A 65,421-nucleotide genomic window follows, 5' to 3' on the forward strand; every position below is an offset into this window, starting at 1 on the left:
TTATGCACATCCCAATGTCACAAGAATTTGTACACAATTCCTGGAAGTTGAAAATGTCCCAGTTCTTCCATGACCTGCATACTCACCAGAAATGTCACCCATTGAGCATGTTTGGGATGCTCTGGATTTACAGCATGTTCCAATTCCCGCCAATACCCAGCAACTTCACACAGCCATTGAAGAGGTGGGACAACATTCCATAGGCCACAATTAACAACCCAATCAACTCTATGCAAATTAAATGGGTGGTGCTGCATGAGGAAAATTATGGTCACACCAAATACTGACTGGTTTTCTGATCCACGACCCTACCTTTTTTTTTTTTTAAGGTAAATGTATCTGTGACCAACAGCTGCATATGTGTATACCCAGTCCATAGATTAGGACCTAATGAACTCATTTTGATTGACTGATTCCCTTTTATGAACTGTAACTCAGTAAAACCTTTGAAATTGTTGCATGTTGCGTTTATATTTTTGCTCTGTGTATGTATACAAAATGTGTATCACAAGTTGGACGCTGCACCTAACGCCTTTATGGGCGATTGGCGCTCTAGGATTCAATTGCTCTTCAAACAGGTAAACAAACTGGTCAAATTGGCCAACATAAGTGATGTGAAATTATATTTGCTACAATATTTTTGATGCATAGTTTGCTAGCATGAAACAAGCGTTTAGACAACTCCCTCATTACATGACTGTTTAAAAGAATCCCTGTGATAAATCGGATGACCTACTTCGAGTATGTTTTGAAGTGTTGAATGGGGCACAACACGCGGAGCGTTCTTCCAGTGGAAGCAGACGCTAAACCACAAGGTTTCAATAACAAAAGAATGAGAAACACCCACAAACAAATTGTCAAACGCCCCCCTCTCCTCCCTACCGGTATTGGAGCGCAAGCCGGCTGGTTTTACTTGATGCTCTTGCCGGTCTCTTGTCTCCAGCGCTATGCTCGCTATGCTACCCGTGGTCCAGAATAACAGCAGGTTGAGCCGCCTTCTTTCAACGCTCTACGTCACATTCAGCTTCCTAGTAAGCGAATTCAAATAGAATACAGCCCCATCTTCCCGCAACACTGACAAGGTCAGCGACCAAGGACCACATACCACATTTGGGGATAGACCGCGCCTATATTCGCAAAAGGTAATATGCGTTTCCTGAAAGTTATCCGTTATGGAATAATGCTTACGAAACTCTGAACAGCTGCCCGTGCGTTCACGATTATTATTTTTGTCCAACAATGATACGCTTTGCTTCGGCATTTAGAGAGATGCTTGGTCATCGTGACAACAATAGCCTACACCACTTAGGCTACATGCTTTATAAAGCAAACAATAGGCTGGATTTTGAATTACATTATGTTTCAGCTTGAAATGTACATATATTGTGCGTAATCACGGAGTTAACCAAATGTGGCACCGACAGACATGTTAGTCGTTTCTCTTATTAATCCCAATATTGTGCGAATGATGCTTATAGACTACATTAGCCTAGATAATTATGAATACTTTTTTATGTAGGCCCAGTGTAGATTATGATATGCATATTTGGCTGGTTCCATCCGGTTTCTATCAGCAGCACACGCACACAGAGTATCTGACTACACGGATTAGGATCTACACGCGGGTATTGCATCATAGTTTGAGGCGTCACTGATCAGTAGGTCTACTGTACATCTCTCTTCTCATCCCGTGCGTCTCGATGCCTAATATAATGTAACCATTTTCCCACTGAGATGACACAGTTACCAAATCATACGAGTCTATTATTATCTAAGGATCTGATCTGAAGGTTTTTCCTAAACAGGTTTGGGCCAAGCAGAGGATGTTTCACTCTCCGGGTCAGCTGGTGCGCTTTAAATATAACATCGGTCAGTCACATTTGGTCTGTCTTTTTTCCACCTTGACTTGATATAGCACGAGATAAAAACAGTTTTTTACAAAATGAGCAGCGAAGTCTGCCTGGTTCTTGGGTAATGCAAGATGCTATGGGAAATTGGGCAATATATGGCTTGCATTGTTGAAAGAAATGTAGACAAATAACAATGGGCCATAGATGTGCACATATTAATAATGAATTAATAATGCACTTCAGGGGCTTTCACGTTCCTCCCCAGGTCATTACTTTGCTCTCTGGTAGGCCTATTGGAGAAGTTCTGGTACTGGCGTAGGCTGGTTCTGCCTCTGGTACTGGACTACTTTCTTTGGGTTACTAAAGGAAAGGTAATATGTAGACATTGCAGACATGAGAAACCTTTGTAAGATTGTTGTATTGTAACCTAGATAGGGGCCTCTCCACTTTATTGAGCCACCACTTCATAGTTGACCTGACAGATGGCTAGGAAACATTCAAATCCCAATAGAAATGGTGCATTCTAGTGCGCTAGTCTATGTAGCTAAATAATACATGGATGGTTAGCTTCAAGCTAAGCTGACTCATCTCCACAACCAGTTGTCATCTGCCTCTTAGCCTCACCATCCATCTGGCTTCCCAACCCCTCTGAAGATAAATCAGTTTTATAGACGGCCATCTCACAGGGGAAATGGTTTCTCATCGTGACTAAAACAAGCAGTGACCAGCCAACCATCGTCAGCAGCCCGTAGGCCATCATTCACTGTTGTGATTTGGGTAACATGACCTCTGACTCAATCCTAAATACTGGAAGGTTGTCATAGCCCTCAAGCCACATTCATTGTCCTCTGCTCTAATGTGTTTCACTGTTTTGTAAACTAAATGTAAACTAAAGCAGTGTTCCCCCTGAGCATGTGGGTAGAAAATCAAGCCTTAAAAGTTGCTGAAGTTTTAACACTTAGGTGTTACAATAATTCCCAAACAAGTTTGTGGTGTTGATATAGTATTTACAAAGCTGTTGTTATGATTATGGTTGTATACACAATAGTGATGGGGGGGGGGGGATCGATACAGTTACATTTAGCAATATTATTTTGGACAAATATATAGATATAATAATGATTTTCTAATCAGCATTAGCTAGTGCTAGTCGGCTGTACCTGTGCCAAAACTCTGGTATTGTTCATCCTTAAGCTTGTTCTCCATCTTCTTTTTAAATATCGAGCCAACATGTTTCCAGCACTTTTATTTCCATGACTAATCAAAACTCATTTTCTCATGCTCTCTCTTGTCTCTCTGCTGTAGATATAGTGAGAAACATGTTCCCATATGTTTGCACATTTGGAACATCAAATTGCAATAAAATCTCAGTATCGAATCGCAATACATATAGAATTGTGAGAATCGCAATACATATCGTATAATTAGCTTAAATATCGTGATAATATCATGACGTGAGCTCCCTGGCAATTTCCGGCCCTAGTATACAATCTATTATGCTGTTCCCGTTGTCCAGTTTTGGTGCTTTTGATGTTTAATAAGTGCTTGCACGATTCAATAGGAAACCATTTCCAGTGTCCTACACCACAGTATATTAGGCATAGAAATGCCTTAGATGTATACCGTGTAATATGTCACCTGGAGTCAGGTATGTATTAGGTTGCATACGTTCAGTAATTCCCTAGCCTGGCACAAGAACCCTTGATCAACAACGTGGCTTAGGTGCTGTGTCCGTCCAGTGCTCCAGTCCCATGGTGCCGTCGTAGAAAACAGGGAGGGAAGTGGAGCTCAGACTCTAATCCCCTGTGAGTAGTTGAGCAGTCCTCCACAGCCGTAGCTTATCAAAAGAGGTTGTAAGAGACAGTTCATGTTCGGTCAGAGCCCAGTTTGTTTATGCTTTTTCTCCAGTTATGAATGTCCTGTTTGGCGTTTACGTAGCCTAACCCTTACTCAGTGGTCCCCATTTGACCCCCTCTCAAACAAATACTTGGATCAAATGTCCATCAAATCAATGTAAGCTAATGAAAAAAATGTTTGTTGTACAAGAATTTAGAAGAATCATCTACACACCGTTATCAAACTACTAAAACTTTACACTTAAAATGTGTGGTGTAATATGTCATGTTTGCCCATACCATTACTTAGGTTTTGACGCTGCAGAACATATTGGCATGGATTAACAGGTTGGTTCTTGGCACTGGCAGCACTGGATGTTGCTCGGGGGGCATGACACTCTGCCTAGACAGAAATCACCACTTGTTTTAGCTCGCCCTGTGCGCCAGGAGGGCCGAGTTGGCACTTAAAGACCAATGGAATGGTTCCAAAAGTTAACACCACCTACCTGGCACACCGGGTGACCTAAATCCATCGCTGACTACAATCTGCTGACTACGCGCAGGCACCACTCAAGGCCTTCCATGGTAATTAAATGTACTTAGCAGCTGAAGACATGGCTAATAAGTAGTCTAAGTGGGTGTGGTTAGCTGGTAGATGGTAGATTAGTCACCACCCATGCATTTGAACAGAATCAGCTCGGTAATGGGTTAAGAGAACCTGTAGTAAAAGGCACCCGTTAACACTTTACACCAAGTTGTTCTCATACCTGTGTAGTAACTTGGTATTTACTCTTGTAATGCCATTATATTAACAGGTCTCAAAATGTCTCCTTATAGCCCTAAATGTGGTAGATAGACTTATTGTCTGCTTTGCCATTACCAGTTGTTCATGTAAGACTACTTTCTGGGTGTGTTGCCATAGAAGTTAGAAAGCAGAAACTACAATAATAGGATATAAAACACCTATTGATTATTTTCATGGAAAGAACCCGGACTGCTGGGCAGGGTGTTTATTCTGGCTGTCGATGGGCCCATTGTCTCTCAGTAGTCTTTCTTCTATTGAGAAACCATGGAGGTTGTAGTTCCTGTTGCGTCTTTACTACCTCTACAGGTCTTCAAAGAGGCAACTGTATACTGGATCAGTGTGTCTGGTAGATTATTTTCCATCTTGATGAATGTTTATGTCAACGATGAATCGTTTTGTGTGAAGTGAGAGATGGCAGTTGTGGTTAATGATGAGCTAGTTGTACGGATACACGTTTGCTACAGTACATACATTACTTTCAGGTGACCTTGAGGTCAGATGCCTGCTTTCAAAAAGGCTACAAGCCCCTTCAACACCACCCTGGCTTACACTTTTGACATGCCAAGTCCTAGAATTAATGTATTGAGAGAATGAGAGTTCATTTGTTTCAACAGTTTGCTTTCGTGCGTAGCCTTTATCATGAAAACTGCAATATGCAACTTTTTGGGCCACCTGACCAAATTCACATAGAAATGTGCATTATAGGTCTGCCATTCCTTTTGGGCTCCCGAGTGGCGCAGTGGTCTAAGACTCTGTACTTCAGTGCAGGAGGCGTCACTGCAGTATCTGGTTCGAATCCAGGCTGCATCACATCTGTCCGTGATTGGGAGTTCCATATGGCGGTGCACAATTGGCTCAGCATCGTCCGGTTTTGACTGGGGTTGTCCGTCATTGTAAATAACAATTTGTTCTTAACTGACTTGCCTAGTTAAATAAAGGTTCAATTGTTGGCCTTATAGTATAACTTGCAGACTGTTCCTTTTTCAAGAAGAGGCTTCAACACGTTAATATTACCACCATGTTTATATGTTTTCCCGAAACACAGACTGTTTCTGGAATTCCTGATTTGTTCTTCTCAAGTAGAAAACCCATTCTGGTTCGACGCGCAAAACATGCTTTGGTTGAGGTCAAAGTGTCAGTGGAAAATGGTGACATAGAATTTAAAATTCCACCCAGCAGAGTATAATTTCTTAGACCCTCAGATCTATTCACTGTACCACTACCACATAGTGAGCTCTTTTAATGGTGAGCATAGAAATAGCACATATATAAAAATATTTTTTTTAACCTTTATTCAACTAGGTAAGTCAGTTAAGAACAAATCCTTATTAACAATGATGGCCTACCGGGGAACGGTGGGTTAACTATCTTGTTCAGGAGCAGAATGACAGATTTTTACCGTGTCAGCTTGGGGATTCAATCCAGCAACCTTTTGTTTACTGGCCCAACGCTCAAACCACCTGCCGCCCTAATAAGCCAACGGGTATGGAAAGCATGTTGTATTGGAACACGTTTTGACTGGGGCGAGGGCGGGGGATGGGCACCTGCAGTATGGCCTGACATATGGCAATGGTCAAGGAAAATTTCTTCTGAAAGACAACACAGAGTTGTGTAGAGCACTGCAATGGGGAACATTTCAGATGGATAAAGTTAATATTCAGTTAAGAGTAATTAACACATTACTTAGCATATTTATGACTTTTATCTTTATTGTATACACATGATTTCCAGTGTTCTATTTGTGACACTCATTTGTGTCACAGGTTGATGGTCGCTAGACTCCTCGCTGTATATTATGTATTAAAACTCATCTGTTGATAGTGAAGGACGTCAGACTGGAGGCACACTGATATTGTATTGATGACCTTGTGAGCTTTGTGTGACATCATTACCCAGTGTCTGGTGGAAAGCAGATACTTACTGTCTTTTGTTGTGACTTTGTACAAGACTCTCTGGCTGTTGTTTCGAGAACATTGGTGCTGTGAGGTAAAACAAAAAGGGGGGGGGGGTATGTTTAATTGTCACATACAGTGAAATGTGTTGCTTTCACAGGGTCAGCAGTAGTAGTACGGCGTCCCTGGAGCAAATTAGGGTTAAGTGCCTTGCTCAAGGTCACATGGACAGGTTTTTACACCTTTGTCAGCTCAGGTATTTGAACCAGCGACATTAAGAGAAGGCGGAGTAGACATTTCTCTTGGCTTCTGCTCTGGAGATGTTCTCCCTGAATTCTTATAATCAATCGACATGATTTTGATAGATGGGATCAATAACGTCTCTCCATTCTGTTCACCTGGAAAGTCCCTTTTACAAGCACTCATCTTCTCCCTCTCAATTTATTTGCTCTCCACCTCTTCCTCATGTCTTCCTCTCCCACAGGCTATTCAGACCTACTCAACCAGGTAGTGTATGATGCTAATGAAAACACTTGGCTCATATCTTCTTGTCAGTTTCATCCAAGGTGACACAAGATTCCCTGAGGACTAGACTGTCACAGGAGTGGCCTGTGCCTGCCCGAAGGCCTGTGGATACACAAACCAGACGACAGCATGGTGACGCTAGTGACCTCGCAATGCCTGAATGCCATTCATACCTCTGAGCAAGGGCCCAGCAAGAAACTTCTATTACTGCCTGTTTTACATTTAGGCAGAAGTCAAATGCAGTTACTAGATATGATATATTGTTCTACTTCTCCTCTATGACCGTGGCAACTGGCGTAGCTGCTATTTATAAAACCTCAATTCTAACACGTCAATGAAAAAAAAAGTGTGATTATTCCGTAATTTGCAAAGCTCAAAACTGCAACCAGCCTCAGAGTGGTTCGATATTTACTCAAATCGTTCTGCCAACGTGGTGCCAAGATAACTCTGAGTAGGTTACCTATCCTTTTTCATTTTCGCTCTGCACACTCTATGCCACATAATCCTGTTGGGTGTACCAAGAGACACAAAGCCACCCATCCTGATCATCATGTGGCTCGTGGGCAGTCAGTCGTGTTGCTGCAGGTGGTGCATTGTGTCCGTTAACTCAGTTACACACCTTCTCTGTTTCAGGCTCCATGGTTACTCAACGTAGCTCACCTGAAACAGAACACAGACAGGCTCAGAAGTTGTACCCCTTAGTCAGCACAGGTCTAGGATCAGTTTACCTTGGCCATGGATGTCTGAGGGAAGACTTTAGGCAGCCTGTCAAGCTATGCCTCAGGTTCGACCTTGGAGGAAAATGCAGACCTACCAGCTTGACAAACTGCCAAACCAAAGACACACACACTATTGTGTTACATGCTCTGATCAGCTTGTCATTGAGATAATTCAATTAGAGGAATGCTGTTATAGTGGTTGGCTACCTGCCTCTGCATTCTAATTCTAAGGCTCCATTGTCCATTTAACCTTCCCTGAAGTTTAAGATAACAGGAGTGTTTTGAGCACAGGTAGACCTAAGGTAGGCACACTGTTTGCTCAGTTCAACAACTGGCAAGGACAGGCATCTGAAGTGCCTTGTGATTGGCTTAGACGGGACACATCCCTCTGGCTATGCGGGACTGTGGTTGGTTGTCTCTGGCTGTGAAAGCATCTGCCCATCCCTCTGTGTCAGCTGCTATTCTGAGAAACCAAACAGAGGAAAGACACATTACAGATGACACATGATGACATCACGGGGAGAGGGGAGAAACTACTGTGGCGCACAAAGAATGAATAAAATTCTCTTGAAAAACACAAGTAGGCTCATGTAAGTCAAATAGCCAAATCAAACTTGTTTTGTATACTCACGGAAAGTTTTTTTGTGCGACTGTTATCATCGCTTACACGGTGTGTTTTGGTATTTTCACTATACTATTCAGACTTATAAACCTAAGCAGCTTATGAGTCCCGAGACCCCGTGATGCATTGTCGTCACGTTCAATCAACCAACCCCACTATCAAGCCCGGCCAATAATCAGATTAGACTTTATCACCATATGGATGTTTGAAAAATAGATCATCTTTGAGTTTAATTAAAAGAGCAACAAATGGGAATATGCACAGAGGATTATATATCTGAGTGATTAGCAAAAATGTTAGCTTAAGTTTGAAATGTAAAAAATATTTTAAGTCAAAACACCTGAAAAGAGTGACGTGAAGATGCCCGGAACGCCTGTAGGAATGACCTTGGATGACCCTTTCTCTACCACTTCACCCTCCGTTAAGCCCACATTATACAGGTCACAAATACTCGTGGTGCCTGTTAAATAATAACTGTGTTTACATAGTCGTGATGAAACAGCGTCTTTATTTAGAAAAGCTGGGCTGGAGATATTCCTTACCTAAACAATGTTGTGTTTGAGTGTGTGTGTGTGTGTCAGAAGTCGTGTAGTGTCGTTTCGTGTAGTGTAGTAGTTATGAACCAGCTGATAAAATCAAAAAATTCTACTACTATCAGTTTTAGCATAAGATTTAAATAGGCTTTCTAACGTCTTTATAGTGACGTTGAGTCACTGTCTTCATTCACGTTTTCCTTTTTTCTTCTGAAAGGTCAGCCAATCACAGCACATGGCGACTAGTATAGCTAATTGCCTGCCGTTGACAGCTGAGATGGGGCTGAATATGAATGAGGCTCCACAGCAGTGCAATCTGATCTGGCCACGACTTGATGAGAGACAGAGACTGATATCATTTATTGATGCCACTGCACCATGTTGTTGTCATGGAGCCCGTTTTACAGACACTCTTGAGATTGAAATGGTAGGTTTTAGTTTTAGTGCTTTTGTCCCCTTCTGGTATGGTTGGAACTTCAACCACTTTCCTCAACTCTTTACCTTGGATAGAGTTAGTGTGCTATGGGTCGCCTTGAGAGCTATGGGTCTACCTTCATGCTTCTAACCCACCTAATCAAAGCCATGCCATGCCCCTGTTAAAGCTGTATCGTTTAGAGTATGGCTGAGCATGTTTTACTAAACTACGATAATCCCATTTAAATAAGCTTTTACTTGTGATGTTGAAATGCCTTCATAAGCCAGTGGTTGGTTATGTTATGTCAACGTATGTGAGTTCAGAAAAAAAATGGAATGTTAATTAAGCTCGTTGGATCACGGAGGCACATATTAATATCACTCATCGGTTGTTGTAGATTGTGTGTCTGGAACTAAGCAGCTGCCTCTTACCCATGATATCTCTTGAACAATTTAGAAAGTGTGTATGTGTGGTGTATGTGTGTATATACGATCAGAGACATGTTTGCTTTGTCAATAAAGACACATGATCTTGGTCACTGCTGCCCGTACACCTCTCCCCTCTCACTCCACCCTCCACCCATTCTGGTTTCCATTACTCCATTACCTTCCTGAAATGTGAGGGCAGAATGGGGGGTGGGGGTGGAGGGGGCTACCCTCAAGGTGAAAAGTGGGTGGGGCAAGAGCTGATTTGGTTTCAGGTAGAAACTCAACCTTGTGACAAGGGTGATTAACTCTGTCAGTGTGCTCACGTGCATTCTGGAGCTGAGCTCTGGTCTTATGACCCAGCAGTCAAGAGTTTAAATGACAAAAGGGACATGGCCTCAACCTGTGGGAAACTGATTTTCAGTAGGGCGCACACTTAAAACATGCCATTGTCAATGTGGTATTGGTGTTAGCTACAGTTGTCTCCAAACAACCTTTAACCTCTGAATGTTGTGCCTAATGGTCCACATATGTGGGAGAGAATAGTCAAAAAGTAGTACACATATGAGAGCTTTTTTTATTATAAATTTTACATTTTTTATTCGTTTTTCAAGCCTAAGTTTACAATACAGACATTAATCTTAGAGGGAGTGGAGACGTCATTATCATCATTATTGTCCAGCTCCCCTACCCAGAGAGCTTTTCAACGGTTTCTCCCACTGTTCCTCTTCATATTTCCCCTGTACTGACTCTCTCTATCCTCTTCCTCTTCATATTTACCCTGTACTGACTCTCTCTATCCTCTTCCTCTTCATATTTCCCCTGTACTGACTCTCTCTATCCTCTTCCTCTTCATATTTCCCCTGTACTGACTCTCTCTATCCTCTTCCTCTTCATATTTCCCCTGTACTGACTCTCTCTATCCTCTTCCTCTTCATATTTCCCCTGTACCGACCCTCTCTTTCCTCTGCCTCTTCATATTTCCCCTGTACCAACCCTCTCTTTCCTATTTTCCCCTTCATCATTCCCCTGTACTGACTCTCTCTATCCTCTTCATATTTCCCCTGTACCAACCCTCTCTTTCCTCTTTTCCCCTTCATCATTCCCCTGTACTGACTCTCTCTATCCTCTTCATATTTCCCCTGTACCAACCCTCTCTTTCCTATTTTCCCCTTCATCATTCCCCTGTACTGACTCTCTCTATCCTCTTCATATTTCCCCTGTACCAACCCTCTCTTTCCTCTTTTCCCCTTCATCATTCCCCTGTACCGACCCTCTCTTTCCTCTGCCTCTTCCTCATTCCCCTGTACTGACTCTCTCTATCCTCTTCCTCTTCATATTTCCCCTGTACCGACCCTCTCTTTCCTCTGCCTCTTCATCATTCCCCTGTACCGACTCTCTCTATCCTCTTCATATTTCCCCTGTACCGACCCTCTCTTTCCTCTGCCTCTTCATATTTCCCATGTACTGACTCTCTCTATCCTCTTCCTCTTCATATTTCCCCTGTACTGACTCTCTCTATCCTCTTCCTCTTCATATTTCCCCTGTACCGACCCTCTCTATCCTCTTCCTCTTCATATTTCCCCTGTACTGACTCTCTCTATCCTCTTCCTCTTCATATTTCCCCTGTACCGACCCTCTCTATCCTCTTCCTCTTCATATTTGCCCTGTACTGACTCTCTCTTTCCTCTGCCTCTTCATATTACCCCTTTACTGACCCTCTCATTCCTCTTCATATTTCCCCTGTACTGACTCTCTTTTTCCTCTCCATATTTCCCCTGTACTGACCCTCTCATTCCTCTTCATATATCCCCTGTACTGACCCCTGTTCTTCCTCTTTCCCCCACCAGTAAACAGTGAGTGCTGAGAGCCAGCTGGGTCAGAGATGCCACCCCCTGCCGCAGGCCCCCCAGCAGTGACCCCTCCGGACGGGGGCTGGGGCTGGGCCGTGGTCCTGGGATCCTTCATCTCCATCGGCTTCTCCTACGCCTTCCCCAAGGCCATCACCGTCTACTTCAAGGACATCCAGAAGATCTTTGATTGCTCCTACAGCCAGATAGCATGGATCTCCTCCATCATGCTGGCCGTCATGTACGCAGGCGGTAAGACCAATACATTAAGTTGGTGTCCAGGTAGTCTCTTGTTGAAGTCATCTGTCTGATTTGTTACGGTTGGGTTTCTGTATATGTAGTGCCCTGAGTTTATCTTCATCATGTGACCTGTCCAGGGGAAACTCAGGCCCTAAGTATGGGGCAAGGTACCTGTACTGATCTGATTGTGTGTCTCCTATGAGAACCTATGACCATCTTTAAATTGACATTCAAGAGGAAAACATGGTTTCTGTGACTAGTCATCAGCATATTGTAATAGTCATGCATCACATTGTCTCCTTCTCAGCATGACTTTACCCCTCACTAGGTTACCCGGTAGGCACCTTGCTTGGCAGTGCCACGCTGGCCATCTGTTAGCGGATGCCATCCTATTCCCTCATTTCTAATTGTTGCTGTCAACAGGGTTTGTTGTATCCTAGGCCGTTGTTGTGATGACGGTGACAGTGATGGCCAATTGGCCATAGAGAGCCAAGGACACCCAATACCATCCTCTATATGTGACAAGCCTGTAGAAGGCACTTGTCCCTCGTTAAAATGTTTAGTGTAATTCATTCATATTGATCTCTGAGCAAAAGGGGAGAACAGAGCTTCATCAGCTATTCATTAAACACCTGCTCTCTTGTCCTATGTGTTTACACCAGCTGTAGGCCGATAAAGCAATTGTCCTTTTAGTGTTTAATGCATTCTTCATCTCTACAAGCAACGGACAGTCCAGTGCGGTATATGCTGTTCTCTGGAATAACATGGCGGAAAAACAATCACGCATCACCAAATATTTACCCCAATCAGAGAGCTGCTTATTGAGGGTGTTTGTCCTCTTGGAAGAGGAAGGAGACTTGTGGCTCTTTTACAACGCACCTGTTGTTTTCACATCGCCTGCTGTCTGTGCTGTTGACGCAACTGCCACCTCCACCACGAGTTCAGAGGTCAGACACATACTGAATTCTCCAGGGCAGTCATCAGGCAGACTCTCTAACTGATAAGATAGCAGTGCCACTTATGATGCCGATTGGATGTCAATCACAGAGCAAAAAAACTGGAAATGCTTGCCATATCCTCAAACATCAGGATATGCCAATGTGTGGCTCTTGCTGATTTCAAACAACAGCAGCCATCCTATTTTTTATGATGTATGGCCACACACACATATTAGATAAGACCACAAATGCACAACAACTGTAAGTGAAGGCAACTATTTCATATCTTCCTGGATGTTGTGTGTCTCCATAACCCAGGGTGTAACACAGACACGGAGATGAATGATTAGTAATGATGTTGATGGGTGCAGAAAAGAGCCCAAATGGAATTATTGTGAAATATTGCACTCTATTACATCAGCTATATGGACGCCTAATGCAGATCTCCCGTCCCTCCTCCCTTCTAGCCTGGCTGAGTGTCGCTCTGCAGTGACGTGCTAAAATGGAGGCTGTGTGTGTGTCAGTGTTGGATCAATGTCACTAATCCACACAGAGAGGGACAGTTGACCTTGGCTAGGCTAGGCAGCATGGCTACGTACAGTACCATCCTCTGTTGACGGTCAGCGCAGCAGAGCTCTCTCACTGCCAAGCAGATTAACTGAACTGTCCAGAAATACGGCTAGCTAAGCTGTGTTATTAGTCGGTCAACCACTGATAGAATTCATGTTTGCGTCCTTGCATAACTGCTCTGGAAAACAACTCTATGTTTCATATATCAGCGCTTTATTCCGTAATGAGAGTGACATTAATAGTATGATGGATTGAAAACATCAGTTTCCTGCATAGTCAGCTGTCTTGACGGTTTATCAACCTTTTCTTTTCCAACCTCACAAATCAGGGAGTGGTCGGCAAATGTGTTACACAAACTTCCATCTTTCTGCTGTCAAACTAGCTTTTAGGTCCTGTGAAATAAATCACAGCTGGAAGGGTAAATGACAGGTGTACCCATCCTCTTGTAGGTATTCGTTTCCATGATTGAGCCCATATTTTGCCTGAGGTCTGGACACAAGCAACCTTAAGTTATGGTATCTGATCATGCTTCATTAAAATGTTTTATAATTGAGCCCAATCATATTGGTAGGGTCTGAGATACAGTATGTTCAAATATAGCGTGTTCTATGTCAATAGTAGTCTAATTTATTGTCCTTATAGTTACTGTCAAAGCAAACTCCTAATTTCCTTTTGGTAACCTGGAAGGTGTGTCCAGCTATTGCAGCAATTAAACTTCACTTGTGAATTTATTTTTAAAAGGAGCTAATATGAAACCTAAAGGGCTCCCTCCACTTGGCCTATCCAGGTTTCACCAACAGACTCAGGAGAATACTGACAAGTGCTCTGTATGCAAACGAGGAGGGCTCCTCTCCTCAAGGTCGGAAAAAGATTCACGCAGAGCAAATGAAGTCAGGCGACTTCTTCCCCAACCTGCTTTTTAAATAGCACCAGTCCCCGAGTCCGACACAGATACGACACATCTTCTGCTCGCTAATGGGGGCATTATTCAAAAAAAAAAGGGAAGAAACCTTTCATTACTCTTATCGTTTCTTATTCAATTTACTCGTCCTTTTGTTTAACGTCTGTCATGGAAGGGGACATTGAGTCATTCCTCACCCTATCAGGTAATGGAGACCAGAGGTTCAAAGGTTCAAACAGAACAGGACTTTAGAAATACAAAGGACAAAGTTTCCCTTAACAACAACTTTTAGAAATTTGACAAGGACACAATTTAAAAGGAACTGTTTGGACCAGTCAGTTTGATGTACTATCAATGACCATAGAGAGGGTTGAATGACGGGTTCCCACTAAAACCAACATCTGCTAAGATTCCCTTGCTGCCAGTTGTCTTGTGTTGTATGGCCCTAAGAAGAAGTTGTGTGGCAAGCCCTTATTGAAGGTAACAAGGAATTGGAAAGCTGATTGTGGCATAGTAGCGTGATGCTGGTCGGCCCCACTCAATTCAACTGCGTGTGTACTACCAATATCAAGTGCTTATTATTACTCATGGAAAACTGTGAATGAAAAAGAAACGGCGCTCAGGGACAAACGGGCCATGGAGCCAAGGTCTTCTGATCACTTCAAGGTGTGTGTGTGTCATCGTTCCTGATTCCCCCCCATCCCTCTCTTTAGATACGAAAACATTACATTGCAGTGCACTTTCAGAAAATACATCTGGTAATGCTTTAATGCAGTGTAACCAGATCAATTCAGAGGAGTCCATTTACGTTAACCAGTGTTCTCTCACTGTTACATCTGAAACCTCTCTATGCCCATACAGTGTGTATTCATACAGTCCGTGTCTATTATCCACTTCATAAGATAACTGGTTGCCACATTGGGTCTCTGTTTTGCATTAGCATGGCAGCTGTGCCTTGAAAGCTTATGAAATAGAGAGAACCATTGCGTGTCCAACCAGAGCGCAGTTCATTGTCTTCACTCAGCGTGTCGATGATGCTTGACGGGCCTGATCGATTCTGATTCATTCTGTTTGACTAACGCTCTATTAGTTTGGCCCTCAGCTCTCAGTGCAGCCTGTCCAAGGCTGACAGGCACCCGTTGGTTAATTGTCTAGGTGCTGAGTTATGTCCAAGACGTCACCTGCACTCTGTGCCATTGGTCTTGTTGGTCCAACAGTACATGTATTGCTTGTCGTGATGGGATCTCTGATACATATGTAGCTAAGCTGGAAAAGAACAGATGTTTTGTCAACGTGCTCTGTACTTATTGGCAATAAGGCATTTTTTTCTGTTTGACTACTAAGATAATGCTGTGTTATACCCATGCCTGTTTGTTACTGATCTCTCAATGCAGCCCTCGCCCCCTTAAGAATACATGCAGAACACACAACACGATGTTGTACATTGTTTACCAGTATCAACAAGGTCTTGTTACAGTACCTCTATTTCCAGAGCTGGGAAGTTTCATGCTGTCTTTCAACGCTAACAAGCTTAAACCGTTAAGTAATCACTACATGATTACCCGAGTCTATAGCAGGCTGAATGTATGGCTTGGATGAAAGACCATGTTTTTAGTGTCTCATTTGTTTCTCTTCCAGGTCCCATAAGCAGTGTACTGGTAAACACATATGGCTGCAGACCTGTCATGATCATGGGGGGAGTACTGTCTTCTATCGGGTTGATATCCGCTTCCTTCTGCAACAGCGTGGTGGAGCTTTATGTTTGCATCGGTCTTATAGGAGGTAATTCCCATGAAATCCATTTTCAACTCATTCGGAGTTATTTGATTATAGTGTCAAACTCCTTAAGTGACTGGATGAAAATAGGCCTACAACTGATTTGGAGTTTCCCATTCTGTCTTTCACAAAGGTCATAGTAAAAGACTATAGATACATTACAAGAGTACAGTTAAGCTTGATTTGTCAAATCATTTAATGACCACAGTCTGGCTAATTGAAGAAAATGTATATTATTCCGAATGTGTTCTTATCAGATAATTATCTTGTTAGAAATGTATGATCTTTTGAACTCTAAATCATATTATTCCTCTCTCCTCACAAAGGCCTGGGCCTAGCCTTTAACCTTCAGCCAGCCCTGACTATGATTGGCAAGTACTTCTATAAGAAGCGTCCCATCGCTAACGGAATAGCCATGGCCGGTAGCCCAGTGTTCCTGAGCAGCCTAGCCCCTTTCAACCAGTACCTGTTCAACTCCTTCGGCTGGAGGGGCAGCTTCCTCATCCTGGGGGGCATACTGCTCAATTGCTGTGTGGCTGGTGCCCTGATGAGGCCCCTGGGGCCACCGCTGGGCAAAATCAAGAAGGATGAGGAGTTGGTCGTTGCCAAAACCGCCACCAAGAAGAAGGAGACGACCACTTGTTTGGGGACTGTCAACAAGTTCATTGACCTGTCGCTTTTCAAGCACCGCGGTTTCCTCATCTATCTGTCGGGCAACGTCATCATGTTCTTGGGCTTTTTCTCGCCAATCGTCTTCCTGACGGCCTATGCCAAGGACATAGGCGTGGACGAGTACTCGGCCGCCTTCCTGCTCTCCATCCTGGCCTTTGTGGACATGTTTGCCCGGCCCTCCATGGGGCTCCTGGCCAACTCGAAGTGGATCCGACCCAGAATCCAGTACTTCTTCAGCTTCGCCGTGCTCTACAACGGGGTGTGCCACATCCTCTGCCCCCTGGTGGAGAGCTACACAGGCCTGGTGGTGTACGCCGTGTTCTTTGGCTTTGCGTTCGGCATGGTCAGCTCGGTGCTGTTTGAGACCCTGATGGACCTGGTGGGGGCTCAGAGGTTCTCCAGCGCCGTGGGGCTCACCACCATTGTGGAGTGCTGCCCTGTCCTCATTGGTCCACCCCTGGCAGGTATGTCACTGATCTCTCAACTCATTACTACTTCATTCAGTTGTGAGACATTTTTTACTTTTTAAGCAGTTGATATGCCAAAGAAATAAATTAAAGTCACCCAATTATTGTTTTATGGAGGGCTATTGCTTAGTAATCATTCACTTGGTTTGATCTTGATTATAGTTTGCTGATTTATAGTGAAAAAGCCATATTACGTTTTGGCATTCTTATAATATGTGCTTATTTGTCTAATTACAATAACAACACATGGAAAGTTCATTCTGTGATTATTGGTCCTTTACAAAATGCTTCATTTATTTGACATAATGTCCTCATTAAAGATCAGTAGACATGAAGAAACGGATAAAGGCATATTTGGAAATGCAGAACATAACAATATGACAGACTTTCATCACTCAATAAAACATTAAAAAACATTTACAAAAATGTAATAACATTTACCCTTTCTATGCTCTTATTTACAGGTAAACTGGTGGACATCACCAAAAACTACAAGTACATGTATTTCTGCTGTGGGGCTGTGGTGATCATGGCCAGTATTTGGCTGTTCATCGGCAACTTCATCAACTACAGACTCCTGGCCAAGGAGCGCAAGCAGGAGGAGATGTACAAACGGACTGAAACCGAGGACCCCGACCGGGACCAGGACCAAAAGGAGACAGACGGGGACGCCCAGGCCTTGGAGGACATGGTAGACCCCAAAGATGAGGACGCCATGCAGAGGGAGACCAACATCTAGAGCCCCTCCCCTACTGCCAACCACACCCCCCTCCACCACTACCCTCACGTCCCCCTCTGCCACTATCAAACTGCAGACTGAGCTCAAGTGGGGTGCCTCCTGGTCTTTCACTCTCCAGGGTACTGCTCAGGGGCCTCCCCGCAGGGGCCCCTTTGTTTCAGAGACACTCAAACTGCCAAAGTAACAACGACAACCATGTCGTGGGATACTGCGAGGCGTATTGCTGGAGGAAGGGGTGACTGCCCTGACTACTACTCAAACATCAGACTAGCCGAAGATAATGGTGTAAGATACAGAACGCATGTTAGGAGGCCACAAGGCTTGGAATATGAGAAAGAAGCTTTTGTCGCGTATCTAGGAATCTGTGCGACCTGTTGACAGAAATCTAGTACTGCTCATGTATTTAGTCTGTGACACTAAACCTACCACACCAGCAACCCAATTCAACTGTTCTGATTGAAATCAATACAGGTTAATATCCCAGCTTCCTATGCTGGGAGCTGACATGCGAGGACACATAATGTCTGTTAGTACCAGGGTTATGGTGAGAGACAGATATCGTTGCAACACAGGAACAGAGATGAGTTCATGGTTTGGTGGCTCCAGTGACCATGTATTATAGTGTTCTTTAGCGCACTGTGTCAGTTGTGTTCGTTAGCTAAACCTGCACAACTGCCAAGCTTCTCATCTAACGATAACACACCCGCTGTTTTATTCACTATTGCATATTGCACATGGAGTCCGTATTCACTGCACTACTTCTAAACTGGCCATGTTTAGGCCTCGTCCAAAACAACAATGAAACAAATGCAATTTAATCAAATTTAATGAGGTTGAATGTAAATTAGTTTTATTGGCTGTATTTTCAATGGCCTTATTAAGAATACTTGATATTCACAATCAAAATCATCTAGAAATGTGCATATTGCTGGTTTATACCAAATAAAGAATCCATGAGCAATATAACCTATTCCTAGCCATTGTTTTGATGTACGTACAGTATAAACAGGGATATTCATTTGTGTAGTCAATGGTCATTTCTGGGAGTAGCTGTTTAACTTTCCCCAATGATACATTGCCTTATGTAAAGAATGCATCTAAGTTGTGTCATATATACAGTACCAGTCAAAAGCTACTCATTCAAGTGTTTTTCTTTATTTTTACTATTTTCTACATTTCTTTTTTTCTACATCAAAACGATGAAATAACACATGGAATAATGTAGTAACCAAAAGAAGGTTAAGCAAATCAAAAATATATATATTTGAGATTCTTCAAAGTAGCCACCCTTTGCCTTGATGATAGGATAGGATAAGTAATCCTTCTCACCCCCCCCTAAAATATTTAGATGCACTATTGTAAAGTGGCTGTTCCACTGGATGTCATAAGGTGAATGCACCAATTTGTAAGTCGCTCTGGATAAGAGCGTCTGCTAAATGACTTAAATGTAAATGTAAATGTAATGACAGGTTTGCACACTCTTGGCATTCCCTCAACCAGCTTCACCTGGAATGCTTTTCAAATAGTCTTGAAGGAGTTCCCACATATGCTGACCACTTATTGGCTGCTTTTCCTTCACTCTACTGTCCGACTCATCCCAAACCATCTCAATTGGGTTGAGGTCAGGTGATTGTGGAGGCCAGGTCATCTAATGCAGATGACCTCTCCTTGGTCAAATAGCCCTGACACCGCCTGGAGGTGTGCTGGGTCATTGTCCTTTTGAAAAACAAACGATTCCCACTAAGTGCAAACTAGATGGGTTGGAGTATCGCTGCAGAATGCTGTGGTAGCCATGCTGGTTAAGTGTGCCTTGAACTCTAAATAAATAATTGACAGTGTCACCAGCAAAGCCTACTCTGCATCTCACAAAGACACTGTGGTAGGAAAGAAAACATCTCAAAATTGGACTCATCAGACCAAAGTACAGATTTCAACTGGTCTGATGTCCATTGCTTGTGTTTCTTGGCCCAAGCAAGTCTCTTCTTATTATTGGTGTCCTTTAGTAGTGGTTTCTTTGCAGCATTTCGGCAGTCTCCTCTGAACAGTTAATGTTGAGATGTGTCTGTTACTTGAACTCTGTGAAGCATTTATTTGGGCTGCAATTTCTGAGGCTGGTAATTCCAATCAACTTATCCTCTACAGCAGAGGTAACTCTAGGTCTTCCTTTCCTGGGGCGGTCCTCATGAGAGACAGTTTCATCATAGCGCTTGATGGTTTTTGCGACTGCACTTGAAGAAAATGTTCTGAATTGACTGACCTTCGTGTCTTAAAATAATGATGGATTGTCGTTTCTCTTTTCCTCTTTCAGCTGTTCTTGCCATAATATGGACTCGGTCTTTTACCAAATATATTCTGTATACCACCCCTACCTTGTGACAACACAACTGATTGGCTTAAAAGCATTAAGAAGGAAATAAAGTCCACAAATTAACCTTTAACAAGGCGCACCTGTTAATTTAAATGCATTCCAGGTGACTACCTCATGAAGCTGGTTGAGAGAATGCCAAGCGTGTGCAAAGCTGTCATTAAGTCAAAGGGTGGCTACTTTGAAGAACCTCAAATATAAAGTATATTTAGATTTGTTTAACACTTTTTTGGTGTGTTATTTCATAATTGTGATGTTTTCACTATTATTCTACAATGTAGGAAATATAAAAAATATAGAGAAACCCTATAATGAGTAGGTGTGTCCAAACTTTTGACTGGTACTGTGTGTATATATATATATATATATATATATATATATATATATATATATTAGAAAGTATTTATTGAAGTGTTATAGAAATTACCAAATTAACATGCCTATTGTGAAACGGTTAAACAGCTTCTTATGTGACCTTAATTTTCAAGTACAGTATTTCTTCCTTTCAACTCTAACTCTCTTAAATGACTTTTGTGGGAAGTTGTAGTAAGCTTAATGTTTGCTTGAAGAATTTTGTCAGCAATTTCTATTAACATAATAATGAACATCGTTTAACCAACTATGTACAGTACCATATGTACACAATTCAAAGTATAGCTTCACTTAATTAATAATATCTGTTTCATTGCACCACAAACGTTATACATGTTAATATGATTTAATATATGTTTAATAATAATTTGTACTAATAATATGCAAATAATGACCTAAATTAACAATAATGAACTAAATGATGTTATATGCTATATATTTTAATGTGCAATATACCATAACATTGTTTGACATTGATTCTAAATCTTCCATTGGCTGGATGCCATCCACAGAGGTGATTATTCATTTTTTTTTTCTTAACATCCATCACTTCTTGTGTTCTGGTCAAATAGCTTGAAACAGACTTATGCACCTGTTAGATAGCGGTAGTTTGCTTACCGTCCCAATTTGTGTGTAGCCTACCAGCATTTTATATTTATATATTTTTTAATAGATATATCATTATGATTATGTGATTTCTGGTAGTTTTTAGATTGACTGTGGGCTGTATTACATTGGCAAGTGTCTACTTTTTGCTTGCAGCTGCAGGGTCTCGATTCCCAGTCACTGACAACAGGGGTCAGTATGCAATAGTTCTTAAAGGATGAATGTACTGTACAATCACTTTTATATATCAAATAGCACTGCCCCCTACTGGTTTCAAAAGACCTAGACCAAATGTTACAATCTGAGCTGCCCTCAAATCGCAAAACGACACATTGTTCTCAGTGGCTGCTCGTGTGATGTCAAAAGATAAGAAATTCCCAGATGAAATACGTTTTTAAAAATAAAAGTTCTCTTTAGTTTCGATTTTCTGTATTTTAAGTTTGAAGTTTAAAAAAAGTATTTTTTATGGCCATTGAATATATTTTCTTTGTACTTTTATTTCCCTTCTATAGCTTCAACAGGTGTGTATATACTAGTATTTGTAAATTAATATACTAGTATTTCACAGGGTGTACATTAACGGTAGATTTACTTAATAAACACACTGCATTCATGTGCTGCTGTGGCAAAGCCATTTTGTAGGCAATTATGTTTGTTATGGAGCAAAATCATGTTTGTTTATTTTCAACCATGTGTAGTATGTGTATGATTTGAGTTTGTGTTTTGTATAATCAGAGGCATTATTTCTAAAATAATCAAATAAAATCATAGTGTTGCTTTTCCCTTTAGTTACCATATCAATTGCTTATTGTCATTCTATAGACAATGTGGATGAGCAAAACGGCAAAATGTGTTGTGCTGTTTTTGGAATGATTTAACTCTTCAGTACTCAACTGTTTCTTTCCTTTTCTTATAAGTTATATTCTGTTTTTATTGTGAAGGAAACATAATCAAACATGGTTGTAACACTGACTTATATAGTCTTTTCTTTATTCCAATGCAACGCAGTATAACGACCAGGATGCAACTTTGATTTGTGCCACAATTAAGTATAATATATCAAATTAAAATGATACTTCATTATACTCTTTATATACAATGAATCTACAGTATTCAGATTGTTCTGTACATAGTAATGTGAAGGCAATGTGATATGTTTTTAAATGTGTCATGCTGAAATTATTTGCATATTATTTAAGGACCAAAAGGAAATTGTTTCAATTTGGGTCAATCAAATAACAATTATGCACCATTAGCCTTATCAAATACACTTGGCTCCTATGTATGAAGGATTCTGTATTATAATGTTGTATTTTGGGCATGTTTGGTATGTCTGTGGGGTTATCATAATACCAACACTTTTTGATTTATAAATCTATATTTTTTTCTGTAAAGGTTCATCTGAGCAAAAATGCTAAGCCAAAATAGGGATGTATGGAATCAGATGGTCAAACAGCATCTAATACATCACAAGGAATTTCAAAGAATGTCTATACTTTTTCTTTTTGTTAATGCGTTTTCTGTTTTTATCTCTTACACGCACACGTTTATTATCCTATTGTAGCTAATGAAAATGTTTCCTACTAGGATAAGGCTGTAACTCTAGTAATGATGCATTTAAAGATGGAGTTGATTTGCTGACTGTGGACATAATGTAATTGACTCGGGTTGTGTCATAGCGTAATGGAAATTGTTTCTGGAAGAAAAACAATCCTCTTCTGATTAATTCACAGCTTAGACTGTATCTCAATTATGACTCCTACAAGACTTGTGACAAAACACTTTAATTGTCATTCTTTTTTAATCACAAGGGCTGGAAAGCACTTAGAAGATTAACCGTGCAATGGACAGTGTTGGTGTGGCAAGGAAAACACTCTATAAGTATGAAAATACATGTTTAGCCGCAATACATTTTTATTTCACACATCTGTTTTCACAGATGGATCTGCATATCAACATGGGGATTAAAAACTTAAAGGAACCGCAGATGATTTGCAGTTGCAGAAATGTCTTGCTGTACTAGGAGGCTAAAGCTGTCATTCATTTCACACTATTGAAAAGGTATTGTCAGTAAATGTTTAAGTTAACAAGTTACTGTGCCTTATTAGACCCTGCTGAATATTGTGTTTAAATATTATCCATTCAAAAGCAAGTAAGGGTTTGCCTATAAACAACCTTGTTTAATTGGTGTTGACACTGCATTTTGTGAGAGAGTCAACTGTGACAGTATTTTTGGGGGAATTTGTGTAATTTTTTTCTCAGTTTGCTCCTTGATGTTTACAAATCCTATTCCATCATCTGATCTCATGTGAGTAATTCATTTGGACATCTGAATGTGACATTTATTTTTCCTTTTCAGTCTTCCACAGTTGTTATATTCAGCACATTTTGAGAACATACCATTGGATTTATGTGGGGAGGGAACCCAGCCACAGTGACAAACAAAAAGCCTAACCTTTCAGTACCTGTATGTCTGCCTTACTTCAGAACACACAGAAGTCAATGGGCATAACACCTTGACGATAACGACTCTTAAACGTGAATCTAAAAAGGTTATGTTTTCAACTACGTTGGTTGTATGTATAACAACACACACGTTACCATACTAGTCTAAGGATGCAAACGCGCAGGAAGGTTTAATGCACCGATTCTGAGGGAATGATTTATATGATGTGGTTTTGTGTGCCCACTTCAACGTTCTCATTTAATGAGTAGAAACATGAGCTCCAGTCAGTAGCTGAGTCCCAGTGTTGTAATAGAATAGACAATCATACTATATGTCAGATTGTGTCAGTAATTCCACTACCTCTGCAATTGTCATCTTGAAAGCAAGTATAAGTGTCACACGGGTTACGCAGACGACCAATGACATTTTTGTAATTGCGATATAAAGAATTTGCTTCGCGATAGTCCAATAAAAGATCATGCGAACACATCCTCTGTTCACTGCACTTTTTAAAAAATGTATTATCTTTGCATAATTAGTGTGAATCTCTGATTGATCGTTTGGGCATGAATTGATTAATGGACATGCTAATATTGGCTACATTGACTTTCATTGTTTGTTGTTCAGAAATTCTCACGTTAGCAACTTGTTGAAGTGGCTAGATGTAAAAAATGAAAGCATGGATTACTGGCTTCTCCTTGCAGGGTAAAATAAATGAGTAATTAAGAAACGTTGATGAACTATCCCTTTAAACCTATAGTTTTGACAGACACCTTATGATGACCCCAATATCAAAATGTGAAGTGGTCTTTTGAGAGAGGCAAATCACTTTTTCCCTTCAAGGGCCTGAAACATTCCAAACCATCAACCACCTGATAACCCTATCAGTAAACAGTGTGTTTGTTGCCTCCCTAACATTCACCATACAGGAAACATTACATTTGTATTCGATCAATAGTCAATGTGACAGTGCATAGCAGCTTTAAGAACACCAGTCCCCAGTTCTGATTCAGCATTTGCCTATAAATATGAGAGATCATTTCTATTGTCATATTTTAGGATGCAAGCCGCAGTCTCCTCCAACTCTGTGCATGCCCTCTCGTTAGTATGCTACGCTGTTTACTATGGCATGCGTGCCGATGATGGCTGAAGACCCTCAGGCTGGGTTTCAGGCTAGATTTTAATGGGGCGGTAAGGGTCAACAGGAGAGGGGAGAACAATGAGCCTCTCTAGTTTCCTGTGATAGGCATTTTAACAGGGCAGGGGACCCCAAGGGGATGGTATGGGGTTTGAATGCAGGAGGAATTGACCTTCAAAACAGTGTCAAACTATTCCCTGGTAAACTGCAGAGCCTCAGTTCAACACCATTCCCCCACGGCTTCATTTAGTCCTCATAGTTTGCAATTAATTGTCCCCATTGTGTTTCGACGTAGACACAGAACCTATTTTCTTGACATTGTTGTGATAAGTTGATGTACTAAAGGGGGACCCCTGGCACTATAGGGGCAAGATACACATTTCTTTAATGTAGAATTGACTTGGTAATAATAACATTAGGCTAGTTGTGTCAGCACAGAAACAATGACATGTGAGCGTATGTGTGACAGACAGGACAGGCTTTTCACAATGACTCGGCTCCACGTATCTCATGTAGCTATTGTGTAGCAGTCAATTGTGCCACATTCCCAAGCAAAACAATTCATTTCATTCTGTATGTGCCTAATATATAGCAAGAGCATGAAATGGACCCATCTGTCCATGTCTTAATTATCAATAAGAAATACACAGATCATTGAAGTACATCCACCTAATACTCTACACCACTAAATCTACCTAATAACTCTACATCCACCTAATACTCTACACCACTATATCTCCCTAATACCCCTACACCACTACATCAACCTAATACTCTACACCACTAAATCTACCTAATACCCCTACACCACTACATCTACCTAATACCTCTACACCAATACATCTACCTAATACCCCTACATCTACCTAATACCCCTACACCACTACATCTACCTAATACCACTACATCTACCTAATACCCCTACATCCCTACATCTACCTAATACCCCTACATCTACCTAATACCTCTACACCACTACATCTACCTAATACCCCTATATCTACCTAATACCACTACATCTACGATAATACCCCTACACCCCTACATCTACCTAATACCTCTACACCCCTACATCTACCCAATACCTCTACAGTGTAGAGTCTACACCAATACATCTATCTACCTAATACCTCTACATCTACCTAATACCAATACATCTACCTAATACCACTACATCTACCTAATACCTCTACACAACTACATCTACCTAATACCCTTTCACCACTACATTTCCCTAATACCCCTATATCTACCTGATACCCCTACACCCCTACCTCTACCTAATACCACTACACCTACATAATACCCCTACATTTACCTAATACCCCTACATCTACCTAATACATCTACATCTACCTAATACCCCTACATCTACCTAATTCCACTACATCTACCTAATACCCCTGCATCTACCTAATACCCTTTCACCACTACATCTACCGAATACCCCTACATCTACCGAATACCCCTACATCTACCAAATACCCCTACATCTACCTAATACATCTACATCTACCTAATACCCCTACATCTACCTAATTCCACTACATCTACCTAATACCCCTGCATCTACCTAATACCCTTTCACCACTACATTTCCCTAATACCCCTACATCTACCTAATACCCCTACACCACTACATCTACCTAACAGCCCTACACCACTACATCAACCTAATACTCTACACCACTAAATCTACCTAATACCCCTACATCTACCTAATACCTCTACACCAATACATCTACCTAATACCACTACATCTACCTAATACCTCTACACCACTACATCTACCTAATACCCCTACATCTACCTAATACCCCTACACCACTACATCTACCTAATACCACTACATCTACCTAATACCCCTACATCCCTACATCTACCTAATACCCCTACATCTACCTAATACCCCTATATCTACCTAATACCACTACATCTACATCTACCTAATACCTCTACACCCCTACATCTACCCAATACCTCTATCTACCTAATACCTCTACATCTACCTAATACCAATACATCTACCTAATACCACTACATCTACCTAATACCACTACATCTACCTAATACCCCTATACCACTACATCTACCTAATACCACTACGTCAACCGAATACCACTACATCTACATAATACCCCATACATCTACCTAATACCCCTACACCACTACAGCTACATAATACCCCTACATCTACCTAATACCCCTACATCTACCTAATACCACTACATCTACCTAATACCCCTACATCTACCTCATACCCCTACATCTACCTAATACCCCTACATCTACCTAATATCCCTACACCCCTACATCTACCTAGTACCCCTACACCACTACATCTACCTAATACCACTGCATCAACCGAATACCACTACATCTACATAATACCCCTACATTTACCTAATACCCCTACATCTACCTAATACCCCTACATCTACCTAATACCCCTACATCTACCTAATACCCCTACATCTACCTAATACCCCTACACCACTACAGCTACATAATACCCCTACATCTACATAATACCCCTATATCTACATAATACCCCTACATCTACCTAATACCCCTATATCTACCTAATACCCCTACATCTACCGAATACCACTATATCTACCTAATAAAACCTATATCTACCTAATAACCCTACATCTACCTAATACCACTACATCTACCGAATACCCCTACATCTACCTAATACCCCTACATCTACCTAATATCCCTACACCCCTACATCTACCTAATACCCCTACATCTACCTAATATCCCTACACCCCTACATCTACCTAATACCCCTACATCTACCTAATACCACTACATCTACCTAATACCCCTAGATCTACCTAATACCCCTACATCTACCTAATACCCCTACACCCCTACATCTACCTAATAACCCTACATCTACCTAATACCACTATATCTACCTAATACCCCTACATCTACCTAATACCCCTACATCTACCTAATATCCCTACATCTACCTAATACCCCTACATCTACCTAATACCACTACATCTACCTAATACCCCTATACCACTCCATCTACCTAATTCTCCTACACCACTACATCTACCTAATACCCCTACCTCTACCTCATACCCCTACATCTACCTAATAACCCTACACCACAACATCTACCTGATACCCCTACATCTACCTGATACCTCTACCTAATACCACTACATCTACCTAATACCACTACATCAACCTAATACCCCTACACCACTACATCTACATAATACCCCTACATTTACCTAATACCCCTACATCTACCTAATACCACTACATCTACCGAATACCCCTACATCTACCGAATACCCCTACATCTACCAAATACCCCTACATCTACCTAATACCCCTACATCTACCTAATTCCACTACATCTACCTAATACCCCTGCATCTACCTAATACCCTTTCACCACTACATTTCCCTAATACCCCTACATCTACCTAATACCCCTACACCACTACATCAACCTAATACTCTACACCACTAAATCTACCTAATACCCCTACACCACTACATCTACCTAATACCTCTACACCACTACATCTACCTAATACCCCTATATCTACCTAATACCACTACATCTACGATAATACCCCTACACCCCTACATCTACCTAATACCTCTACACCCCTACATCTACCCAATACCTCTACACCAATACATCTATCTACCTAATACCTCTACATCTACCTAATACCTCTACACAACTACATCTACCTAATACCCTTTCACCACTACATTTCTCTAATACCCCTACATCTACCTAATACCCCTACATCTACCGAATACCCCTACATCTACCTAATACCCCTATATCTACCTAATAACCCTACATCTACCTAATACCACTATATCTACCTAATACCCCTACACCACTACATCTACCTAATACCACTACGTCAACCGAATACCACTACATCTACATAATACCCCTACATCTACCTAATACCCCTACATCTACCTAATACCACTACATCTACCTAATACCCCTACATCTACCTAATACCCCTACATCTACCTAATACCCCTACATCTACCTAATACCCCTATATCTACATAATACGCCTACATCTACCTAATACCCCTATATCTACCTAATACCCCTACATCTACCTAATACCACTACATCTACCTAATACCCCTACATCTACCTGATACCCCTACCTCTACCTAATACCACTACACCTACATAATACCCCTACATCTACCTAATACCACTACATCTACCTAGTACCCCTACACCACTACATCTACCTAATACCACTGCATCAACCGAATACCACTACATCTACATAATACCCCTACATTTACCTAATACCCCTACATCTACCTAATACCCCTACATCTACCTAATACCCCTACATCTACCTAATACCCCTACATCTACCTAATACCCCTACATCTACCTAATACCCCTACACCACTACAGCTACATAATACCCCTACATTTACCTAATACCCCTACATCTACCTAATACCCCTACATATACCTAATACCCCTACATCTACCTAATACCCCTACATCTACCTAATACCCCTACACCACTACAGCTACATAATACCCCTACATCTACATAATACCCCTACATCTACCTAATACCCCTACATCTACCTAATACCCCTATATCTACATAATACCCCTACATCTACCTAATACCCCTATATCTACATAATACCCCTACATCTACCTAATACCCCTATATCTACCTAATACCCCTATATCTACCTAATAACCCTACATCTACCGAATACCACTATATCTACCTAATAAAACCTATATCTACCTAATAACCCTACATCTACCTAATACCCCTACATCTACCTAATATCCCTACACCCCTACATCTACCTAATACCCCTACATCTACCTAATACCCCTGCATCTACCTAATACCCTTTCACCACTACATTTCCCTAATACCCCTACATCTACCTAATACCCCTACACCACTACATCAACCTAATACTCTACACCACTAAATCTACCTAATACCCCTACACCACTACATCTACCTAATACCTCTACACCACTACATCTACCTAATACCCCTATATCTACCTAATACCACTACATCTACGATAATACCCCTACACCCCTACATCTACCTAATACCTCTACACCCCTACATCTACCCAATACCTCTACACCAATACATCTATCTACCTAATACCTCTACATCTACCTAATACCTCTACACAACTACATCTACCTAATACCCTTTCACCACTACATTTCTCTAATACCCCTATATCTACCTGATACCCCTACACCCCTACCTCTACCTAATACCACTACACCTACATAATACCCCTACATCTACCTAATACCACTACATCTACCTAATACCCCTACACCACTACATCTACCTAATACCACTACGTCAACCGAATACCACTACATCTACATAATACCCCTACATCTACCTAATACCCCTACATCTACCTAATACCACTACATCTACCTAATACCCCTACATCTACCTCATACCCCTACATCTACCTAATACCCCTACATCTACCTAATACCCCTATATCTACATAATACGCCTACATCTACCTAATACCCCTATATCTACCTAATACCCCTACATCTACCTAATACCCCTACATCTACCTAATACCCCTATATCTACCTAATACCCCTACATCTACCTAATACCACTACATCTACCTAATACCCCTACATCTACCTAATACCACTACATCTACCTAGTACCCCTACACCACTACATCTACCTAATACCACTGCATCAACCGAATACCACTACATCTACATAATACCCCTACATTTACCTAATACCCCTACATCTACCTAATACCCCTACATCTACCTAATACCCCTACATCTACCTAATACCCCTACATCTACCTAATACCCCTACATCTACCTAATACCCCTACACCACTACAGCTACATAATACCCCTACATTTACCTAATACCCCTACATCTACCTAATACCCCTACATATACCTAATACCCCTACATCTACCTAATACCCTACATCTACCTAATACCCTACACCACTACAGCTACATAATACCCCTACATCTACATAATACCCCTACATCTACCTAATACCCCTACATCTACCTAATACCCCTATATCTACATAATACCCCTACATCTACCTAATACCCCTATATCTACATAATACCCCTACATCTACCTAATACCCCTATATCTACCTAATACCCCTATATCTACCTAATAACCCTACATCTACCGAATACCACTATATCTACCTAATAAAACCTATATCTACCTAATAACCCTACATCTACCTAATACCCCTACATCTACCTAATATCCCTACACCCCTACATCTACCTAATACCCCTACATCTACCTAATATCCCTACACCCCTACATCTACCTAATACCCCTACATCTACCTAATACCCCTACATCTACCTAATACCACTACATCTACCTAATACCCCTAGATCTACCTAATACCCCTACATCTACCTAATACCCCTACACCCCTACATCTACCTAATACCCCTACATCTACCTAATACCCCTACATCTACCTAATACCCCTACATCTACCGAATACCCCTACATCTACCTAATACCCCTACACCACTACATCTACCTAATACCCCTACATCTACCTAATACCCCTACATCTACCTAATACCACTACATCTACCTAATACCCCTAGATCTACCTAATACCCCTACATCTACCTAATACCCCTACACCCCTACATCTACCTAATACCCCTACATCTACCTAATACCCCTACATCTACCTAATATCCCTACACCCCTACATCTACCTAATACCCCTACATCTACCTAATACCCCTACATCTACCTAATACCCCTACATCTACCGAATACCCCTACATCTACCTAATACCCCTATATCTACCTAATAACCCTACATCTACCTAATACCACTATATCTACCTAATACCCCTATATCTACCTAATACCCCTACATCTACCTAATACCCCTACATCTACCTAATACCACTACATCTACCTAATACCCCTATACCACTCCATCTACCTAATTCTCCTACACCACTACATCTACCTAATACCCCTACCTCTACCTCATACCCCTACATCTACCTAATAACCCTACACCACAACATTTACCTGATACCCCTACATCTACCTGATACCACTACATCTACCTAATACCCCTACATCTACCTAATACCACTACATCAACCTAATACCCCTACACCACTACATCTACATAATACCCCTACATTTACCTAATACCCCTACATCTACCTAATACCCCTACACCACTACATCTACCGAATACCCCTACATCTACCGAATACCCCTACATCTACCAAATACCCCTACATCTACCTAATACCACTACATCTACCTAATACCCCTACATCTACCTAATTCCACTACATCTACCTAATACCCCTGCATCTACCTAATACCCTTTCACCACTACATTTCCCTAATACCCCTACATCTACCTAATACCCCTACATCTACCTAACAGCCCTACACCACTACATCAACCTAATACTCTACACCACTAAATCTACCTAATACCCCTACACCACTACATCTACCTAATACCTCTACACCAATACATCTACCTAATACCACTACATCTACCTAATACCCCTACATCCCTACATCTACCTAATACCCCTACATCTACCTAATACCTCTACACCACTACATCTACCTAATACCCCTATATCTACCTAATACCACTACATCTACGATAATACCCCTACATCTACCTAATACCTCTACACCCCTACATCTACCCAATACCTCTACACCAATACATCTATCTACCTAATACCTCTACATCTAACTAATACCAATACATCTACCTAATACCACTACATCTACCTAATACCTCTACACAACTACATCTACCTAATACCCTTTCACCACTACATTTCCCTAATACCCCTATATCTACCTGATACCCCTACACCCCTACCTCTACCTAATACCACTACACCTACATAATACCCCTACATCTACCTAATACCACTACATCTACCTAATACCCCTACACCACTACATCTACATAATACCACTGCGTCAACCGAATACCACTACATCTACATAATACCCCTACATCTACCTAATACCCCTACACCACTACAGCAACATAATACCCCTACATCTACCTAATACCCCTACATCTACCTAATACCACTACATCTACCTAATACCCCTACATCTACCTCATACCCCTACATCTACCTAATACCCCTACATCTACCGAATACCCCTACATCTACCTAATACCCCTATATCTACCTAATAACCCTATACCACTCCATCTACCTAATTCTCCTACACCACTACATCTACCTAATACCCCTACCTCTACCTCATACCCCTACATCTACCTAATAACCCTACACCACAACATCTACCTGATACCCCTACATCTACCTGATACCTCTACCTAATACCACTACATCTACCTAATACCCCTACATCTACCTAATACCACTACATCAACCTAATACCCCTACATCTACATAATACCCCTACATTTACCTAATACCCCTACATCTACCTAATACCCCTACACCACTACATCTACCGAATACCCCTACATCTACCGAATACCCCTACATCTACCAAATACCCCTACATCTACCTAATACCACTACATCTACCTAATACCCCTACATCTACCTAATTCCACTACATCTACCTAATACCCCTGCATCTACCTAATACCCTTTCACCACTACATTTCCCTAATACCCCTACATCTACCTAATACCCCTACATCTACCTAACAGCCCTACACCACTACATCAACCTAATACTCTACACCACTAAATCTACCTAATACCCCTACACCACTACATCTACCTAATACCTCTACACCAATACATCTACCTAATACCACTACATCTACCTAATACCCCTACATCCCTACATCTACCTAATACCCCTACATCTACCTAATACCTCTACACCACTACATCTACCTAATACCCCTATATCTACCTAATACCACTACATCTACGATAATACCCCTACATCTACCTAATACCTCTACACCCCTACATCTACCCAATACCTCTACACCAATACATCTATCTACCTAATACCTCTACATCTACCTAATACCAATACATCTACCTAATACCACTACATCTACCTAATACCTCTACACAACTACATCTACCTAATACCCTTTCACCACTACATTTCCCTAATACCCCTATATCTACCTGATACCCCTACACCCCTACCTCTACCTAATACCACTACACCTACATAATACCCCTACATCTACCTAATACCACTACATCTACCTAATACCCCAACACCACTACATCTACCTAATACCACTACGTCAACCGAATACCACTACATCTACATAATACCCCTACATCTACCTAATACCCCTATATCTACATAATACGCCTACATCTACCTAATACCCCTATATCTACCTAATACCCCTACATCTACCTAATACCACTACATCTACCTAATACCCCTACATCTACCTGATACCCCTACCTCTACCTAATACCACTACACCTACATAATACCCCTACATCTACCTAATACCACTACATCTACCTAATACCCCTACATCTACCTGATACCCCTACCTCTACCTAATACCACTACACCTACATAATACCCCTACATCTACCTAATACCACTACATCTACCTAGTACCCCTACACCACTACATCTACCTAATACCACTGCATCAACCAAATACCACTACATCTACATAATACCCCTACATCTACCTAATACCCCTACATCTACCTAATACCCCTACATCTACCTAATACCCCTACACCACTACAGCTACATAATACCCCTACATCTACATAATACCCCTACATCTACCTAATACCCCTACATCTACCTAATACCCCTATATCTACCTAATACCCCTATATCTACCTAATAACCCTACATCTACCGAATACCACTATATTTACCTAATAAAACCCATATCTACCTAATAACCCTACATCTACCTAATACCACTACATCTACCGAATACCCCTACATCTACCTAAATCTACCTAATATCCCTACACCCCTACATCTACCTAATACCCCTACATCTACCTAATATCCCTACACCCCTACATCTACCTAATACCCCTACATCTACCTAATACCCCTACATCTACCTAATACCACTACATCTACCTAATACCCCTACATCTACCTAATACCCCTACATCTACCTAATACCCCTACACCCCTACATCTACCTAATACCCCTATATCTACCTAATAACCCTACATCTACCTAATACCACTATATCTACCTAATACCCCTATATCTACCTAATACCCCTACATCTACCTAATACCCCTACATCTACCTAATACCACTACATCTACCTAATACCCCTATACCACTCCATCTACCTAATTCTCCTACACCACTACATCTACCTAATACCCCTACCTCTACCTCATACCCCTACATCTACCTAATAACCCTACACCACAACATCTACCTGATACCCCTACATCTACCTGATACCTCTACCTAATAACACTACATCTACCTAATACCCCTACATCTACCTAATACCACTACATCAACCTAATACCCCTACACCACTACATCTACATAATACCCCTACATTTACCTAATACCCCTACATCTACCGAATACCCCTACATCTACCGAATACCCCTACATCTACCAAATACCCCTACATCTACCTAATACCACTACATCTACCTAATACCCCTACATCTACCTAATTCCACTACATCTACCTAATACCCCTGCATCTACCTAATACCCTTTCACCACTACATTTCCCTAATACCCCTACATCTACCTAATACCCCTACACCACTACATCTACCTAACAGCCCTACACCACTACATCTACCTAATACCTCTACACCAATACATCTACCTAATACCACTACATCTACCTAATACCTCTACACCACTACATCTACCTAATACCCCTACATCTACCTAATACCCCTACACCACTACATCTACCTAATACCACTACATCTACCTAATACCCCTACATCCCTACATCTACCTAATACCCCTACATCTACCTAATACCTCTACACCACTACATCTACCTAATACCCCTATATCTACCTAATACCACTACATCTACGATAATACCCCTACATCTACCTAATACCTCTACACCCCTACATCTACCCAATACCTCTACACCAATACATCTATCTACCTAATACCTCTACATCTACCTAATACCAATACATCTACCTAATACCACTACATCTACCTAATACCTACACAACTACATCTACCTAATACCCTTTCACCACTACATTTCCCTAATACCCCTATATCTACCTGATACCCCTACACCCCTACCTCTACCTAATACCACTACACCTACATAATACCCCTACATCTACCTAATACCACTACATCTACCTAATACCCCTACACCACTACATCTACCTAATACCACTACGTCAACCGAATACCACTACATCTACATAATACCCCTACATCTACCTAATACCCCTACACCACTACAGCTACATAATACCCCTACATCTACCTAATACCCCTACATCTACCTAATACCACTACATCTACCTAATACCCCTACATCTACCTCATACCCCTACATCTACCTAATACCCCTACATCTACCTAATACCCCTATATCTACATAATACGCCTACATCTACCTAATACCCCTATATCTACCTAATACCCCTACATCTACCTAATACCACTACATCTACCTAATACCCCTACCTCTACCTAATACCACTACACCTACATAATACCCCTACATCTACCTAATACCACTACATCTACCTAGTACCCCTACATCTACCTAATACCACTGCATCGACCGAATACCACTACATCTACATAATACCCCTACATTTACCTAATACCCCTACATCTACCTAATACCCCTACATCTACCTAATACCCCTACATCTACCTAATACCCCTACACCACTACAGCTACATAATACCCCTACATCTACATAATACCCCTACATCTACCTAATACCCCTACATCTACCTAATACCCCTATATCTACATAATACCCCTACATCTACCTAATACCCCTATATCTACATAATACCCCTACATCTACCTTATACCCCTATATCTACCTAATACCCCTATATCTACCTAATAACCCTACATCTACCGAATACCACTATATCTACCTAATAAAACCTATATCTACCTAATAACCCTACACCCCTACATCTACCTAATACCCCTACATCTACCTAATATCCCTACACCCCTACATCTACCTAATACCCCTACATCTACCTAATACCCCTACATCTACCTAATACCACTACATCTACCTAATACCCCTACATCTACCTAATACCCCTACATCTACCTAATACCCCTACACCCCTACATCTACCTAATACCCCTACATCTACCTAATACCCCTACATCTACCTAATACCCCTACATCTACCTAATACCCCTACATCTACCTAATACCCCTACATCTACCTAATACCCCTACATCTACCGAATACCCCTACATCTACCTAATACCCCTACATCTACCTAATACCCCTACATCTACCGAATACCCCTACATCTACCTAATACCACTACATCTACCTAATACCCCTACATCTACCTAATACCCCTACATCTACCTAATACCTCTACACCACTACATCTACCTAATACCCCTATATCTACCTAATACCACTACATCTACGATAATACCCCTACATCTACCTAATACATCTACACCCCTACATCTACCCAATACCTCTACACCAATACATCTATCTACCTAATACCTCTACATCTACCTAATACCAATACATCTACCTAATACCCCTACATCTACCTAATACCCCTACACCACTACAGCTACATAATACCCCTACATCTACCTAATACCCCTACATCTACCTAATACCACTACATCTACCTAATACCCCTACATCTACCTCATACCCCTACATCTACCTAATACCCCTACATCTACCTAATACCCCTATATCTACATAATACGCCTAAATCTACCTAATACCCCTATATCTACCTAATACCCCTACATCTACCTAATACCACTACATCTACCTAATACCCCTACATCTACCTGATACCCCTACCTCTACCTAATACCACTACACCTACATAATACCCCTACATCTACCTAATACCACTACATCTACCTAATACCCCTACATCTACCTGATACCCCTACCTCTACCTAATACCACTACACCTACATAATACCCCTACATCTACCTAATACCACTACATCTACCTAGTACCCCTACACCACTACATCTACCTAATACCACTGCATCAACCAAATACCACTACATCTACATAATACCCCTACATCTACCTAATACCCCTACATCTACCTAATACCCCTACATCTACCTAATACCCCTACACCACTACAGCTACATAATACCCCTACATCTACATAATACCCCTACATCTACCTAATACCCCTACATCTACCTAATAACCCTACATCTACCGAATACCACTATATCTACCTAATAAAACCCATATCTACCTAATAACCCTACATCTACCTAATACCACTACATCTACCGAATACCCCTACATCTACCTAATACACCTACATCTACCTAATATCCCTACACCCCTACATCTACCTAATACCCCTACATCTACCTAATATCCCTACATCTACCTAATACCCCTACATCTACCTAATACCCCTACATCTACCTAATACCACTACATCTACCTAATACCCCTACATCTACCTAATACCCCTACATCTACCTAATACCCCTACACCCCTACATCTACCTAATACCCCTACATCTACCTAATACCCCTACATCTACCGAATACCCCTACATCTACCTAATACCCCTATATCTACCTAATAACCCTACATCTACCTAATACCACTATATCTACCTAATACCCCTATATCTACCTAATACCCCTACATCTACCTAATACCCCTACATCTACCTAATACCACTACATCTACCTAATACCCCTATACCACATCTACCTAATACACCACTACATCTACCTAATACCCCTACCTCTACCTCATACCCTACATCTACCTAATAACCCTACACCACAACATCTACCTGATACCCCTACATCTACCTGATACCTCTACCTAATACCACTACATCTACCTAATACCCCTACATCTACCTAATACCACTACATCAACCTAATACCCCTACACCACTACATCTACATAATACCCCTACATTTACCTAATACCCCTACACCACTACATCTACCGAATACCCCTACATCTACCGAATACCCCTACATCTACCAAATACCCATACATCTACCTAATACCACTACATCTACCTAATACCCCTACATCTACCTAATTCCACTACATCTACCTAATACCCCTGCATCTACCTAATACCCTTTCACCACTACATTTCCCTAATACCCCTACATCTACCTAATACCCCTACACCACTACATCTACCTAACAGCCCTACACCACTACATCAACCTAATACTCTACACCACTAAATCTACCTAATACCCCTACACCACTACATCTACCTAATACCTCTACACCAATACATCTACCTAATACCACTACATCTACCTAATACCTCTACACCACTACATCTACCTAATACCTCTACATCTACCTAATACCCCTACACCACTACATCTACCTAATACCACTACATCTACCTAATACCCCTACATCCCTACATCTACCTAATACCCCTACATCTACCTAATACCTCTACACCACTACATCTACCTAATACCCCTATATCTACCTAATACCACTACATCTACGATAATACCCTACATCTACCTAATACCTCTACACCCCTACATCTACCCAATACCTCTACACCAATACATCTATCTACCTAATACCTCTACATCTACCTAATACCAATACATCTACCTAATACCACTACATCTACCTAATACCTCTACACAACTACATCTACCTAATACCCTTTCACCACTACATTTCCCTAATACCCCTATATCTACCTGATACCCCTACACCCCTACCTCTACCTAATACCACTACACCTACATAATACCCCTACATCTACCTAATACCACTACATCTACCTAATACCCCTACACCACTACATCTACCTAATACCACTACGTCAACCGAATACCACTACATCTACATAATACCCCTACATCTACCTAATACCCCTACACCACTACAGCTACATAATACCCCTACATCTACCTAATACCCTACATCTACCTAATACCACTACATCTACCTAATACCCCTACATCTACCCCCTACATCTACCTAATACCCCTATATCTACATAATACGCCTACATCTACCTAATACCCCTATATCTACCTAATACCCCTACATCTACCTAATACCACTACATCTACCTAATACCCCTACCTCTACCTAATACCACTACACCTACATAATACCCCTACATCTACCTAATACCACTACATCTACCTAGTACCCCTACACCACTACATCTACCTAATACCACTGCATCGACCGAATACCACTACATCTACATAATACCCCTACATTTACCTAATACCCCTACATCTACCTAATACCCCTACATCTACCTAATACCCCTACATCTACCTAATACCCCTACATCTACCTAATACCCCTACACCACTACAGCTACATAATACCCCTACATCTACATAATACCCCTACATCTACCTAATACCCCTACATCTACCTAATACCCCTATATCTACATAATACCCCTACATCTACCTAATACCCCTATATCTACATAATACCCCTACATCTACCTTATACCCCTATATCTACCTAATACCCCTATATCTACCTAATAACCCTACATCTACCGAATACCACTATATCTACCTAATAAAACCTATATCTACCTAATAACCCTACATCTACCTAATACCACTACATCTACCGAATACCCCTACATCTACCTAATACACCTACATCTACCTAATATCCCTACACCCCTACATCTACCTAATACCCCTACATCTACCTAATATCCCTACACCCCTACATCTACCTAATACCCCTACATCTACCTAATACCCCTACATCTACCTAATACCACTACATCTACCTAATACCCCTACATCTACCTAATACCCCTACATCTACCTAATACCCCTACACCCCTACATCTACCTAATACCCCTACATCTACCTAATACCCCTACATCTACCTAATACCCCTACATCTACCGAATACCCCTACATCTACCTAATACCCCTATATCTACCTAATAACCCTACATCTACCTAATACCACTACATCTACCTAATACCCCTATACCACTCCATCTACCTAATTCTCATACACCACTACATCTACCTAATACCCCTACCTCTACCTCATACCCCTACATCTACCTAATAACCCTACACCACAACATCTACCTGATACCCCTACATCTACCTGATACCCCTACATCTACCTAATACCACTACATCAACCTAATACCCCTACACCACTACATCTACATAATACCCCTACATTTACCTAATACCCCTACATCTACCTAATACCCCTACACCACTACATCTACCGAATACCCCTACATCTACCGAATACCCCTACATCTACCTAATACCACTACATCTACCTAATACCCCTACATCTATCTAATTCCACTACATCTACCTAATACCCCTGCATCTACCTAATACCCTTTCACCACTACATTTCCCTAATACCCCTACATCTACCTAATACCCCTACACCACTACATCTACCTAACAGCCCTACACCACTACATCGACCTAATACCCCTACACCCCTACATCTACCTAATACCCCTACACCACTACATCTACCTAATATCTACATCTACCTAATACACCTACACCACTAAATCTACCTAATACCCTACACCCCTACATCTACCTAATACCCTACATCTACCTAATACCCTACACCAGTATCTACCTCTCTACACCACTACATCTACCTAATACCCCTACATCTACCTAATACCCCTACACCCCTACATCTACCTAATACCCCTAAATCTACCTAATACCCCTACACCACTACATCTACCTAATACCACTACATCAACCGAATACCACTACATCTACATAATACCCCTACATTTACCTAACACCCCTACATCTACCTAATACCCCTACATCTACCTAATACCCCTACATCTACCTAATACCACTACATCTACCTAATACCACTACATCTACCTAATACCCCTACATCTACCTAATACCCCTACACCACTACAGCTACATAATACCCCTACATCTACCTAATACCCCTACATCTACCTAATACCACTACATCTACCTAATACCCCTACATCTACCTAATACCCCTACATCTACCTAATACCCTACATCTACATAATACGCCTACATCTACCTAATACCACTACATCTACCTAATACCCCTACATCTACCTGATACCCCTACACCCCTACCTCTACCTAATACCACTACACCTACATAATACCCCTACATCTACCTAATACCCTACACCACTACAGCTACATAATACCCCTACATCTACATAAAACCCCTACATCTACCTAATACCCCTATATCTACCTACATCTACCTAATACCCCTATATCTACATAATACCCCTACATCTACCTAATACCCCTATATCTACCTAATACCCCTACATATACCTAATACCCCTACATCTACCTAATACCCCTACATCTACCTAATACCCCTACACCACTACAGCTACATAATACCCCTACATCTACCTAATACCCCTATATCTACATAATACCCCTACATCTACCTAATACCCCTATATCTACATAATACCCCTACATCTACCTAATACCCCTATATCTACCTAATAACCCTACATCTACCGAATACCACTATATCTACCTAATAAAACCTATATCTACCTAATAACCCTACATCTACCTAATACCACTATATCTACCTAATACCCCTATATCTACCTAATAACCCCACATCTATCTAATACCACTACATCTACCTAATACCCCTATATCTACCTAATACCCCTACACCACTACATCTACCTAATACCCCTACCTCTACCTCATACCCCTACATCAACCTAATACCCCTACACCACTACATCTACATAATACCCCTACATTTACCTAACACCCCTACATCTACCTAATACCCCTACACCACTACATCTACCGAAAACCCCTACATCTACCGAATACCCCTACATCTACCAAATATTTTACATCTACCTAATACCCCTACATCTACCTAATACCACTACATCTACCTAATACCCCTACATCTACCTAATACCCTACATCTACCTAATACCCCTACACCACTACATCTACCTAATAGCCCTACACCACTACATCTACCTAATACCCCTACACCCCTACATCTACCTAATACCCCTACATCTACCTAATACCCCTACACCACTACATCTACCTAATACCCCTACACAAGTACATCTACCTAATACCCCTACATCTACCTAATACACCTACACCACTAAATCTACCTAATACCCCTACACCCCTACATCTACCTAATACCCCTAATCCCTACATCTACCTAATACCCCTACACCAGTACATCTACCTAATACCTCTACACCACTACATCTACCTAATACCCCTACATCTACCTAATACCCCTACACCCCTACATCTACCTAATACCCCTAAACCCCTACATCTACCTAATACCTCTACACCCCTACATCTACCTAATACTCCTACATCTACCTAATACCACTACATCTACCCAATACCCCTACATCTACCTAATATCCCTACACCACTACATCTACATAATACCCTACATCTACATAATACCCCTACATCTACCTAATACCCTATATCTACATAATACCCCTACATCTACCTAATACCCCTACATCTACCTAATAGCCCTACATCTACCTAATAACCCTACATCTACCTAATACCACTACATCGACCTAATACCCCTATACCACCCATCCACCTATTCTCCTAACCACCACATCTACCTGATACCCATACTCTACATCTACCTAATACCCTACACCACAACATCTACCTGATACCCTACATCTACCTAATACCCCTACATCGACCTAATACCACTACATCTACCTAATACCCCTACATCTACCTCATACCCCTACATCTACCTAATACCCCTACATCTACATAATACGCCTACATCTACCTAATACCACTACATCTATCTAATACCACTACATCTACCTAATACCCCTATATCTACCTAATACCCCTACACCACTACATCTACCTAATACCCCTACCTCTACCTCATACCCCTACATCAACCTAATACCCCTACACCACTACATCTACATAATACCCCTACATTTACCTAACACCCCTACATCTACCTAATACCCCTACACCACTACATCTACCGAAAACCCCTACATCTACCGAATACCCCACATCTACCAAATACCCCTACATCTACCTAATACCCTACATCTACCTAATACCACTACATCTACCTAATACCCCTACATCTACCTAATACCCCTACATCTACCTAATACCCCTACACCACTACATCTACCTAATAGCCCTACACCACTACATCTACCTAATACCCCTACACCCCTACATCTACCTAATACCCCTACATCTACCTAAACCCCTACACCACTACATCTACCTAATACCCCTACACAAGTACATCTACCCCCCTACATCTACCTAATACACCTACTAAATCTACCTAATACCCTACCCCTACATCTACCTAATACCCCTAATCCCTACATCTACCTAATACCCCTGCCACCTACATCTACCTAATACCTCTACACCACTACATCTACCTAATACCCCTACATCTACCTAATACCCCTACACCCCTACATCTACCTAATACCCCTAAACCCCTACATCTACCTAATACCTCTACACCCCTACATCTACCTAATACTCCTACATCTACCTAATACCACTACATCTACCTAATACCCTACATCTACCTAATATCCCTACACCACTACATCTACATAATACCCCTACATCTACCCCTACATCTACCTAATACCCTATATCTACATAATACCCCTACATCTACCTAATACCCCTACATCTACCTAATAGCCCTACATCTACCTAATAACCCTACATCTACCTAATACCACTACATCGACCTAATACCCCTATACCACTCCATCCACCTAATTCTCCTACACCACCACATCTACCTGATACCCATACCTCTACATCTACCTAATACCCCTACACCACAACATCTACCTGATACCCCTACATCTACCTAATACCCCTACATCGACCTAATACCACTACATCTACCTAATACCCCTACATCTACCTCATACCCCTACATCTACCTAATACCCCTACATCTACATAATACGCCTACATCTACCTAATACCACTACATCTACCTAATACCCCTACATCTACCTAATACCCCTACACCACTACATCTACCTAACAGCCCTACACCACTCGACCTAATACCCCTACACCCCTACATCTACCTAATACCCCTACATCTACCTAATACCCCTACACCACTACATCTACCTAATACCCCTACATCTACCTAATACACCTACACCACTAAATCTACCTAATACCCCTACACCCCTACATCTACCTAATACCCCTAATCCCTACATCTACCTAATACCCCTACACCAGTACATCTACCTAAACCTCTACACCACTACATCTACCTAATACCCCTACATCTACCTAATACCCCTACACCACTACATCTACCTAATACCCCTACCTCTACCTCATACCCCTACATCAACCTAATACCCCTACACCACTACATCTACATAATACCCCTACATTTACCTAACACCCCTACATCTACCTAATACCCCTACACCACTACATCTACCGAAAACCCCTACATCTACCGAATACCCCTACATCTACCAAATACCCCTACATCTACCTAATACCCCTACATCTACCTAATACCACTACATCTACCTAATACCCCTACATCTACCTAATACCCCTACATCTACCTAATACCCCTACACCACTACATCTACCTAATAGCCCTACACCACTACATCTACCTAATACCCCTACACCCCTACATCTACCTAATACCCCTACATCTACCTAATACCCCTACACCACTACATCTACCTAATACCCCTACACAAGTACATCTACCTAATACCCCTACATCTACCTAATACACCTACACCACTAAATCTACCTAATACCCCTACACCCCTACATCTACCTAATACCCCTAATCCCTACATCTACCTAATACCCCTACACCAGTACATCTACCTAATACCTCTACACCACTACATCTACCTAATACCCCTACATCTACCTAATACCCCTACACCCCTACATCTACCTAATACCCCTAAACCCCTACATCTACCTAATACCTCTACACCCCTACATCTACCTAATACTCCTACATCTACCTAATACCACTACATCTACCCAATACCCCTACATCTACCTAATATCCCTACACCACTACATCTACATAATACCCCTACATCTACATAATACCCCTACATCTACCTAATACCCCTATATCTACATAATACCCTACATCTACCTAATACCCCTACATCTACCTAATAGCCCTACATCTACCTAATAACCCTACATCTACCTAATACCACTACATCGACCTAATACCCCTATACCACTCCATCCACCTAATTCTCCTACACCACCACATCTACCTGATACCCATACCTCTACATCTACCTAATACCCCTACACCACAACATCTACCTGATACCCCTACATCTACCTAATACCCCTACATCGACCTAATACCACTACATCTACCTAATAACCCTACATCTACCTCATACCCCTACATCTACCTAATACCCCTACATCTACATAATACGCCTACATCTACCTAATACCACTACATCTACCTAATACCCCTACATCTACCTAATACCCCTACACCACTACATCTACCTAACAGCCCTACACCACTACATCGACCTAATACCCCTACACCCCTACATCTACCTAATACCCCTACATCTACCTAATACCCCTACACCACTACATCTACCTAATACCCCTACATCTACCTAATACACCTACACCACTAAATCTACCTAATACCCCTACACCCCTACATCTACCTAATACCCCTAATCCCTACATCTACCTAATACCCCTACACCAGTACATCTACCTAAACCTCTACACCACTACATCTACCTAATACCCCTACATCTACCTAATACCCCTACACCCCTACATCTACCTAATACCCCTAAATCTACCTAATACCCCTACACCACTACATCTACCTAATACCACTACATCAACCGAATACCACTACATCTACATAATACCCCTACATTTACCTAACACCCCTACATCTACCTAATACCCCTACATCTACCTAATACCCCTACATCTACCTAATACCACTACATCTACCTAATACCACTACATCTACCTAATACCCCTACATCTACCTAATACCCCTACACCACTACAGCTACATAATACCCCTACATCTACCTAATACCCCTACATCTACCTAATACCACTACATCTACCTAATACCCCTACATCTACCTCATACCCCTACATCTACCTAATACCCCTACATCTACATAATACGCCTACATCTACCTAATACCACTACATCTACCTAATACCCCTACATCTACCTGATACCCCTACACCCCTACCTCTACCTAATACCACTACACCTACATAATACCCCTACATCTACCTAATACCCCTACACCACTACAGCTACATAATACCCCTACATCTACATAAAACCCCTACATCTACCTAATACCCCTATATCTACATAATACCCCTACATCTACCTAATACCCCTATATCTACATAATACCCCTACATCTACCTAATACCCCTATATCTACCTAATACCCCTACATATACCTAATACCCCTACATCTACCTAATACCCCTACATCTACCTAATACCCCTACACCACTACAGCTACATAATACCCCTACATCTACCTAATACCCCTATATCTACATAATACCCCTACATCTACCTAATACCCCTATATCTACATAATACCCCTACATCTACCTAATACCCCTATATCTACCTAATAACCCTACATCTACCGAATACCACTATATCTACCTAATAAAACCTATATCTACCTAATAACCCTACATCTACCTAATACCACTATATCTACCTAATACCCCTATATCTACCTAATAACCCCACATCTATCTAATACCACTACATCTACCGAATACCCCTACATCTACCTAATACCCCTATATCTACCTAATACCCCTACACCACTACATCTACCTAATACCCCTACCTCTACCTCATACCCCTACATCAACCTAATACCCCTACACCACTACATCTACATAATACCCCTACATTTACCTAACACCCCTACATCTACCTAATACCCCTACACCACTACATCTACCGAAAAACATCTACCCTACATCTACCAAATGCCCTACATCTACCTAATACCCCTACATCTACCTAACACTACATCTACCTAATACCCCTACATCTACCTAATACCCCTACATCTACCTAATACCACACCACATCTACCTAAGCCCTACACCACTACATCTACCTAATACCCCCCTACATCTACCTACATCTACCTAATACCCCTACACCACTACATCTACCTAATACCCCTACACCAGTACATCTACCTAATACCCCTACATCTACCTAATACACCTACACCACTAAATCTACCTAATACCCCTACACCCCTACATCTACCTAATACCCCTAATCCCTACATCTACCTAATACCCCTACACCAGTACATCTACCTAATACCTCTACACCACTACATCTACCTAATACCCCTACATCTACCTAATACCCCTACACCCCTACATCTACCTAATACCCCTAAACCCCTACATCTACCTAATACCTCTACACCCCTACATCTACCTAATACTCCTACATCTACCTAATACCACTACATCTACCCAATACCCCTACATCTACCTAATATCCCTACACCACTACATCTACATAATACCCCTACATCTACATAATACCCCTACATCTACCTAATACCCCTATATCTACATAATACCCCTACATCTACCTAATACCCCTACATCTACCTAATAGCCCTACATCTACCTAATAACCCTACATCTACCTAATACCACTACATCGACCTAATACCCCTATACCACTCCATCCACCTAATTCTCCTACACCACCACATCTACCTGATACCCATACCTCTACATCTACCTAATACCCCTACACCACAACATCTACCTGATACCCCTACATCTACCTAATACCCCTACATCGACCTAATACCACTACATCTACCTAATACCCCTACATCTACCTCATACCCCTACATCTACCTAATACCCCTACATCTACATAATACGCCTACATCTACCTAATACCACTACATCTACCTAATACCCCTACATCTACCTAATACCACTACATCAACCTAATACCACTACATGTACATAATACCCCTACATTTAACTAATACCCCTACATCTACCTAATACCCCTACACCACTACATCTACCTAATACCCCTACATCTACCGAATACCCCTACATCTACCTAATACCACTACATCTACCTAATACCCCTACACCACTACAGCTACATAATACCCCTACATCTTCCTAATACCCCTACATCTACCTAATACCCCTACACCCCTACATCTACCTAATACCACAACATCTACCTAATACCCCTACACCACTACATCTACCTAATACCCCTACATCTACCTAATACCTCTACACCCCTACATCTACCTAATACTACTACACCAATACATCTATCTAATACCCCTACATCTACCTAATACCCCTAAACCCCTACATCTACCTAATACCCCTACACCCCTACATCTACCGAATACCCCTACACCCCTACATCTACCTAATACCCCTACACCCCTACATCTACCTAATACCCCTACACCAGTACATCTACCTAATACCCCTACACCCCTACATCTACCTAATACCCCTACACCCCTACATCTACCTAATACACCTACACACCTACATCTACCTAATACCCCTACATCTACCTAATAACCCTAAACCCCTACATCTACCTCATACCCCTACACCCCTACATCTACCTAATACCCCTACATCTACCTCATACCCCTACACCCCTACATCTACCTAATACCCCTACATCTACCTCATACCCCTACACCCCTACATCTACCTAATACCCCTACATCTACCTAATACCCCTAAACCCCTACATCTACCTAATACCCCTAAACCCCTACATCTACCTAATACCCCTACATCTACCTCATACCCCTACACCCCTACATCTACCTAATACCCCTACATCTACCTAATACCCCTAAACCCCTACATCTACCTAATACCCCTACACCCCTACATCTACCTAATACCCCTACACCCCTACATCTACCTAATACCCCTACACCCCTACATCTACCTAATACCCCTACACCAGTACATCTACCTAATACACCTACACCAATATCATCCTCTCCTCTTTCCCCACCTGATAGTGACACTTCGTTATCGCCAGCAGCAGAAGGGGATGTTGGACATGTAAGGTAGAGCAGGTTGTGTGACCATCCCGCCATGCTGCTGAGTTTTCATCCCAGGTGTTGAGGCATTGAAGTAGTTGCGGCATCAACCAAGAGGGGATTGGGTGAAAACTGCCGTTTCATGTCATTTGTGGAAAACCCTATTTGTGTGCTAGTCGCCGTTGTTACTGGGTAAATGAAACCTGTACTGCCAGGCCCTGAGGCAGTCGGCTCAAACTGGACCTCAGACTTGCCATACCCAAAAGCTACAAGCTGCTGGGCTGTCTCAACAAAACACACATGAACCTTTTTTGTTCTTTTTCTGTGGAGGATCTCCCACTTTGAAGTGCTTCCATTTAACCTTCATTTAACTTTTGTGTTGTGCGCTCCCCGGTGCTTCGTTTCTGACAGTGGAAGCCTTTAGAACTGTTAAAAATGCCTCGGGGCAATCGATGGCATATTCCTCTGCACATCTGTCTCCTCTGCGGCGCCAGGTTCCAACTCGGAACTGGAAGCACCACATTATTCTGCTGTTGGTCGACACGCCTGATCCTTTTATTAATCTCAATCCTGTTCTTGAGTCAAACTGTTGAGGTCCTTACTCTTTCAATAGGATGTTTACTGCATGCCTGGGGTTCACCTACATTTGAACAGATGCTAATTCCTCAGCTTTAAGTGCAAATGCTTACAGTGTTCTTTGTTTGCTTGATCAGGTTTTGTGCATCATGTGCTCCCTACTAGTATCAACTACCCAGTGTGCATTTTAATTTGGCTCATTCTCTTCTTGTGCAAAAGGGAATGTTTTGTTACGGTTCTCTTGTGGTGAAGGAGAGTCGGACCAAAATGCAGCGTGATTATGATTCATGATATTTTAATGAAGTAAAAAACTATACATGAAGAAACTACAACAATAATGAAATGTGAAAACCGAAACAACCCTATCTGGTGCAGGTACAAAGACAGGAACAATCACCCACAAAACACTCAAAGAAAATGGCTGCCTAAATATGGTTCCCAATCAGAGACAACGATACACACCTGCCTCTGATTGAGAACCACTCCAGACAGCCATAGACTTTGCTAGATAACCCCACTAAGCCACACACCCAACACCCCACAAAACCCCAATACAAAACACACCACAATAAACCCAATGTCACACCCTGGCCTGACCAAATAAATGAAGACAAACACAATATATTATGTCCAGGGCGTGACATGTTTAAAGGTGATACGTGTATTTGGAGCCGTTTGATATCCCTCTAGAGAGCACATGACAAAAGCTGTGTATAACATAGCACAGACCATATGTTCTCAGCAAACCATTATTCCCTTTTCATGATGATTATGCTTTTCAAGAAGATCCCTGGTATTACTACATAACCCAAGAAGATCCCTGGTATTACTATATAACCCAAGAAGATCCCTGATATTACTATATAACCCAAGAAGATCCCTGGTATTACTACATAACCCAAGAAGATCCCTGGTATTACTATATAACCCAAGAAGGTCCCTGGTATTACTACATAACCCAAGAAGATCCCTGGTATTACTACATAACCCAAGAAGATCCCTGGTATTACTATATAACCCAAGAAGGTCCCTGGTATTACTATATAACCCAAGAAGATCCCTGGTATTACTACATAACCCAAGAAGATCCCTGGTATTACTATATAACCCAAGAAGGTCCCTGGTATTGCTATATAACCCAAGAAGATCCCTGGTATTACTATATAACCCAAGAAGATCCCTGGTATTACTACATAACCCAAGAAGATCCCTGGTATTACTACATAACCCAAGAAGGTCCCTGGTATTACTATATAACCCAAGAAGATCCCTGGTATTACTACATAACCCAAGAAGATCCCTGGTATTACTATATAACCCAAGAAGATCCCTGGTATTACTACATAACCCAAGAAGATCCCTGGTATTACTACATAACCCAAGAAGGTCCCTGGTATTGCTATATAACCCAAGAAGATCCCTGGTATTACTATATAACCCAAGAAGATCCCTGGTATTACTACATAACCCAAGAAGATCCCTGGTATTACTACATAACCCAAGAAGGTCCCTGGTATTACTATATAACCCAAGAAGATCCCTGGTATTACTACATAACCCAAGAAGATCCCTGGTATTACTATATAACCCAAGAAGATCCCTGGTATTACTATATAACCCAAGAAGATCCCTGGTATTACTATATAACTCAAGAAGATCCCTGGTATTACTATATAACCCAAGAAGATCCCTGGTATTACTATATAACCCAAAAAGATCCCTGGTTATACTGTATGTCTAATGATGTTCTGTATTATTGTCACGCCTTGGTCTTAGTATTTTGTGTTTTCTTTCAGGCCAGGGTGTGACATGGGTTTATTGTATTGTCGTATTGGGGTTTTTGTAGGCATTGGGATTGTGGTTGATTAGGGGTGTGTCTAGTATAGGCTTGGCTGCCTGAGGCGGTTCTCAATCAGAGTCAGGTGATTTCTCGTTGTCTCTGATTGGGAACCGTATTTAGGTAGCCAGGGTTTCACTGTGCATTTCGTGGGTGATTGTTCCTGTCTCTGTGTAGTTTCACCAGATAGGCTGTAATTAGGTTTCACGTTCCGTTTGTTGTTTTTGTATCTGTATAGTTATTTCATGTGTCACTTTGTTCATTAAAGTCATGAGTAACCACCACGCTGCATTTCGGTCCGACTCTCTTTCTACAAACGAAGCACGACGTTACAGAATCACCCACCACACTCGGACCGAACAGCGTGTTAACAGGCAGCAGCGAAGGGAGGACATTATGGACAGCAGAGGCTTGGAGTATACGACGTGGGAAGAAATAGACAGGTGGGTGGCCGACCCAGAGAGAATGCCGGAACCCGCCTGGGATTCGCTGGAGCAGTGCGAAGAGTGCTATAGGCGAATGGAGTCGAAAAGAAAGACACGGCGGCGCAGAGCGAAACCCGAAAGTCACCCCCAAATATTTATTGGGGGAGGGCTCAGGGAGAGAGTAGCAGAGTCAGGAGTCAGACCTGAGCCTACTCTCCCTGTTAATTGTGAGGAGCAGCGATATAAGGACTTCTGGTCTTGGGAGGAGATATTAGACGGAAGAGGACCCTGGGCTCAGCCTGGAGAATATCGCCGTCCCAAGGAAGAACTAGAGGCGGCTAAAGCGGAGAGGCGCTGGTATGAGGAGGCAGCACGGCAACGCGGATGGAAGCCCGAAAAGCATCCCCCCAAAAATATTGGGGGGCTTAAAGGGAGTATTGCTATGCCAGGTAGGAGACCTGCGCAAACTCCCTGTGCTTACCGGTGGGCTAGAGAAACCGGGCAGACACCGTGCTATGGAGCGCACAGTGTTTCCATTGCGGGTGCATAGCCCGGTGCGGTTCATACCAGCCCTTCGTATTGGCCGGGCTAGAGTGGGCATTGAGCCAGGTAAGCTTGGGCAGACTCGGTGCTCAAGAGCTCCAGTGCGCCTGCACGGTCCGGTCTATCCAAAGCCACCTCCACACACCAGTCCTCCGGTAGCAGCTCCCCACACCAGGCTTCCTGTACGTGTCCTCGCTCCAGTATCACCAGTGCCAGCACCACGCATCAGGCCTACAGTGCGCCTCGCCTCTCCTGTGCTGTCAGAGTCTCCCTCCTCTCCAGCGCTGTCGGAGCCTTTCTCCTCTCCTGCGCTACCGGAGTCTCCTGTATGTTCAGCGCTATCAGAGCCTTCCTCCTCTACAGCGCTGCCGGAGCCTCCTGCCTGTTCGGAGCAGCCTGAGCTGCCAGTCTGCAGGGAGCTGTCAGTCTGCAAGGTGCTGTCAGTCTGCATGAAGCAACCAGAGCTGTCAGTCTGCAAAGAGCTGTCAGTCTGCAAGGAGCTGTCAGTCTGCAAGGAGCTGTCAGTCTGCAAGGAGCTGCCAGTCTGCAGGGTGCTGTCAGCCTGCATGGAGCAGTCAGAGCTGTCAGTCTGCATGAAGCAGCCAGAGCTGTCAGTCTGCAAAGAGCTGCCAGTCTGCAAGGAGCTGTCAGTCTGAAAGGAGCTGTCAGTCTGCAAGGAGCTGCAAGTCTGCAGGGTGCTGTCAGCCTGCATGGAGCAGTCAGAGCTGTCAGTCTGCAAGGAGCTGTCAGCCTGCATAGAGCAGCTAGATCCGCCAGTCAGCCATGATCTTCTAGATCTGCCAGTCAACCAGATTCTTCCAGATCTGCCAGTCAACCAGTCTCTTCCAGATCTGCCAGTCTGCATAAAGCAGCTAGATCTGCCAGTCAGCCATGATCTTCTAGATCTGCCAGTCAACCAGATTCTACCAGATCTGCCAGTCAACCAGAATCTTCCAGATCTGCTAGTCAACCTGAATCTTCCAGATCCGCCAGCCAGGATTTACCGGAGCCTACTACCTACCTGAGCTTCCTCTCAGTACTGGGCTTCCTCTCAGTACTGGGCTTTCTCTCAGTACTGGGCTTCCCCTCAGTTCCGGGCTGTCCCTCAGTTCCGGGCTGCCCCCAGTTCCGGGCTGCCCCTCAGTCTCGAGCTGCCCCTCAGTCCCGAGCTGCCCCTCAGTCCCGAGCTGCCCCTCAGCCCCGAGCTGCCCCTCAGTCCCGAGCTTCCCCTCAGTCCCAAGCTGCCTCAGTCCCGAGCTGCCCCTCAGTCCCGAGCTGCCCCTCAGTCCCGAGCTGTCCCTCAGTCCCGAGATGCCCCTCAGTCACGAGCTGCTCCTCAGTTCTGTGGGGTTCTGGGTGAGGACTATTAGGCCATGGTCGGCGGCGAGGGTGGATTATCCCAGGACGCGAAGGGGAGGAACTCGGACATTAATGGAGTGGTGTCCACGTTCCGAGCCGGAACCGGCACCATGGACAGACGCCCACCCTATGGACCCTCCCTATGGTTCTGAGGTGCGTCCGGGAGTCCGCACCTTAGGGGGGGGGGTTCTGTCACGCCTTGGTCTTAGTATTTTTTGTTTTCTTTAATTATTTGTTCAGGCCAGGGTGTGACATGGGTTTATTGTATTGCCGTATTGGTTTTTTTGTAGGCATTGGGATTGTGGTTGATTAGGGGTGTGTCTAGTATAGGCTTGGCTGCCTGAGGCGGTTCTCAATCAGAGTCAGGTGATTTCTCGTTGTCTCTGATTGGGAACCGTATTTAGGTAGCCGAGGTTTCACTGTGTATTTCGTGGGTGATTGTTCCTGTCTCTGTGTAGTTTCACCAGATAGGCTGTAATTAGGTTTCTCGTTCCGTTTGTTGTTTTTGTATCTGTATAGTTATTTCATGTGTCACTTTGTTCATTAAAGTCATGAGTAACCACCACGCTGCATTTCGGTCCGACTCTCTTTCTAAAAACGAAGAACGACGTTACAATTATGTCATTCTGTATTATGTTTCGTGCTTTGTGTGGACCCCAGGAAGAGTAGCTGCTGCTTTTGCAACGGCTAATGGGGATCCTAATAAAATACCAAATACTGCATAACCCGATTTGGGAATCCACTTACGTGCCTCATTGGATACACCTGACTGGTTTCTTTGATGTGTTTTGTCAGCCATTTGTTGAATTATTGTTTATTCTACTGCATTATATAAGCATATATAAAATAGTCTGCATGCGATGGGACTATGTATATTTGGGTTACTCAGGCATGATATAAAATGCAATAATATTGATTGAGCCTTTCTTACACAGATAATAATGGCACCTATTGTAGACTATCTGAATGGTTGACGAGTTAATTTCTAATCTATGTTAGGAATATGTGATTTATCTTAGCAGGCAGGTCGCGGATGAGGTCTTGACAGGGTCTCTTTTGTTTTAGTGGATAAGACAGTGGAGATCTGCTGGCGGAACTCTCTGCCCTGTCTCTTCATTTAACTCTATTTGACACTGCACATAGAAAGGGAATTTTGAATGGGAACGTTTCTGATGTATCTTTCACCTTAGATACACCCTTATCTCTGAGGGAAGACAAAAATATGTTTCATTTAAAACGGAGTATCTGGGCTATTGGTTATTGGCTGCTGGTTTAAGCAAGAAATGTCTGGAAATGCATCAAATGAAAACCCTTGTCTGAATAAAAGTGATTGTGTTGTTATTTTATCATTTAGAATAAATTGTAATAGGATGTATGACACTAGTTTGATTATTGCAGAACTAAATACCAATCAGAAATAAAAGCGAGGACATAGCCTGCATACAGGGGGCACTCTTCTCTTGTTTATACAGTCTGTCTGTAAGCTCAGCCTGCAGATGCTCAGGGTGTCATCCAGAGAGTCCACGTTTAGCTTTGAAAGGAGAAAAAGTACAAAAATATATATATATATATATTTGCGGAGGTGAGTTTTCTTCATGTCAGCAGAGCTACAAAGCATTTCTTATAGTTCCCCTGAGAACAGTCTTACATTATAAACTTCATCAGCACAGATGACTATAAATAGCCCCTATGATGAGAAACTAATGGTGCTCATACTGATCAGTGGCAAGACAGAGTATTTAAAGTGTTTGAAGTTCTGTAAAAGGATTTCAAAGGCTGTCTTTGGGAGAGATGTTCTGAAAGTGCAAACAACTTTTCTCTTGTTAAACTGTTGCATTGGGATAATTTAAATGTGCGATAACAAACGGTCAATCAAAGTATGTACCTGGGAAAATAATAAATGGGTACAGGAATGTTAGTTATATTTGGAGAATGAGCTGTTCTTTGTGACTAGTTGGTACAGTTCATATGGGAAACGAATCATTTAGACAACACTCCCATAACAATACACTATTCTCCTGCAGATAGAGGACATATATTTGTATTTACATTTCCATATCATTAATTATGTCCTTCAACTGTTCACTGATTATTCACCGGCTGCCAAAGTTGGATAAAACTGGGACACCTCCGTTCAGTTCTGCAATTTAATTACAATCAAACTGCTGACTTCAAACTAACATGCTGCAAGTCGCAGCACATTCTGTGATATTTCTGCACCATCCAAAAGAGACAAAAAAGCCTTATTGTTGTTTGCACTTGGTCATTTGTAATTCTACCCACATAGGAATGATCCACATACATGTGTTATGCAAGCTACCTACCCAGAGAACAGACTTGTCTAATCACACATTTGATTTCCTGTAGATATGCTTGTTAGAGGTCTGCAATTCTAATTATGAAGATGCATGCAGAACTTAAAAAGCTACAGTATTATTTGTGAATAGTTATAACCTGGCAGATTTGAATAGAAACCGAACCAAGAACATGTGAGGCTTGTTGAAAGCTCTGAGCTGAATTTTGATCTTCAATCAAACACTCCCTGGTAATTGTCTATGGCTGCACTGTAGGGGGCGTTACCTAGGGCGAGCAGAATCCACAGGATAGGGTCACTCCAGTCTCAAGTGCCAGCGTGTCTCCACCCCCTCTCTTGATGCAAGGTAAAAAGGCTATCTCTAGTGCTGAGCCTCTCCAAACAGTCTCAACTAAGTTAATGACGGTAAGTTCACTCCTTCCAAGCTATAACAGATATTCCTCCTAAAATAGTTCAGCCTCATTGAAAAGCTGCATTTGGGAACTTAATATCCCAAGGTAGGAGCTCTGAATTAAATTGGGGAGAATCTTCAGATGTTCCAGGCATTCTCCAAGTTAAAACATGGTAAGGGAACCTTGTGTATGCAAACTCAGTTCAGCAGAATTGACCCTCTGGTGACTACTTGATAGCACACTAGGCTATAACACTTTGTCATCCTCCCTAAGGTGAGAGACAAGACGGCACATCATTAGCTCAATGTCATCATGCCTAATCAAAATTCTGTGATATGTACAGTGTCTGTCTATACAGTAGATACCTACATTTAGTGATATTTTACTGCAGTTAATATGGTATATCTTATGAATGAACACAGAGAAAGAAGCTAATCCTCTCCACCCCCAGCGCCTGCCATGCTACCTCATCATTAAAACAGCTGAAGGATCTCGACCATTTTAGCTACGAGCCATCAGTTAGTCTTCAGTGTCTGTAAAAGCCCTTTGCCAATCCAGGCATGAGAGTTGCATTGTTCCTCATCCATCCCCATTTATGTTCACAGGGGAAAGACTAAAATACACTATGTCCCACAAACCTTACAAACCCATCCGGAAATCTCCCAAACCCTCCCCCACTCCCATTCATTTTGGCTTCATGTCGTCACACAGGATGTATAGTGCTGTAGTACCAATGAGCTTGATGACATAGTGAACGTGCACAAGCTACTCTAGAGATGGTTGAGGTAAGGTCAGTATCCATGCTTTTCCCTGAGTCAGGCCAGAGCCCATGCTAACAGCTCCTCCCTGGTTCTGCTGGTGGTTTTCATGGATTCACCGTGCTCCTCTTCTGGAAGGAGCTCACCCATTGTTAATATGGCCTCCCAGGAGAATGTCCATGCACTCTGCTCAGCAAGGAACGCTCCTCTTCGATGCCTCACTAAGCATTATCTGGCTATGATGCAGACCATGCATTCAAATGGTTTATCTTCAAATGGATCTGAACTGTTGCCGGTCCTCGGCAGTGTAAGAACAACGTGCGAGTAGGGATTAAGGGATGTCTGGAAGGATATACAAGTATGCAGTACATCCTTCAAAAGTCAACCTTCCGTTTTCTGGAAATACATGTTTCTCAGATGGTGCTCAATTCTTGTCCATTTGGAATGTCTCCAGATACATCTTCTTAAATGTTTTATTTAACTTCCATTTAGCATTAGTTTCCACTAGACACAGGTTCTCGGTTTAACGTTTGTTATCTGAACACTTTGGACTTTGCTTACACTGTGACCAATGTGTTGATAGCCTCTCCTTGAAGGGGAGCTGAACTGACAGTGAGGTAAATCTGGTGTGACCAGAGACCATAGAAGGGAGTCTTGTTAGTGCCATTGCCCTAGAACGTGAGACAGACCCAAAGGAGAGGAAAACACGGAAGGTGAAGACAGTACAGAGAAGACATTTAATGTATGCTGTTTGAAAAGCCTCTCTCTCTCTCTCCTCCTCGGCTCTCTTTCTCTTCTTGTTGAGGCAGAACTTGATGTGTCCACAGGCCAAAATAAAGTTGCACTCCAAACAGGTTCCCTGGAGCGAGTAGAGCAGAGGCCTCCACTCTATTCCACAAGGAAAATCGGACTTCCACTCAAAGACTCTGACTTGGGAGTACGGCATGGAAATAACTTCTTCCCTTGCACTTTCCGTATTCTGTCTTTTTTCCTTCAGTGTTCAGAGTGGTTTGTTGTTTTTGGGGGAACATATGCTGTTATGTACAGTGGTCCACTAGAGATTCAATGTTTTCTGTTGGTCTGGGCTTGTCATTCCAAATCTACTGCCATCTAAGTGAAACATTCAGAGGCTCATGTAAATTCTGCCATTACTGTGTTGCATTGGTGAGCTAAAAGGGTCATGTTGATTCACAGTTCAATGACTTTGCCTAGCTCAGTGCTAAATGTCAGGGTAAATGCCATTTTATCCTTTCCTGTCCCTATTTCTGACTTAATAAGTAACATTGATTACGCTATATTTGCTGAACATTTTTAATGTGTACTTGAGAGGCATGCTCAGTATTAGCGAGGCCTACACAAGATTGTTTTCGTGCAGCTAGGTAAGACAAATGGCTCACCATATTTCAATGCTAATTCATGCTAATGTTATTCTTATGAGCTAGTCATGCTAGATTAGCTTTTGTTTGCTATCGCAGGGGCATGCTTATATCCTAAATGTACAATAATTTCAGGTCAAAATAAATGTATGCTATTATCCACATGTGAGGGATGTCATATAGGCCTACGATCAGCGCTTATGTTGTAAATGATGCATTAGCTAATGAATGATCATTTACAAGCTAATAACATATGATAATTACAGGGAGCATGATGTTTATGGTAATTATGTGTGTTTAATAGCAAGTGAACACTGTGTTTGTGTTTTGATGTCACATAAAGCCATTCCACTAGTCTGAGACTTCCAGTTCTTCATTGTTGGTCTGTGTGTTCAGCTATTCATCTCCGGAAAAGAGCTAGACAGAGTCAGGGAAAATGTCCTGCATTTATAAAAGCTTATTGGAGTGTGACCGACTGGCATTGAACCCTGGTTTTCACTGTTCCACTTGTCAGAATTGACTGTGCATAACAATAGAGTGTAAAGCTAGCTTTGCGTTGGATCAGGTATTCCCAAACAGGGGTACGCGCAATGCCGTCAGGGGTACGCCGAATAAAAATGTGATACACATTCTTAAAAAATTAATGAATAAATGTTTTTTGTTATGTTTGGAGAAAAAAAAGTCTTCACATTTTCAAACAGTCCATTTATATTTTCCAACTGGGCTAAACATTTGGGTGAGGCTTTTTCTCCCCTGAGTAGCCTCGTTTCACAGCCAAAAATAAAATTCAACCATCAAGTGTTCAGCGAAATAACCACACAATGACAAATACAGGTAGTCAAATAATTAACATCCAATCACATTAACACTCACTCTCTTGAGGGAATTCCACTAACGGTCCGTATGTAGCCAAATGTAGCTGCTGCTCATTCCGTTTCCTTCGAAATTGATAAATGGTTCAAAATAGTAAGGCACGCATCCATAGATGCTACTACCAGCAGTACTACACCAGCACCTGTTGACGACACAAGTTGTTCTGCTTCCACGAGCACATCCAATGCTAGCATCAGTAATTCTACATGTGTTGTTAGCCCAGCTAGCATGGACACTAACAGTTGTGAAGCTGATGCAGCCGAAAAGAGCTACTGCCCCCCTTACCCGGGAAGTCACCGAACAACAGACAGGGACGTTTGACCATCGAAGAAGCAAATATGTTGAGAACTACATTGATTTGGGGCTCACTTATATTGGGAGTAGTGCCTTTCCTCAGCCACAATGTGTTATGTGTGCAAAAGTACTATCTCACAACTCAATGTGAGACATTTAGAAACAAAACATGCCAATTTGAAAAACAAGCCACAGGGGTTTTTTGAGCGAGAATTAAGACGTGTATAAAAGCAACAGATACCATTCAAAAGAAAGGGCTAGAAGCGTCCTATATGGTGAGCTACCAAGTGGATAGGACAGGCAAGCCTATCGTGGAGGACTTAATTCTTCCTGCTGCCGCGGATATGGCTGGGACACTGCTGGGTGAAAAGGCCAAAAAAACTATACTGACAATGGCTTCATCAAACAACACTGTTTCACAACGCATCAGTGACAAGGCAGGGGATGTTTTGAAACAATTACTGCTTTGCATACAAGCCAGTGAATTCTATGCGTTACAGCTGGATGAGTCAACAGGCGAGGCGGGCCTGGCACAGCTCCTGGTATATATCCGTTACATTTATGGGAGGTCAATTAAGGAAGATATCTTCTTCTGCAAACCACTGGAAACCAGGACAACAGGAGAGGATGTTTTTAAAGTACTGGACAGCTTTGTGACATCAAATGGACTTTGGTGGTCAATATGTTTTGGTATCTGTACTGATGGCGCAAAAGCCATGAGCGGGAGACATAGTGGAGTGGTAACGCGCGTGCAAGCAGTTGCTCCCAGCGCCACTTGGGTACACCGCAGCATCCACCGAGAGGCTCTTGCTGCCAATGGAATGCCTGACAGTTTGAAAGATGTTTTGGACACTAGAGTGAAAATGGTTAACTTTGTTAAAGCAAGGCCCCTGAACTCGTGTATTTTCTGCACTATGCAATGATATGGGCAGCGACCATGTATCGCTTTTACAATATACAGAAGTGCACTGGTTATCAAGGGGCTAAATATTGACACGTTTTTTAAATTGAGAGATGAGCTTAAAGTTTTCTTTACTGACCTTAATTTTCACTAGTCTGATTATTTTTACTAGTCTGACCGCTTGCATGATGACGAGTTTCTCACACGACTGGCCTATCTGGGTGATGTTTTTTCTCACCTGAATGATCTGAATCTAGGATTACAGGGACTCTCCCCAACTATATTCAATGAGCAGGACAAAATTGAGGCTATGATTAAGAAGGTGGAGCTCTTCTCTGTCTGCATTAACAAGGACAACACACAGGTCTTTCCACCATTGTATGATTTTTGTGTGCAAATTAACTAAAACTTTCGGACAATGTCAAATGTAATATTGCGTAGCACCTGAGTGAGTTGAGTGCACAATTACGCAGGTCCTTTCCTGAAACAGATGACACAAACAACTGGATTTGTTATCCCTTTCATGCCCTGCCACCAGTATGCTTACCGATATCTGAACAAGAGAGCTTCATCAAAATTGCAATAAGCGGTTCTGTGAAAATTGAATTTAATCAGAAGCCACTGCCAGATTTCTGGATTGGGCTGTGCTCAGAGTATCCTGCTTTGGAAAATCGCGCTGTTAAGACACTGATGCCCTTTGCAACCACTTACCTATGTGAGAGTGAATTCTCGGCCCTCGCTAGCATGACAATGAAATACAGGCACAGACTGTGTGTGGACAGACTGAGACTCTCTGCAATACAACCCAACATTGCAGAGTTATGTGCATCTTTCAAACACCCTTCTCATTAACCTGTGGTGAATTATTGTCACGGATCCCTCCAGAACTTTCATTACGCACACCTGTCACCTATTCCCACTGATTAGTACTTGTATAACTGTGCCCCTTGGTTTCCATTGGGCTGTCGATTATTGTTACTTTGTCCGTTGGTGCGTGTGAGTACCTGTGCTGTGTGTTTGGGCTTTTGTGCCGTTGTGGATTGTGCAGATGATTACGGGTCTCGTCCCGTGTGTTAATCATTGTGCGCGTGTGTAATTTATTCAAGGTGCTCCTCGCTCTTTGTTTTGGGTTTCTACCCTGTGTTTTGTTACGTGTTTGTTTGGTCTCTGTCCCCATGCCTTTACACGGCACTCCGTAATTTGGCCTTAAATTAAAACAAATATTATGCATTCCTGAGCTTGTCTCCCGAATCTCTTCATACCAACGTGACAGTTATTCACAATTTGTGATGAACAAATAAGGTTTTATATGTAAGATTTTTAAATAAAGAGCACAATTATTGATTATTATTATTTGTGCCCTGGTCCTATAAGAGCTCTTTGTCACTTCCCATGAGCCGGGTTGTGACAAAAACTCACACTCATTCTTATGTTTAATAAATGTGTGTGGCCGGCTTACAATGATGGCAAAAACAACATTTGAGAGCACACTGACCCTGGTGCTAGAGGGGGTACGCAGCTGGAGGTTGAATGTTTGAAGGGGTACGGGACTATAAAAACCAATAGCAGTAGGAGAGAGAGAGGGGGAAGTTCTCCTGGAAAGTCCTCTTATCAATTCAGAGTGCATATGATATCACACCACTGGCCATTAATCAGATATTACCCTCTCCTATCTATTACAGAAATATAATGAAGTTCTGGACTGTGTCAGATAAATGGGGAAAATAACGTTTTCCTCATGAAGACTGTCTGTCCACCAGCTCATTTCAACTCTTTCAGGCTCCTTTTCCAATTTGAATTTCTAAGTGAATGACATCTATATACTTAGATAGTGGCGTGTGATCCTGATCTCTATTGAACATATGATAAGACGGTCTCTGCAGTAGGTCTCTCTGGATCATTTCTTCAGAGTGTGTGGTGAGTGTACAGAGGTTGAGCCATGAACTATACACCAGTCCATCATTCAATACAAACGAATTGTTCCCAACTAAATCCGTATTGAATTCATTTAAAAATAATTGTGTTTTCTCGAAAATAGCGCTTTAAGGGAAACTGACTGCAGGTAATGATATCTGTAGGCTTACAGTACATTCACTTTGGTGAATTTGCCAAAGGCTAATGTTAACATTGGCTCAACGACTTGCCTCACAAATAGGAATATATTAGCCTGGTTGCTTCAGCAATTTGTTTTCCAAACAGAGATCATCTGAAAATAGCGCCTAATGCATGAAAACATTTCCATAAATAAAACGTACTGTAGGCTGTGGATAATTATTACACAAGCCAAATGAATCTGCATGCATTCATAATCTGTACAAACTGTGACGATGCTGTTGAATTCTGAAACACAGATTTGTAAGACCTCTCTGGTTATTATTGTCCATTTGTGAGTGTGTATATAACTGTTCATTTGCAAAACACTGTCATAGTCATGAAGACGGAATGCTCCAGAGAGACTTCAATATGTACAGCATAATATCAAACCGGATGTTGTGTTGCCTGTGTGGCTCCAAATGTAGATCTATAACCCCTCTTTGTCCCTGTACTCAAGGATGGTGAGGAAACAACCTGTCAAGGTCATGTAGAGTATGAACGTGTTAGACAGAGGGATACTCTGTCACACACACACACACACACACACACACACACACACACACACACACACACACACACACACACACACACACACACACACACACACACACACACACGTACACACACGTACACACGTACACACACGTACACACACACACACACACACACACACACACACACACACACACACACACACACACACACACACACACACACACACACACACACACAGACCTCACACACATTCACACTAGTGGTGGTGCAACTTCATAACATCTCTCACTTTGTCCTGTCTGCTGCAGTATCCATTTTTTCAAATTTGCTGCCCCCTCCCCTCCTGATTGCTATATTAGGCATCAATCAATGAGAGCCAAGGGCTGCTGTTACATGGAGAGGTCCTCTCTTAATTAAGGGATGCAATTGAAACCATGAACATTTATTTAATCCAATGGCCCGAGAAGCAATCAGATAAACAAGGTGACTTATTCTTGTATTTGTTGTACTTAGTTTTGTTCAGAGCCCCTCTTAACACCTCATAGCCCCTCTTAACACCTCATAGCCCCTCTTAACACCTCATAGCCCCTCTTAACACCTCATAGCCCCTCTTAACACCTCATAGCCCCTCTTAACACCTCATAGCCCCTCTTAACACCTCATAGCCCCTCTTAACACCTCATAGCCCCTCTTAACACCTCATAGCCCCTCTTAACACCTCATAGCCCCTCTTAACACCTCATAGCCCCTCTTAACACCTCATAGCCCCTCTTAACACCTCATAGCCCCTCTTAACACCTCATAGCCCCTCTTAACACCTCATAGCCCCTCTCTAAAAAGCCAATTGTCCAGAATATTGTCATGCACTTGTTCATCTCAGACCTATTTGTCCACTGTAATCCCAGGACAACATGGTATGATCAACCAAAATGGCAGTGTTGACTTC

The 65,421-nt window shown here is 42.0% G+C and overlaps 1 protein-coding gene and 1 long non-coding RNA gene across 4 annotated transcripts; one reads left to right on the forward strand and one right to left on the reverse strand.

The window, feature by feature from the left end:
- Positions 1-394: 394 nt before the first annotated feature.
- On the forward strand, positions 395-19,104 carry LOC118365974 (monocarboxylate transporter 2-like). The gene is made up of 5 exons (XM_052492316.1): positions 395-1,142; positions 11,472-11,723; positions 15,759-15,902; positions 16,223-17,032; positions 17,500-19,104. Exons 2-5 carry the CDS (start codon positions 11,507-11,509, stop codon positions 17,772-17,774), a joined length of 1,446 nt encoding a protein of 481 aa, XP_052348276.1. The 5' UTR covers positions 395-1,142; positions 11,472-11,506; the 3' UTR covers positions 17,775-19,104.
- Positions 19,105-27,536: 8,432 nt separating this feature from the next.
- LOC127914627 (uncharacterized) lies at positions 27,537-34,029 on the reverse strand. 3 transcript variants are annotated; one of them, XR_008089112.1, is made up of 4 exons: positions 34,012-34,029; positions 31,274-31,292; positions 30,673-30,728; positions 27,537-27,593 (listed from the first exon to the last, which is right to left on the reverse strand). It is a non-coding gene; the product is annotated as an uncharacterized LOC127914627 (long non-coding RNA). The 3 variants fall into 3 exon arrangements; XR_008089111.1 differs by lacking the exon at positions 31,274-31,292 and adding an exon at positions 31,564-31,582; XR_008089110.1 differs by lacking the exon at positions 31,274-31,292 and adding an exon at positions 32,955-32,973.
- Positions 34,030-65,421: the final 31,392 nt, after the last annotated feature.

This window comes from Oncorhynchus keta, chromosome 33 (genome assembly GCF_023373465.1).
Source record: "Oncorhynchus keta strain PuntledgeMale-10-30-2019 chromosome 33, Oket_V2, whole genome shotgun sequence".
NCBI classification, from domain to species: domain Eukaryota; kingdom Metazoa; phylum Chordata; class Actinopteri; order Salmoniformes; family Salmonidae; genus Oncorhynchus; species Oncorhynchus keta.

What these genes read in the sequence shown, in the direction of transcription:
- LOC118365974 (XM_052492316.1), top strand. Translation starts at nt 11,507, where the DNA reads ATGCCACCCCCTGCCGCAGGCCCCCCAGCAGTGACCCCTCCGGACGGG. An exon ending in GGCCGTCATGTACGCAGGCG is followed by an intron (nt 11,724 to 15,758) that starts GTAAGACCAATA and finishes TTTCTCTTCCAG; the next exon opens with GTCCCATAAGCAGTGTACTG. An exon ending in CATTGGTCCACCCCTGGCAG is followed by an intron (nt 17,033 to 17,499) that starts GTATGTCACTGA and finishes TCTTATTTACAG; the next exon opens with GTAAACTGGTGGACATCACC.